Raw genomic sequence first — 69,778 nt, forward strand, 5'->3', positions numbered from 1 at the left:
GGCGTGCTCCGAGAAAGTGACACACCAAACTTCCTTCTGCCCAGGCAGCCTCTGCTCCGCGCCTCTTCTTCGCCTCGACCTCACCTTGGCCGCTGCCAAGGTCAAATCCAGCAGCGGTTAGAGAGACAGGAGAGTGTGTGTGTGTGTCACTGACTTTCATGAGGCCTGAGCTGGTCTCTTTTCAGAACCACAATGAAACCCTCAGAAAACGCGTTTATTTTCACTTGGAGGAGTGGGTCGCTGGGGATCCGGGTCTCCCTGGATCGCTGTTGCCTGCCGCTGACTCGAGAGGAAACATGAGTTCCACCTGAGACTTCTAATTCCTTTTCAATGTAGAACGAGGGACACTCTGGCACCACTCTTGCCCCGAAGGAGACCCTGTTTTTCCCCTTCTCGGAAGTCTTTCCCCTGTTGCATTCCAAGAGGATACAAAGTTAAAAATTAGTTGTTGGTCTGCCGTAGTCGAAACAAAATAAAAAAAATTCATTCCAGTAGCACCTTAGAGACTAACTAAGTTTGTTCTTGGTATGAGCTAGAACTATGGAAGGCACCACATTGAGCCGCATGAAACGAAAGCCCATCAACCGGTATCTGAAGAAGTGTGCAGGCACACGAAAGCTCATACAAATAACAAACTTAGTTGGTCTCTAAAGTGCTACTGTAAGGATTTTTTTTTATTTAAAAATTAGTGCAACGGAAGCAATGAATGAACGTAAAATTGCAAAGAGGTCGCATCCAGCTTCGCACCAGAGAAGGAAATGAACGAGGGGTCCCTAACGCTGTTTTCTTGGCAGCGTTGAATGGGGCTAGTAAGAAATACTAGCCTTCTTTCTTTCTTTCTTTCTTTCTTTCTTTCTTTCTTTCTTTCTTTCTTTCTTTCTTTCTCCAAATCTTTATTAGGCATTACAGATACAGACCATCTTAAAACATCCATATATGTACAAATAAACAGCCATATAAGATATATAGTAAGAGAAAATTTCATTGGAGTGTCTTCCTGCTAACCTGTGCCATTCACCACTTTAAGAGATACTATTGACAGAAACTCAGCCACCCTTGGAATTACCTCCGGGTTAAGAACAGACAGGTAGAATCTGATATTTTAATTGTGCCATATGTTAGACAACCCAAAAGGGGAGACAACACGCGTTTATGTAGTTGGTTGTACAGTAGACAGTAGAAAAGAATACGTTCTACAGCGTCCCTCACATTCAAATAACATCAGCAATGTCTATCATTTCTAGGGATGGTTAAATATCCGCCCTTAACAAAAGCTGAGGGGAAAACGTTCAGTCGGGCTAACGTAAATGTCCTGCGTTGGGCTGGAATTATTAACTTTGAGATAGAAGTGATCCTGTTATCGGTTGTATTTAAACCACAGAACTTGGGGGAACAGATTTTATTTACAGCTGACTCAATGTTTTGTTTTTCAATGTCCCTTAATCTAATTTGGATATTGTGATAAATATATTGATCACTAGAATTATACAGTACAGTAATTCCAAGTCAATACCAATAGGTCTAATTTTGCTGTGCATGAATTGGAGCCATCTGGATTTATAGGAGTCCTTAAGTAAATCGGAAAGGAGACTCGAAGGCTGGGAACGACAATGGCGACGCAGCCAGTATTTTATAGTGCTAGTCTACACTTACTTACTATATATTAGTACATATTCTGCATTACTTATTATAGATTAGTAACTAGTATACTCACCAGTATGCTTCCTGTATATTAGCATATATTCTGTATTATTTACCACATATATGTTCTATATTACTTACTACAAATGAGTAACTAGTATACTTACTAGTAGTTTGCTTACTAGTACCTATGAGTAAAAAGGTTGCATCAGAAGGTTAGCGTGTAAGTTAAACTTCAAGCTAAAAATGTATTTAGCTAAATGTGCCTTCCCCAAAAAAGACTGACGGGCTAAGAGGAAGGAAGAGATAGACCGTGATTAACAGTTGATATACAGGGAGGTAATTGTTTTTTTCTGAGTCATTTTGTCCAACAGAGCAAGCAAGTAAATAGATTCAGGATCGGGGCACATTTGGGAACACTTTGCTTCGATATAGGGTGCGGTTGGCAAGAGGCGGCGATGGGCGCCTTGCCAAAGAGATTTCTGGTGCTTCGATGCCGCAACTGCAGCCCTCACGTGGAAGGCTAACTTTCCCCCCCTTTCCTATTAAATGTCTAAGAAAGCAGCCCCGTCTGACAACTGAAAATGATTGTCCTTTTTAAAAAAAATTCTATACATATATTCCACCGACCGACCGTTCCAGCTCCGGGTAATAATCAGCACGTGAGAAGCATTCAAACATGAAGGGGATGGGATGCCATCCTGCAGACACGCGAGGTTACGATCGTGCCAGCACTTTCAAGCGCCGTTCACTTTAATGGGAGAGCTAAACAAGTACGGGAAGGAAAGACGACTGGCAGAAGGACACAGAAGTGTGCTTGCGCCTTTGCTCTTGCCACACACACGTTTTTTAAAAGCGAATATTTTCGAGAAACTGATATTCCAGGCGGGCACCGTCTCGACTGCAAGGCGCGCAGGCAAACTCCCTCGGAATCGGTAGTCACTCCGGATTTAGGTCAGCGTCCCTGAAGTTACCGCAACTGACCAAAACTGTAATAGATCAAATGCTGACCTCCAGCTAGAAGAGCGGCAGACGGTGGTCTTCGGTCTGGGTCGGTGTCCTCGGGGGGCCTTGACTTTTTACCTGTAAAAGAAGCGAGTCGTTTGCGTCTCGACGTTTCCCGTGACTAATAAAAGCTGATCTCTGCCTAAACCAATATCTGGAACTTTCTTCATTCCCCCCCCTCTCCTTTCCCCGCTCTGCCTAGTAAACACGTTGTGCGAGGTTTATTTTGATTTTATTTCCGATTTCAACAAGTGACTTGAAAATAAAATACGTTATCCGACGAGGACGCATTCAAGCATTCTAAGTGGCTTTTAAAGCGCTTGAAAAATGAAATGAAAACGTGTCTCTTTATGTCTTGGTTTATTTTGGTGTGGGTGTGTGTTATATCTTTATTAATAATAATTATTGTCTTTCTTTCTCTGCAAGTCGAGACAGGGAAGGAAGGAAGTAGCAGGGAGAAGCTTGAGCGCCGAAGTCCTTACGAGGAGCTGCAACCTTTTGGCCCAATTTAGAGGGAAGTTCTCCTGCGCAGTTCTCCCTCCGTCTTCGGAGGAAATGCACTGGAGCTGTGGGGGACCCGGGTCATTGCATCGGGGCTTGCGCAGGAGAACTTCTCGTTTGGCGAGAGCCGGGTTTTGAAACCGGCCTGCCTAGATTTAGTTCCCTCTTTCCCGGCGCGCTTTTTTACACCATCCAAGTCAAGAACGAAGATAGCTTCTCCCCGCTTTCTTTCAATTGGAGAGTTTTAACTGGTCTGGATACGCAAAGAGGCCGAGATTGTGCTCTGGGCTATACATTCCTGTGCACGCCTTGGACAATTTGGGCTTACACCCAAGTAGACCATCATAGGCTGGCTGTGCAACTTGGGTTCCATCGCCATCTCCAGCAGAGTTTTTCGCATATATTTTAAATGCGCAAAACGTAAACACCCGCACACTTCCAAATATTTTATATTTTTTTTTGTGGAGAAACCATCCCAATCTCTGAAGTTAAGAATAATACTAGTAATTTAAGGCAGCCTTTTGAACCACAGTTCGCTGCAAAGGGCCCGCTGCCTTGAATGCTGCGGGCAGGTCAAGCAAGGGCCATCCTCGGGCGTTTCCTACGTTGCAGCAAAAGCCCTCTAATAATTTCTAAGGCCTGAGGGAGGGTAAGTATGCGGGCCAGAAAGGGATTCTTGGGATATAACCCTGGGAACGCTTACCAGGAAGCATGTAAGCTGGATTTGCTTTTGAGTAAACATGCAGAAGAAACTGTTTACTTGGCGATGGGAAAGTGAAATCTCCATGATCCTCAACTTGGCCCGCGCCTGCCACGCCAAGCCAGCCAGCGGAGGGTCCCAGCCTAGCTAAACCTGACCCTTACTGGCCTCCACTGAAAGCAGTGGGGCTTCAGGGAGTCGAGACTGGCTTGTTCCCTCGACTGGGTCCCGAGTCCCGTTAGCTGGCTCAGGAGTCAGTCGGTGGAGAAGCGTTGCTGCGAATTACATCGGTGAAAGCAAGTTCAGATAATGTATTTTTTGGCTGTAGCTTTTACGGCTCTCTAGATGCGCAGCCGGTGAGGCCATACAAATAAAACCAGAAGCGGGCAGCTGGACCTAAGAGGCTGTATCGTTTATTTCCAGAGTTGCTCATCTCCCCTTTCCCACCACCCACAGCCCAGAAAGCAAATCACTCCGGGTGGAGGCGAAGGGGGGGGAGAGAGGCACAAATCCCAGGATCACTTGTCAGTCAGGTGGAAGGCTGTCACTCGAGGGATGAAAATACACACAAGCGGCCCATTTCGGTCCTGCAAAAGCGGCTCCCTGTGTTGGAGCAACATTTGCAGAGATGGCGGGAGACGTTTGCGGGGGCTTAGAGAAATCACTCCTCTCTATAGACACACAATTCAATCAGCTCCCCACCCAAATAAACCCGCCTCACCCACATTATCCCCCTACCAGCCCCCTTTTATATATATATATAAAAAAGGTTGCTTAGAAATCCGAAAAGCACCCTCGATTCCTCTGTCTCTTTTTCTCTCAAAAGGAAATGTTTCAGGATCACGCCAACCCTTCCATTTCCCTTTCAACCGCCCTGCTAATCATAATAATCAGCGCTCCCCTAATGAAGCGGGAACAGAAGGCACCTTCCAAAGTGGGCGAGACGTTTTCACCCGTCTGTTGAAAACAGCGACAACAAAAACACCCAGAAGCGCCATTCACCTCTCCATCCATCCATCTCTCCGGAGGGGAGCGCGCGCCTGGTCCTTGCTCGGCCTGCTGAAACGGACTTTGCCCAAACTGGCCAAGCATTCAGAGCCTGAAACTGACTGGCTGCCTTGTATTTGACAAGAGCAACAGCTTGAAAGTGGCGCACTTTAATTCACTTTACAGTGCTCACAGTTGCCCGAAAGGGAGAGCTTTAAGCAAGCCCACCAATTGTTCCTTACACTGCATTATTATTATTATTATTATTATTATTATTATTATTATTATTATTATTATTATTCCTTCCCTGGCAATGCTTCTTTTGACAAAGTCCAAACCCGGGGGGAGTTTTCCTTTGCGGAGCGGGGGGCGAGAATGCGTGCAGAGCCGAGTGGCGATTCTTTGTTTTGCCAATGAATGGCGAGGGACTCGCGAGCAGGAAATTACGTGTGTGGCCGCCAGTCCATTTGAAATCGCTCCTTTCCCTTCCTCGCCTGGCTCTTTATCCCCAGCTCGCTCTGCTTCCCTCCTCCCCCCTCCCGCCCCTCAGAGGAACATTAAAGTGCCAGGGACGGAATGTGTGTGCGTGTAGGATGGGGGGGGGGGAGAGAGAAGGATTTCCTTTCTTCAACAAATAAATGGGAATTGGGAATAGGAAAAAACAACAACAACCAAGCGGTGGGTGGAGAGGAATTATGGATTGTCTCCTTGCCTCCTTCCCTCTTCTTTTTCTTCTTCCTCCTCCTCCTCTTCAGCGCCACCCTCCTCTGCCCCCCCCCTCGCACGCCGAAATTCTCTCCACCCACGTTGCCAAAGACGCATCGATCTCCCATCCGCGGAAGGTCCAACCTGGAAGGATGTGAAGTGCGGGGGGGGGGGGGGGAGAAGCCGGAGGGAGGGGGAGGGGGAGGGAGGGAGGGCTCGCTTAGCTGCGCTCTCGCCTCTCGCGCCTGGTCCTCCTTTTCTGCCTTTGCTCATCAGAGGGAGACGGAGGGAGAGAAAGAGAAAGAGGGAGAGGGAGAGAGAGAGAGGAAGGCAAGAGAGGGATGGAACCGGGCGGCAGGGAAGCTCTCGCCAGCAGGCCGGACCGGTGAAGTTTGGCCGGGGCTGCCCAGCCGAGGGGCAGCGGCAGTTCCAATGGGGGTGGGGGCAGCTCAGGAACCAGGATCCGAGCGGGGAAAGTTTTTAACTCTTCGCCTGCCCGATTGACATCCTTTGGCTCCGCACCTTTCCTAAAGGAGAGCATTCCCGGGAAAGCAGCTCGGAAAAGGAAGAAATCAATCGAGGCGAGGGGTTTCTGGACACCTCAAGACGGGGAAAACTGGGGGGCAGATCCGCCTCCCAGCACCATGCTGCTGCTGCTGCCGGCCTGGGTCGCCTGGCTGGGCTTCCCGGCCCCCGATTGCTGACCCTCCACTTTCGGGGAGCGCAAACGGGAGGCAGCAAGAGGAGCGGGGGAAAGTGGAGGGGGCAGCCGGCGGATGTTCCATCCCCGGGCCGGGGCGCCCCCAGGCATGAGCGATGGGGGGAGCGAGGCTGGCCGACGCGCCCTCCTCCTGGGGGACCCCGGCGGCGCCCCGGAGCGAGCCCGGGACAAGGAGGCGCGCGCAGCCGCGCTGGAGAGCGCAAAGTTGCGCGGAGGGGCTCCTGGAGGAGGAGGAGGAGGAATCAAGGATCTGACGGCGGGGACCTCGGCTGCCAGCCCCGGCTCCTCCAAGGAGTGCGCCCCGGAGACGGAGAGCCAGCCCTCGGCGGGCGAGGCGGACTACTGCCGCCGGATCCTGGTGCGAGGTAAGGAAAAGCCCCCCCCCCCCGACTCGCGGAGGGGCGCGCGGCGGCTCTTGTACCCCGGCCTTCCATCCGATCCCGAATCCAACTCCTTCGACCAAAACGCACACCTGCTGCATGTATCCCGACCCACCCACCGCGCGGTCAAGATCTGCCTCCCCCTTCTCCACATCTGTCGCCAAAGTCCGGCTCCAGAGACTTCTTCACCCAACCCCACGTTGGACCCTTTTTGCACGCTTCCTGCTCCACCTGTTCTTTTTGGGGGGGGGGGCATTTTAAAAACCAGAACACCTCTGTCTTTCTGCAAAGATGCGCGCCAATCCTACCATCGCCCTCCAGCCACACTCTGCCCCCCATTCCTTCTCCCTCTGCCCCTCTCTAAACGCTTCCTGCCCTTTCCCGCTAGCTCTCCAGACCCCAAACCCCGCTGTGCCTTGGCTTCTCCTTGCCCCAGCCTGCGCCGGGTCCCTCTCTGCTGTCAGTCTCCTTCGCCCTTTTGAGACCCGGCCGGGTCTCGGCTGCCCAGTTCACTGTCTCCAACGTGGCTGGCCTGCAATTGTGTCCTCCCACCGCCCAGCCAGCCAGCCATCATCTCCCTTCCCCGTCAGCATCTCACCCTCCTTGAACGCTTTCCCTGCTCCAAAAAACCGGCCCTCCTCTCCCCCCATGTATCCCTACTTCCCATCACATCTCTCCCCAAATCTGGCCCCATATGCTCCTTTCCAGGACCCTGCCGATGGAGCGAGGAAGGGGCACAGCTAGCGACAGGGGCCCGATCGCATGGTTACTGCTAAGGGCGCGAGTGGGGGGCTGATTTGGGCTGGAGGTTTTCTCTGGCGCGGGTGGGGGGAGGTTGGGACATTCCAAGCAGGCAATGGCACGGGGGTGGCATTTGCAACAGAAGCAGCAGATGGAGGTGATTTTTATTAAGGGAATCGGTCTTGCCCTCGTCTCTCTTTCTCCCCGGACCTGACCCCTTCCCCCGGAGCTGCACGTCTTTGGGGGGCAACGCGTGTGCGCGCGTGATAACAATTCCAGGTGGCTGCCTTGGCTGGCAAGCTGTTGTCGCAGGAAAACAGCGTCACTGCAGCACCAGCAAGTCAAAAGCTATTTTCTCCCCGCTTCTCTCTCTCGCACACACATCCTGCACTGAGCTCTTGGAAGGAAGGCAGAGGCTGAGAACGTTCCCCTGGGTTCCCTCTGCTCGTGACCCTCCCCGGCTCTGCCCGCTCAAAAGGGGCTCAACCCTTTGCCCGAGTCTTTCGAGGATGGGGACGGGACCCCACAGAAAGGGGGCTGCGCAAGGGGGTGGGGGGACCCCTTCACTGGAATCCAAGCCTGAGATTCCAAGCTGTAAATGCTTCCCCGTTTCGAAGGCCGAATTATTACCCTGTAGACGCACAGTAGACTGAATCCAAAGGGAGCACAAAGAATATTCTCTCAGTTCAGAGCTGGTTTTGCTGAAGATGGCAGTAGCAGTTATGCAGGACTAGAAGAGTCACACAACCAGCAATTTCTCTCTCCCGATTATCTTTCAATCTGTCGGGCTTGGGTGTGGGTGTGGGTGGGTGTGTAGATCCTAAAAACTATGGCAAACTTCATTAGATGCACGCCATAAATCATAAATCTCTGTCTTGGTTTGGCTTGTTTCCCCCCATTCTTTCTCTCGTTTCCCCCCGATGCTTATCAGGTATCCTTGTTATGAGATTTAGTCTGGAGGCGCGTGAATCTATTTCTCACAAACACAACATTTCAGCTACATTTGCTATATATTTTTTACTCGATTGACTCGTCCTCTTTTTCCGCCCGCCCAAATCTAATTATTTTCGTTTCGTGACGTTTCGTTGTTCTTCGTTGCATTTCGTGATGGTAGATAGATGAGTTGTTGTTGTTGCCTGTCGAGGATCCAGGGACGCCTCTCGCCCACATTTGCGCTCAAAGCAGGTGGACAAAATTAAATAAAAGGAACCGCGGGTGATAACTGAGAAATGCGTCCATGCAACTTCTTGCTTTTCTTCCGAGGCCTTCCGAGGCCTTTGGAGACTCTCGGAAGGAAATCTCGGGCGGGCTGCAGGCCTTGCGCCTGGCGAGGGCCGGCTGGTGACTTCTACGGCAGGGTCCGGATCCTCTCTGGAGCTGGCCGGTTGCCCTTTGCAAAAAACACCCCAAAGGGCTGCGGTGGCGGAGGAGCCATAGCCAAGGTGCATTCCCAAGAGAGCAGGGAGGGAGCATAGGAAAAGGAAGGAAAGTCAAGGGCCGAGAAAGCCCTCCTTGTCTGCTGGGCCTGAAAAACCACGGCCCTTCATTGTTTGAGTTACTGCCGGGATTTGGGCCCTAGAGACATCAGTCCTTCCACGTACATGCACACGCCACACACAACTGCTTATCTCCTTTTGCAACGAGGCCTTCCCAACGAAAGCTCAAAATATTTGAAGCGAATAGGCGTATTCTCCTTGCAAAGATTTTAAATGTATTTTTGCAACGGCGGGAGCGAAAAGATCGGAGACCTGCCTAAAGTGGCGACCGGCCCTGTGTCCCTCTCAAGCTCGCCCGTAACCCCTAGGTCATTCTGGCACCCACCCAAATTGAAGAGGAGGAAAAAGGCGGGAGAGGCTTGAATTCTGCAGATTTGAATTGTGTGTATGTGTGTGTGTTGAAATATAATTTGCCCCTGAGAGACTGGCACGAAGCCTGGGCCTAAACGGCGAATATTTGCAGAAAATCCCACAGAAGGAGAAAGAGAAATCTGGGCATTTCTGCTTCCTGGGTCCTGCCCTTGTCCTCCCGTCGCCGTCTGGCCCACCCAGCGAAGCCTCCAGCCATCTTTTTTCCATGCCGCCCTCGCTCTCATCCGTTTCTCTTTCCGTTTCCCCAGCTTAGCCCCGAAGCCTGCGCGAATTCAAGGTGGTTTTTTAGAAAGATTTCCGCGTCACCGTCTCTTTCTCCGTCCTCCTCGCCTGCTTGCTGGGAATATATGGCTGCTGCGTGTTAGAATTGGCGGATGGATGGAAGGATGGCTAGATAACCGTAGAGCCATAGGTCTGAAGGCAAGTACTGTGCGTTTGTACACACCGCCGAGTCATTCTCGATGGTCAAACAGGACGGATCCACGCGGCCGTGCAGACTCCCTGACATTTGCACGGAGAAAATTGCAAAGAACAGAACAAAAACCGTGGCGCGTTCCAGAGCCGCTGCGAGAGGAATGTGCATTATTTGTTTGAAATAAGTGATTGATTTAAATTCACATGCACACACATATGGAAATAAATTTAATAGGCAATAGAGAGAAAGGCTCGCTTGTCCCCCGAGGCCTGGCTGTTTGGCACGCTTTGTTTGCAGTTATTTTCAACGGGAGTTGAAATCAACTTGGATCCAGATCACCTCAAATGGGTGATGGGATCTGGTCAGAAGGGGCAAGATTCAGTCGGATCGCCCAGGCACTTGGGATAGTTTCGTTGGTTTCGGTGGGAGAGTCGAGTGTCTTCTATCGAAATCTACGCGAAGGCGCTTACTTTGGGGCTGGATCGTGCCCTGCTTTGGTTAGGCAACTTCCAGTGCAATTCTGCACGTGTCTACTCAGAAGTAAGTCCCATCGTTTCCCGTTAGGCTCTTTAGCCTCAGGAAAGCGTGTGCAGGACTGCAGTCTTCACGTTATCTAACCCTGCAGGGTGAGGTGGCTTTGGCCAAAGATAGTATTTGTTCCACTGATGATTTTATTGGTTTGTTTTAAAAAAAGTAGGATTTGTACGCGTTGCTCACGTAAGAAAGCAGAAAAGGTGAGGGAAATGGCAGGGGTTTGAGCTGACCTTCGCTGCCATTTAAGGACACAATCGAGGCTAAGAGAAAACAGCTTTGAAAGTCATATTGATTCCAGGGCACCAATCCACCGGGAAGGTCTCCTGCGCCAGAACCGGTGGAAGTAACTGCGCTTGTCTGCGCAGGAGATCTTCCGCGCTGACCTGCCCAGAGTTAACGCTCGGATCCCTTACGCTGGAGAAACAGAGAGGAAATCTGGTCAGTAGAGCAGGCCTTGCTCAGTTATAAAATATAGCTGGTTGCGCAAGGTGTGTGTGTGTGTGTGTGTGTGTGTGTGTATTTGTAAGCCTCCCTTGCACCTTCCCCTTCCCTCAATTTCGCTCTCCACCTACATGTACGACCATTTGCGAGAGACAGTTGTGTAACCTAACCTCTTAGGCCCATGATCTTTTTATGTAAGTTGCATTAAAACGCGCGCGCACATCCTCCTCCCTGAGTTTCGCTCACCTCTGTTTTCCCCTAACGCGGAGGCACCCCTCAATTTTCTTCTCTAGAAAAATGCACCTAACTACGAACCAACCTTCCTTCTTTCTCTAAGGCTTCCTCTTTTAGTTCCTCCCTTCCCTCTCTGAAAAACCCTTGTTTAAAAGTCACCACACGTCCCCTGTTTCTTTTCCTACTGACAGAGAACAGTAATGATGATAACAATAACAATAACAACAACAACAATAATAATAATACAGTAATAACAATACAGTCATAATAAAACAGTAATAATATTGTTATGTATATGCAGCCCATCTGAATGGGCTGCCCCAGCCACACCGGGAAGCTTCCAACACATCTATATTCTTAGTAGGACCCCCACTCTCCCTCCCCCGACTTGGTCAACAGATGACCTGCTTCTGAGGGCGTCTGGCCTGGCTCTGGCATCACACACAAGGCGGGGTGTGTGTGTGGCGGAACAAGCCAAGGAGGCCTCTTGTATGTTTCAGTTTCATCATGTCAATTTCGCCCTAGGACCTTATGGGGAGGTGGGTTTTGTTTAGTTTCCGCGAGGCACATGGCTTTGTGTAAGCGCAGGTCTCAAATTTTGCATCTTGCGGGGGCGGGCTGCTGCTGCTGCTGCTGCTGCAGGGAATTTAGGGCGGGGAGGAAAGGGGACCCGAGTTTGTGTGTGCGCGCGCGTGCGCGTGCGTGTGTGTTTGTGTGTGTTTGCGTGCCTACGTGTGTGGAAGTGGAGTGTGTTCCAGGGTTTGGCCTTATTTTAAAGCTGACGTTTGGAGGATGCACCGGATACCTTGAGAGAAGCCGGGGTCATCCCGAGGGCACCGGGACGCTTATACTACAAGCTCCTGCGCTCCCTTGCCAAACACTTTAGCAAGCAAAAGCCTCGACGCCCGTTGGGCTGGGACGTGCCTCATCAGATCCTAATCAGCCTGGCTTGAAACTAAGTTATCGAGACAGATTAGGCCGGTAGGTGGGTCGGTAGGTAGGCAGGCTGATTACTGCACAGTGGAATTAGAGGGGGAAACGAGGGTCTCATTGGTAGCTAGAATCCGCACCGGGCAAGCGGTACAGGCCGCAAAAGAGCCGGGCGGCGCTAAGTACTTCCAAGTCACATTGATTTAAATGAGAGGGTTAAGCGCGCGTTGAAATCCCACCCGTGGAAAGCGCTGAGCTCTGGATGGATCGGGCCCAGTGCTCGCTTGCCAGCAAAGCCAAGTGCATTCGCCTACTTTCCTTGCCTACACCACGCCCCCCCGACACGAGATGAGGTTTTATTTCTGCTCAAATTGTGTGCTATCTAAAATCCTGCCGTGTGTAAACAGATCGGTGATTTATTTGCAAATATCTGACACTGCCTTGGCGAGGTTTTGGGTGGGGGGGACACACGACTTCTTTAATTTATATATAATTTATAGAGGACCCGTCCTATATCCACTGGCGTAAACCGCTTACAGTTCATAACTTTAATATGTGATTTAAAAAATAATAATGATAAAATGGAAATATTTAGGCCTTTTAAAATCACACACCACGAAAAGGCGTTTGAAAGTCTGTTGATTCCCTTCCCGTGGATTGTGGCTGGACTGGACTTTACATCCGAGGAACCCAGCAGCGGTAGGCCTCTGGCGTCCAGGAGACCCTGCTCAGGAGCCCGACCAGCTGGATCGGGCCCCGAAGAGGAATAAAGGAACAAACCCTAATTCTGACCATATAACGATTTCTAGGGCGCTTTTCTCTGTTTGCGCGAACGCCTGACCCTTTCCGAAATCTGCTTCCAGGCGCCCGCGGTGCCATTTTGAGGATGTGGAGCCGCGTTTGCTCTTCCAAACAAGCAGCCGTAGGCCTTCGTGGAGCATTCCTCCCACGTCACTTGCCTTCCCAACTCCTCGTCTCCTCTCCCTCTTCGAAACCGGAACGCGCCTCCCTTTTCCTGCAGCATCTGATTTTGATCCGGATTGCAAAAGTTAAAGGAGAAATGAAGAACCGGAGGAGATTCCGCTTCGCGCTGTCAGATTTCCTCCATTTTGCCGCAAAGGCACCCCCCCCCACCCCCAGCTCTGACAAAATGGAGGCAAAAAGGGTGGTAATTCCATAAAAAGGACCCGGGCAGACAGTCCTAAGATCCCTTGGGATCAATGCCCAGAACTCTGCCGGATTGTGATCAAGGCCCGAGCGCGCAAACGCAGCTCTACAACGCTTTTACGCAGAGGCGAAGACCCACTGATTTCAGTCTTAGATTCACTTTCAAAACCACCGCAGGTTTATATGTGTGTATCTGAGTGTGATTTATATTTATAGCCTTTTTGGCCTAGCAACTCCAATACATGATCTCTATGGTTTCGAAATGTGTCTAACTGCTTCGGTCTCAAGAATCGAGATTTGAGGATGTCTTCCTTTCCGAAATCCGGCCTGGAATTTTCTTCGGGAAGCAAATCCTCTCGCTCTCTCGCAATTTCCGCCTCTACTTTCTCTCTTTTAATTCCGATATAGATTTCTTTGTTGCTGCTTTTGTGAGAAAAATGGGAAATTGTTGCGGATTCGGGGGCTAAATGTATGAATTTCATATTAGCAAATATACACCGGTGTCCCCCCCCAAAAAAAAAAAAACACTCGGGGCGGATCTGTCCTCGAGGCCTGCTGCTCAAACCTTCCCAGGGAACACCGTAGCGGTTTTGCGCAGTAATTTCCGCCGGGCTTGCGGAGACCTTCCCGCTCAGTCGCCTGAGAGCGCCGCTTCCTTATTTATCTCAGATAATTTCATGATTTTCATATTTTTATTATTGCCTCAACTTCGAAAACTGTGTAAGAATAGTCACTATTAAATGATAGATGGTATATTTCTTTGTTTTTGAAATGATATGAAGTGTGCCTGTTCCTGTGTGTGTGTGTCTCTGTGTGTGTATGTATGTGCGGTCCTACTCTTTCCTGTGGAGAGATTCTCCCCCTAACATGCTTTGTGGTGGGGGTGGGTGGGAACTGAACACAGTCCAGGGATGCAATTTATCCAGGGATAAATTATTGGGCGTCACCGAAATAAACAGGAATTCACTGAGACTCGCTTCATGCCTGTCTTTGCGGCATGAAAACAGTGTTTTAATTACTATCATTTATTTCGAAATTGTTATTTTTTTCTATCTTCAAAAACTGCGGGTAACTGCTAAGAGAAAGTCGACTCCGCCTCTTCCCTCCCCCGTCATGTTATAACTGTTTTTATTTCACATTTACAAGGGCGCTATGAATATTTCTGGATAATTAATACACCCCAGTTTTGAAGACTTTTATTGAGCGATCCGAACGCAGCAAAGCAAAGAACCAAGCGGCTAGATATTTCTTCGGAACATAAGGAAGCCCAGTCCAAGATCAGTCAAAAGGATGGGGATGTTTTCGTGGAAGCGAAGAGGGCCGATAGCAATGGGGATTCACATGTAATCAGAACCGAATAAAATAAAATTTGGTAGGAACCTGCTAGCTACGACTTTGCTTTTTAATATACACCAGCAACACCCGTAGCGGCGCAGTCCATTGGCTTATCTTATACTGTATTCCCATGTGCCTGTGTATGTAATCATTATATGGATAAATTGTGTGTGTTGAGAGAGAGAGAGACACTATCTATCTATCTGGTGCTGGAGCAACATGAAAAATGCTATACATACGACAATGCAGGAAATTCTGTAATACCACGCTGGCAGATAATATACACGTAGCGCACACACGAGATACTGTACAGGGTTCGCGCGCACGTATAATTTGCGAGCGTAATTCTTCAGACGAGGCATCCGCGCAGAACCGAAAGGACCCGAGGCGCAAAAACAAGCGCCAAGGGATCCAGTCGATCCAAGGCCTCGCGGCCGCTTCTGCGTTTTGCTCCGCGAGAGGATCTCTGGGCCTCTGCCCGGTCCACGGACTGGTCGGGATGTCCCGCCCTATGGCCTAGCCCATCTCCCACAGAGGAACACCGGGGGCTGAGGACTCGGATCCTGCAAATCAGCTCTCCAAACTCCAGGGCTTCGGCTGGACTGATGAAAGACAGAAGCCCCCAAGAGTTTGGTGGCACCTAGAAAGAGACATCTATTTATTAAGGCAGAAGTTTTAGGGGATCTCGTTCCCCTTCGGTCAGATACAAAAGCAGAGCGGAACTGGGAATCTACAGGCTCCTCGCGGGAGAGAGATCTTTCCAGGGCCCACCCGAATCTCCAGACTGTAAACATGTTTGACCAGGCTTGGATCTTTAATTTTGATATTGTTGTCACCCGCCCTGGGGCCTGGTGTTGAAAGACGGGGCAGAAATCCAACAAATGGCGTTATTATTTATTTATGTATATTAGGATTAGGATTATTCGCAGGTGCCACGTCCCACGTTCCGTATTTATAAGAACTCGGTATTTTAGTGTGGCAGCACCTGCACTTTGGAACTCCCTGCTTACTGATAATCAGGCAAGCGCTTCTTTGCCTTTTCGGAGGCTGCTAAAAACATTCCTGTTGAGACAAACCCACCCAGATCCTTGGAAAGTTGAGGGGAGTTTTAAATCGGCTTTTCGTCTAGTGTTATTTTAACTTTTTGGAAGTTTCGTGGTTATTTTAAATAAGAAAGCTGCGGTTTGTTTTTAACAATCAAGCGATGTGTAAAGCTTATGAAATTTATATTAATAATTATAGAGATAATATTTGTAATGATAGACAGATTAGATAGATAGATAGATAGATAGATAGATAGATGAAAGTGGTCCAACCGTTTTCACTTTCATCTGGAAATATTACTAGAGTTTCCTTCCTTTCCAGAGAAGTGATTTCGATCACAGACGGGAAGGTCTCAGTAATGGAGATATAATAGACGACAGAAGAATAAAACAGAACGCACAGGCGAGGCGCCCTTTTCGATGCGCGAATATGTCAAGATATGGTCCGCTGTCCCGCCACGTCCCTTGCTTTTTCTCGAAAGCGGATACACTTGAGGTCTCTGGACTTTCTCCTCAAAGCCAGATGAGATCTGGCTGGCCGTTGAAAGGGCCCGTGGATCGAGGCCTTTGCATTCTCCTTCCCCTCCGGCTTTAAGAAATCTAACTAGATAGCTGCCTGGGTTTTTGCGCAGCGAGCGACCGCGTCATCTCCTCGTCACGGCCCCGATCCCCTGGAATGGCAAGATCTGCTTGCTAGGGAAGTTTTCCCATCACCTCCCTCCACCCTCGGCTTCAGCCGCCTCCAGAAAGCGGCCCCATATTTCTCGTTTGATGGGAAACTGATACCGGGAGAGAAGAACGAGGGGCAAATCCAGACACGCGGATCACTAGCTTCCAGCGAACGGTGTGGATGTGGACAGGTACCCGTGAAGGCACCAAGGCCGCCGTCAGAGCTCTTTTACTCCACGGACCTCCGTTCCAGGAATTTTGCATTTTTATATTACACAAAGTCTGCCCAGCGCCTGCTGCGCTAAGCGGCCCTTTTGCCCATAAAATACTCGTGTGTCTGTAAATAACACACCATCTGTAATTTATCAATCGATCGATCGATGTTTCCCTCCTCAAAAATCAAAGTTTTCACTGATCCTTCGGCCATAACTCCGAAATGCAAATTCCTTATTGCAATGGTTGTGTTTCCCACCACCGAGAAAAAAACACCTCGTTTCTAGCGCAGAAACCATTATTTAGTTATTAAAATATTTGTATACCGCTGGGTCATATCACACACACACACGCGCGCGCGCGCGATTAACAGCAAATAAAACATCAAACCATGCAATAAGAGCAGAAATAAATTTAAAACATCAATTAAACATTGTGGAGAGATGTCTTTTGAATTGCCTGCCCAAGCCTGGTGGAAAATAAAAGTTTTCAGCAGTCTTTAATGATAATAAGTTGGCACGATAAAGTGGGATAAATCAGTTTCCTTCTCCTCTGTAGTTACCAACCGATAGCTCTCCCTGGACAAGTTGAATTCTTGAATTCGCTGGGAAATATCAGACAAGCTTTGCCGCCTTCGCGGTCCTGCGAGGGGTGAACTCTGCGCGGCCATAATTCCGGTTGGACAGCCGAATCCAACCCGTTCCTGCGCCCCTTACGCTGTCTCCATTCCCAGCGCGGAGGAAGAACCCGCCTCCTTTGGAAATTGGCAACAATCACAAGGTTTACTCAAAAGAGAAGAGAGGGAGGGAAAAGGAGGAGAGAAAGAGAAGCCAAACTGAAAATACTATTGCGCCATCACCACGCACGAACACTCTTGGCGCCCCTACTTTTGAAAGATCTCTGGTTCTTGGCCCGGGCTGGGAGTAGCGGATTCACACGTGCGCCCGTGACCGCTGAACCTGGCGCATTCCCCCAGCTGGGAGACGATGACTGCCGCTGGGTCATTTATAGCTCACCCCCCAAAAAAGTGCATTTATGGTGAAACGGCTTCCGGAAATTTTATTTCATTTTATGGGAAGCGTTTGATAAATGACACTTGGGGACTCTGGACTTCTCTGGGGTATTCCATCACGTGTGAAGCGCACCATTCAAATTTCATTCCCCGCTTTACAACTTCCTGATATATTTGGGGCGGGAGGAGGGAGTGTCACTGAGAAAGGAGGTGCGGGTCAGCTCGCCAGGCCCGATTTTATTTTATTTTTTAAGAAGGGCGTGGGGAATCCTCTGAGCATGTGCAGCTTGGCCTTTTAAACTCGCTTAAATTATAGCTCCATCACGACTGTGGGAATAAAAAAGGGGTCGGTTTCTGCAGCCCTGAGGTCGAGTACATTTCCTCTGGAATTAAGAGCCGTTGTGCTGCTCTGCAACAGTTGCAGGGCAGGAAAATATGTTTTAAAAGGAAAAATACTAAAAGGAGCTTCTGTAGCTATATGTGCATTCCTGGCTGCAAACCGAGATGGCAAAAGGTAGAATTCAGGCCGCAGCTGCACCGGTGGGCACCGGAGTGTTCGTCCGGTGCTGCTGGGCGCTGCAAATTTTGGAAACGGCTGGGCTGCGAGGTCCTGAGTTGAGTCCTGTTGTTGTTTAATCGTTTAGTTGTGTCCGACTCTTCATGACCCCCTGGACCAGAGCACGCCAGGCACTTCTGTCCTCCACTGCCTCCCGCAGTTTGGTCAAACTCATGCTGGTAGCTTCGAGAACACTGTCCCACCATCTCGTCCTCTGTCGTCCCCTTCTCCTTGTGCCCTCCATCTTTCTCAACATCAGGGTCTTCTCCAGGGAGTCTTCTCTTCTCATGGGGTGGCCAAAGTCTTGGAGCCTCAGCTTCAGGGTCTGTCCTTCCAGTGAGCACTCAGGGCTGATTTCCTTCAGAATGGAGAGGTTTGATCTTCTTGCAGTCCATGGGGCTCTCCAGAGTCTCCTCCAACACCAAAATTCAAAAGCATCAATTCTTCGGCGATCAGCCTTCTTTATGGTCCAGCTCTCACTTCCATACATCACAACTGGGAAAACCATAGCTTTAACTATACGAGTTCAGTCCTAGGGAAGAGTATACGGTAAAGGCCCCGACTTCACTCGAAAGTAAGTGCAAGGTGGGGTGCTTCTTGTGTTTTCTTTTGACCGTCTTTCTCACGAGCAAGCCCCCTTGAAACGAATGAGAGATGCAGAAGATGCATTGATATAGCCCGCCTTTCCTCCCAAAGGAGCCCAAGGCGGCGAACAACCCAAACCTCTAAAAACAGTGCCAGTCCAGAGAGGCAGACAGGGAGGGACCTCTCCTTTAAAAAAAGTCATTGTGCAAGAGGCAGATCTTTAGTAGGCTGGAGAATTGAGCAATTGGTGTGCCTCTTGCGAGGAGAGAGGTGGACACTTGACCTGGCGTCCTTCCTTCACACGATCTGTTCCCTCCAAGACGAGGCCGTTTCTGGATAACACCCAGCTCTGTGATCTGCGCCCTCGGCTCCACGGCCTGGTCCAGATCATCTGCCCAAGACCTTTAATAGCAAAAGAGGATGAAAAGGTTGGGTCCGCTCCCACCACCAACTTCTCTGCAATATCTTGATAGTAATGCTGGCCTACCAGACAGGGTTGGTGTGAAGATCGCTCAGATGAAATACGTTGAAGCTTGAGGTGCGCACGTTACAGTTGCTACAGCTGCAGCCCTGACCCCCCTGCTAAATAAATCGTATTTAGCGCTGCGCCGCGCGCCGCCGCCCCTCTGTTTTTCAGAGAGAGACTTGGCTCTTTCAACTGCTCTTACCAGCAAGCGTAAAATGACCGTTGCTTCCTGCTAGTCGCCTCGGAGTATGCAAAAAGAGGCCATGCTTTTCCAGGAGGGTGTGTGCGATTTATCTTCTTTATCTTCTCTATATATATATTAGCATTCTATTTAGCTATATATTTGCGATTTGATTCCTGCATTGCTTCAGGGGTTTGGACCAAGCGATCTTTGGTGGGGATCCCTTCCAATTCAACAGTTCGATGATTCACAATGCATCACAACAGGAAAAACAACAACAATTGCAGCATAATAATATCAGCCACTTACGACACAGAATGTCTCAAAGTGACTTATGAAAATGCCACACCTACAATCGCCACAGGGAACTAAGCAACTTCATTTACTAAGAGTGCCCATCTTGCAATATTATATAAAGGAAAAAGCCAGCCACACCCTGCTAAAATATGAACCCCCAAACAGGCAAGGGGTATGGTCCCAATTAAAATTCTAGCGTTTGTAATCTTGTATTTTTATGTTGTGAACTGCGCTTAGGGCAGTATATAAATTTAATAATGGTGATGATGATGATGAATAAAGAGGAAGAAAGTCCTTGCCTGGCAGCTAGAAGTGGAGAAGGATGGCTGGGGAGAGCACCCCAAATATAATAACAACAACAATAATAATAATAACAACAACAACAACAACAACAACAACAACAACAACAACAACAATTTATTTATACCCGCCCATCCTGCTGGGTTTCCCCAGCCACTCTGGGCGGCTTCCAACAGAACACTAAAATACAATAACCTATTAAACATTAAAAGCTTCCCTAAACAGGGCTGCCTTCAGATGTCTTCTAAAAGTCTGGTAGTTGTTTTGCTCTTTGACATCTGGTGGGAGAGCGTTCCACAGGGCGGGTGTCCCTACCGAGAAGTGAGCCACTCCTGAACAGGCCTGTTTCTGCTCTCCACCTTCAGAGGGGGCATATGAAGAAGAGGCTCCCCAGGCACACAGGGGCTGGCTTCCTTCATGTGGGGAGAAGCAGACCTTGAGATCCTGGGCTCCTCAGGCACACCAAAGCTTTCCCGATCAAAACCAGCACTTTCAACTGAAGCCAGAAACCAGTCATTTAACTCATGCTACTCAAGGTTGCTCTCTCTAAGCAGATATAGGGTAGGATGACCAGGTTTTATATCACATCCCATATATATGTGGGGTGGAAGGGGCTTCACGAAACGACACCTTCCGCACCTCCAGTTTGGTATATCTGGGTTGTTGATTTTTTGACAAGTACTGCTGGAACTGTGTAGATGAAGAGGTTAATAACGTATTTTGCAAATGTGCCTCTTCATGCATCTTTCTGTTCTTTACAGATGGCAAAAGCCCCACAGTAATTTTCACTACATAAAATGCCAGTGGACAGCATCTATTGGGAAGGTCTCCTGCACAAGACCCATTGCTATAAATGGGAGATGTGTAGTAGTAGCACTTTCCACATGCATAGCATCCAGTGACTTCAGAGGGACTTGTGCAGGAGATGCTCCCAATCAACCATAACCAATGATTCCTTCTTAGATACCACGTGGAACACTTCAAGATTATTTGTTTATCAAGCGTTCCTTAGGATCTGTTTGCAGGGAATTTAGATATTTGCTCCTCGATGGGCATTTGTTCTGTTAAGTTTGCAGGAAGGTTAGACAACAAAGAGTGCTAACTTCACACTTTCCAGTGTGGTTCTCCATCACATCCCTGATCGCAAAATTCTGATCTTTAGAGACAGCAGGTTGGTTGTGCAAGACCTCCTAATCAATGGCTGGTATTCCGAGAAAATAGTGACAGTCTGGAAGCCTAGGAAATTTACTAGTTTGTAGCCAGTCATCTGTCTTGCTCAACTCTGAAGAGTGAACAACAAAATGTCCTGTTGTCTGGGCCAGACAAATAGCTGCAGAGGATTTTCTTGCTTCTGGAAACAACATTTGGAATCAATGGCATTTTTTTCTGGGTTGTGTCTTTAGGATTGGAAGAAGTGGAACTTTAGTTCCACTAAAATGATCTGGGCTGCTCTCAATAGAGGTGGCATTCTTTGGCTTCCTCCAAAAATACTCTCTCTCTCTCTCCTGCCCATTAAAACAAATTAGGTTAGGGGTTAGAGACATTCTTCTTCCCCACAAGTTCATCCTTTGCACCCACATCCTTCCTATGGGGACTTGTGGGTGCTGCCAAGTCATCGCTCACCCGCCGTCCTCTCACTCTTGCATTTTAAAATATTTTGTGTTTTTATACAGTGGTACCTCGGGTTACATACACTTCAGGTTACAGACTCCGCTAACCCAGAAATAGTGCTTCAGGTTAAGAACTTTGTTTCAGGATAAGAACAGAAATCGTGCGGTGGCAGTGGGAGGCCCCATTAGCTAAAGCGGTGCTTCAGGTTAAGAACAGTTTCAGGTTAAGGACAGACCTCCAGAATGAATTAAGTACTTAACCTGAGGTACCACTGTATTGTATTTTTATGTTGTGAACCTCCCTGTGATCTAGGTATGAAGGGCAGTATACAAACTTAATAAACAAACAAACAAACATGCAATTTATGGACTTCCACGATGTTAAGAAAACCAGCAATTTATTTAAAAAAATTCTTTGTTACTATAAACAAGAGCAGGCAGGTAAGAGAAGGGTATGATGAACATTCCAACCCAGATGCAGAGTTCTGAAAAGCAGGCGCAAAACTATCCAGCAGAAAAGAGGATAAGTCATAGAATCATAGATTTGCAGAGTTGGAAGGGGGCCCCCAGAGGTCATCCAGCCCAACCCTGTGCAATGCAGGAATTTCAACTAAAGCATCCATTGGCAGGTGGCCATCCCACCTCTGCTTAAAAATCTCTGAGGAAGGGGAGTCCACCACCTTAAACAATGCCTCTGTTGTTACTAGGCTGCGGCCACTGCGGAAGGATAGAAAATCCAGTATTTGTTTTCAGGTAGACGGAAGCAGAAAATAACAAGCTAGATAAAGATAAAGAGGATAAAGCAGGGGGTGGGAATAGATGGGGAGGCTCAGATGGGATGGGATGTTTTGGGGCGTCAGCTGAGCAAGGGGTCTGATTAACAGGTGGCAAATTGATGGACTGGGCCACATTCTTCTTCTTTATTTGCATTTGTTAGTAACTTTATACAGAAGAATCTGGAGGCAACTGAGTAACAAGTTAAAATAAAAACAGGCGAAATCAATGCTGCGAAGCCACGTCAAAGCAACAGCATACAATTCCTCTCCCCCCCCCAAAAAAATGTTATTAGTTTTTCAACAAAGTTCTAAAACAAACAAACAAATAGACAAACAATACAAACAAATATAAATCTTCACTCTATTTAAACCAAACTTCATTAACTTTGTTAAGTGACTTCCTCGTATCTCCCTGGCTGAATTTCAGTGTAAATTATTTTAACGGTTTTCCAACACCAGTATTCTTAAACAATTAACTTATTCATTAACATCTTTCTTTCTTTTCAATTCAGCATTACATCATCTTAATTCATCACTTAACATATTAAAATCCTAGGCCTATCTGGTATTTACAAGCTTTTTCAATTAAATTAACTTAACATGTTTAGCTAAATAATCTTTAAATTTCCTCCATTCTTCCTGGTAGTCCTCCTCCTTCTGGTCGCGGATTCTCCCAGTCAGGTGGCCTAGCTCCCAGAAGTCCATCATCTTCATCTGCCAATCTTCCACTGTTGGTATTTCTTGTGTTTTCCAATTCTTAGCTAGTAAAATTCGAGCAGCAGTTGTGGCATACGAAAAGAATTTAACATCTTAATGCTTAATGCTTCCTATGATGCTCAGCCAACAATACAAGTCCTGCCCCCATCCTATTAAAAGATGTGGAGAAGCTAACTTAACCCACACACGGGATTCTTCAGCTATGATTCCTGCATTGCAGGGGGTTGGTCTAGATGGCCACTGGGATCCCCTTCCACCTCTACGATTCTATGATTTTATGAAAAGCCCGAGAAGATGAACATATCTTAGCCTGTTGCCAGGCTTGGAGTCATCACTGTACTCCTTTTGGTGCCTGCTTAAAACGTTTTTGCTCTCAGCATGTAAAACTTATGTTTGCTTTATTTCTTTTTGGCTACTGCTGATTTCAATAATCTTTTCAATATTTTAAAGAGCCGCTTTAACAGCGGTTTAGCAATATTTTTCATGTTTAGTTTTATGCTCTTGCAAACCACTGAGAGGTATTTGACACGCAAGAAGTATATACACTTTGTTAAATAAAAAAAACCTAAATAAAATAATTGGCGGTGGTGGGGATTTTCAGTTAGTCCCACCAGGTTTGAGTGAAATTTGTGGAGCAGTCTTTGTTTGGGAGATCAGGAATGAGAAATGGGAGAAGGGAAGTCAAGGTGGTGGGAGGGAAAGGAAATAGAAAACTCTCTAAATTTGTTTTGAGGAGATGAACTGAGAGCCCTTGAAGGTGAGAGGAAGCTAATATTTCCCTTGAAAGGAGAAGGAAAGAATCTGGGAATAGTTCGGGGAGGAATATTGTGAGATAGTTGGCGTATGAACTTGGATTAAGTTCTTGTGCCCGTTTGTTGTTTCTTTTACTGCACATTTTAATTGCGAGGTTTGCTTATGGAATTGTTTTCTTCCATGCTTTAATTATGCACTTTTTTTGTTAATTGGTATTTTATATTTGTAAACTGCTTGGAAGCCACTTTGGCACTTCAGGAGTATATAGAACAATTGTCTGAACATACGCAAGTCTGAGAAAACACACCGTGCAGAACTGAATATCTGAAAGCCCACCCTTATTTATTTAGTTCATAAAATCTGTACACTGCTTGATTGTAAAAAACAGCAACCAAATCTCAAAAAAGATAAAATAGTAAATAATAATAATTTTAAAAACACAATAATTTGAATGAATGAATTTTATTATTTCGGTCACAGACCAGTTCCAGCCCACATACAATATCAATAATTTAAGGCTTTTGGAAAGCTAAAATAACAGTAGACTGGAAACAGATTAAAACTCACACCAACTTTCTACGTACATAGGTGAGCAGGCTTGTCTGAACAAAGATGGGAAGTTCAGGAAGGTGGTGGTAGCAACCTAGGAGAGGCTACTGTTTTTGGCGGCGGCTGAGCTGTGGAATTTCCTCCCCCAGATGTCTGTCTGGTGCCTAAACTGTACAGCTTTAATCATATTCTGAAAAGGCACCACTTCAGCTGGCCTCTCACCCCTGAGATAACCTTAGAGTCCACCTTAGTCTTCCCATCTCAAATGGTTTTAACGGATCTTAATCTTGTATTTGTATATTGTGGCAACTCTACCTGGGACTTTATGGAGAAGGGCGGGTAAGAAATCAAAATCAATAATAATGATGATGATGTAGATTTGAAGATGCAAGCACATGGCTTGAACCTTTCCAGATCATCTGCCTCTTATGAACTAAATGTTGTCCCTAAGCCCAAATCCTTGTGGTGTTCCTCTCACTGAGACAGAAAGGTGTGCCTGCCTCAAAGAATTCCCCATGCTCACACACCCTCCAACATTTCTCTGATGAAAATAGGGATGTCAAATATAATAATAATAATAATAATTTTATTATCTATACCCTGTCCATCTGATTGAGTTGTCCCAGACACTCTGGGCGACTTCCAATATATAGCTATCTCATTAAAAAATCCTTCCCTCTACAGGGCTGCCTTCAGGTGTCTTCTAAAGGTTGTATAGTTACTTATCTCCTTATCTCCTTGACTCGGGGGTTGCATAACTCCATACCCTCCAACATTTCCCCGAAGAAAATAGGGTCATCCTAAGGAAAAGCAGGACATTGCTGGATCAGATCAGAAACCGGGGTGGCTTCAGTAAATCTGGTAGTGTCCCTGGAAAATAGGCACACTTGGAGGGTCTGTGTTCAACTTGCTAAGGGCATCTCTTTGTGAACTCTGAAATCTTTGCAGTGAAGTTCTGGTGGGGTTTCCAAGGCAGCTTATGAAGGGCTGATGATGAATAAATGGGTTGTGTGCTATGCACACCGCAGTTCACTTATGTAATTGTTGATTTCTTCCCATAAGAATGGCTATCCCCCATAGCTCTTGAAAGCTGCGTTTATCAATTATATATCTCCTTCAAATCACATCAGATTTTCCATTCGCAGAAACCCTCCCTCTCTCCTTTCCTCAGCAAAATTACCTCAAATGCTCGGCTTATCTTTTTCTGTCACCCTGGACTGGCCGGGCCATCATACACAGCTGGAGACATTTTGCAAAGGCGCAAATTCGTATCACTAAAAATCTTCTGCTTTTGCAGCGAACTGAACTTGGGCTGATCTCATGTGGTGTCTCTGTTCATTCTGAAGCTTCAGTGTCAATGGCTTCAATGTACGCACCTCAAATTTGCACAAGGCCCTCAATGACATTTGTAAAGGAGCTCCACCTGTGTGATTTACTTACACGTGTTGTTTATATCATTTGTTTCTGAAAGTTTTATAAAAAACTTTTAGCCTGGTGCTGTTTCTGGGACTGCTTTTCTTTTGCACATTAAAACTTCTTTTTTGGCAGCAGATGAAACTTACTTCCAAGTAAATGGGCTTAGGGGCCGTATCTGGTGTACTTTCTCCTGCAAAGGTTCTTTCAAATGAGTGGGAAAGTCAGAAAAACTCAAGAGAGTTCCTTCATAGCTTCATTTCCAAAGAGCTTCAGGAAAACCATTATTTAGAGTTGCAATCATGAATAAAAAACAGCTACTGTATAGCAGGATTGGATTGGATTGGATCCAGACTTTGCTGAGCTTAGAGTAGGCCTATTGCATACCCTTCAAGTGTCCCTGTTTTCTTTCTTTCTTTCTTTCTTTCTTTCTTTCTTTCTTTCTTTCTTTCTTTTTTCCTTCCTTCCTTCCTTCCTTCCTTCCTTCCTTCCTTCCTTCCTTCTTTCTTTCTTTCTTTCTTTTTTGGGCTTCCCCAAATCCCACCTATCTGATTTTCATTTTACTTCATCTTTAGCAGTTTACATATATCATAGTTTCTAACCATCTTTTTTTTATCACTTAAAATAACTTCACATTTTATCACTTACAAATAATACTATTTTAAAATACACTATCTTCTACTTCTATCTCTACAGCCTATATCCACTTCCAAAGCTATTCAAAGATTTATATATGAACATATTTTTTTTTCAAATATTCCTTAAACTTCTTCCAATCTTCTTCCACCATCTCTTCTCTCTGGTCTCATAGTCTCCCGGTCCGTTTGGCAAGTTCCATATAGTCCATCATCTTCATCTGCCATTCTTCGATAGTTGGTAAATCTTCTTTCTTCCAATTCTTCGCTAGCAATATTCTTGCAGCTGTTTTTCCTCCTCCCTCCCTGGAGGGTTGGAAGTGCCCAGGGCAGAGGGGCGCTGTGTGAACCCTCTCCGCAGCTCCCCTCCACAGCCCCCCTCTCAGCTGTAGGGTGGCTGAGGCGGTGGGCAGACACAAGCCCTCGAAAAAGCAGCACAGAACTTGCAGGCAGTCCGCCCACAATACTATAGGAAAGGTAAAGGGTAAAGGGACCCCTGACCATTAGGTCCAGTCGTGAGCGACTCTGGGGTTGCGGTGCTCATCTCACTTTATTGGCCGAGGGAGCCGGCGTACAGCTTCTGGGTCATGTGGCCAGCATGACTAAGCCGCTTCTGGCCAACCAGAGAAGCACACGGAAACGCCGTTTACCTTCCCGGCAGAGTGGTACCTATTTATCTACTTGCACTTTGACGTGCTTTTGAACTGCTAGGTGGGCAGGAGCAGGGACCGAGCAACGGGAGCTCACACCGTTGTGGGGATTCGAACTGCCAACCTTCTGATCGGCAAGTCCTAGGCTCTGTGGTTTAATCCACAGCACCACCTGCGTCCCATGTGCAGTAGTAGGCACCCTATATCTAGAAATGAGCAAACCAGTGATATTTTAGGGAGCAGACTAGCAGGCGGGGCCCATGACTTACATCATAGGCACCTACACAACACACAAACGCTGCTGCTGTAGGTAGGTTTTATTTTATTTGTTTTTTATCTTATAATTTGGAAATGTACACCCAGGTTTTTTCCCCTTTAATTTTGTTGAGGGGCCCCAAGAGGGTGGAGCCCTAAGCTATAGCTTGTTTAGCTTATACGTAAATCTGGCACTGACAATGCCAATGTGTGCGGGAGATCAAACATGGGAGAAGCTTCTTGATGTAGAATACAATGTTCCTATTTTCATTGGAAAAAATGTTTTTTGGGGGGAGATGCTATTGAAACCTAACTGCATTTTAAGAGCTGCTTCTGAGGCCCCAGTTAGCTGCCAGCATACAAAGGCAACTAGAGCGAGGAGCCCACAGAACGGGACCTTTTTGCTGGTGGCCCCACTGATCTGTTATTTGATTCTGATTGCAGTTTGGCAGGTTCCATCTTTCTATCGGCCTTAAAGTCCATTCTTGTAATGGCTAGTCTGCGATGGTGCCTGGGTGTTTTGGTATGGGCATGTCACTCCATGCTGGTTTTAGAAATATTTAGGACTGTTTTGAAATGCCTGTACTCAGCTTGCTTTTAAAAATTGTACTATGGTTTTTATTTGTGTATATTTTTGTAATCCACTTTGGGAAACGTTTTATTTGAAAAATGGTCTACACACACATGTATGTATATGTGTGTGTGAATAATAATAATAATAATAATAATAATAATAATAATAATAGGAGTTAACAGGCCTACTGTTTTCAAATATTTATTTAATGGCATCAACGAAGTGCTTTACATAAAATATATGAAGGTCTTTTCACAATAAAATCATCAGCTGTAAAACGATTACACAGCTTCATATGTAAAAACAATTACAACAATTTAAAGACAGAAATTTTTCATTGGTTAAAACAATTTAAAAATAATTTCATACATAAAAACAATTAAAAAAACAAGTTCGTATGTAAAAGCAGTTTCAAATCCAGTAAAAAGGATTTTGGGGAGGCTAGCCATATTCTAAGCATGGCAAAATCAGGATCCAGTCCTTTATCATTAATTAGTTGTGGCTACCTTTCCCCCGGGACGCGGGTGGCGCTGTGGGTTAAACCACAGAGCCTTGGACTTGCCAATCAGAAGGTCGGCGGTTTGAATCCCCGCAACGGGGTGAGCTCCCGTTGCTCGGTCCCTGCTCCTGCCCACCTAGCAGTTCAAAAGCACGTCAAAGTGCAAGTAGATAAATAGGTACTGCTCTGGCGGGAAGGTAAATGGCATTTCCATGCGCTGCTCTGGTTCACTTACTCAGGTTACCCCCGGGCCCAGCACAATTGTCCTGGTCCGGCTGGATCATTTGTCGACAGTGCCATCGCTTGCAGACAGGTGAGCTGAATTGCCCGTGGGTTCTTTTCACATCAAAACCGGTTTGTGAGGAAGCACATTACAGCACAGAAAGAAATGGGGTGTGTCTGGACTGGGGGTGGCTTTGGTTGCCCAACGCTAAAAGCGACCCTCAGTATGCATGGGCATAGCCCAGGGAGTGTCCCCCCATCAAGTAAATAAATAAAAATACTTAGCTAACTGACTAAGCGTGTTGCAGATAGCTCAGTTCTGCACCTTAACATAAAGCCTGCCCCACCCCAACATAAATCCTGGCTTCGCCCATGCCATTATGCAGAAACTACTGGATTTTAGTGTGTACACAGAAAGGTTTGCTTGGGATTTCTTGCAAAATGATGTTAGGAGGGACCTCTGGGATCATGATGCGCTTGCTCAGAATAGAACACATATCACAGCATCCTGGACATTGAGCATAAGGCTTTGTTTACATTATTATTATTATTATTATTATTATTATTATTATTATTATTATTATTATTATTATTATTATTATTCCATCCTTCATCCGCCGATCTCAGGGTGGGTCACTAACCTATTTGTAGCACAAAAGATTCCCATTCCAGAATCTTTCAGGCTTGTCCGCAACCTGCTTTCAATCTAGATTGATTCTAGATCCCGCCACCCATAAGAGTGGGGTGGTTACTTGAAACACCCTTAATTTGTCCATACTCTTGCACATGTCCCAGGTAAATGAAGAAGGAAGTGGTGATCACAATTTCAGTCTATGTCCAACCACAATGTTGTCATGTCCCATTGCTGGGACCACCAGCATCCGTTTTCAAATGCAGACACTGCAGAGCAATCACTGGTAGCTGGCAATATTTTGGCTTCTGTCAGGGATTCTTTAGTTGTGATCGCAGAATTGCAGAGGGTTGGACTAGATGGTCCTTGGGGTCCCTTCAGACTCTACAATTCTATGATTGTATCTATGACGTAATTCTTGGAACCCATCAATTCACACCCGTTGCCCAAAACCTAAACGCAGAAAAACTTGTAACAAGTGAAGAAAACTTGCTTCCAGTTGCATGCAGTTTCCACCCCCCACAAATCAATTTAACTATTCATTATCCAAATCCCTTTCCCCTAAATTAAACGAATCCAATAAACTATTCCTCTTGTTGTTGTTCCTCTGAGCCAGGGCGCATCAGAACAATTCTGCTTAGAGACACATGGCGGCGGCAGTGGGGACACCTCTTTGCTCTGCTTTTGGATTAGGATTGGCTGAGTCGTGCTGAGGGCTGAGGAGATTGACGCCTTTATAGATTCAAAGACGTGCGCAATGTGGGGGGGGCAGAAAAAAGTGTGCGGCTTTGAGATTTGAAGGAGGAAATGTTTAAAAATGGCTTGACGTTTTGCAATGTGGGATAGCTGTGTTCCAGTAACCGAACTGGATCAGCTTGCAGCATGAACCTGCAATGATATTGTATTTTTGGAATGAAAGCAGGTTCTCAAGAAAATCATTTTTTGCAATAGATCTACACCAGTTGCTCCCATAGTAGGAGGGACGGCCCCTGGGGGCAATTCTGTAGTGGGGTAAGGTAAAGGTAAAGGGACCCCTGACCATTAGGTCCAGTCGTGACCGACTCTGGGGTTGCGGCGCTCATCTCACTTTACTGGCCGAGGGAGCCAGTGTACAGCTTCCGGGTCATGTAGCCAGCATGAGTGAGCCGCTTCTGGCGAACCAGAGCAGCGCACAGAAACGCCATTTACCTTCCCACCAGAGTGGTACCTATTTATCTACTTGCACTTTGACGTGCTTTCGAACTGCTAGGTGGGCAGGAGCAGGGACCAGCAACGGGAGCTCACCCTGTTGCGGGGATTTGAACCACTTACCTGAGAGCCAGTGTGGTGTAGTGGTTAAGAGTGGTAGACTTGTAATCTGGCGAACCGGGTTCGCTTCCCCGCTCCTCCACATGCAGCTGCTGGGTGACCTTGGGCTAGTCACACTCTGAAGTCTCTCAGCCCCACTCACCTCACAGAGTGTTTGTTGTGGGGGAGGAAGGGAAAGGAGAATGTGAGCCGCTTTGAGACTCCTTCAGGTAGTGATAAGCGGGATATCAAATCCAAACTTCTCCCCTTCTTCTTCTTCTTCTTCTTCTGATTGGCAAGCCCTAGGCTCTGTGGTTTAACCCACAGTGCCACCCACGTTCCCTGTAGTGGGGTGCTAAGAAGCAAAGGGGCAGCCGAGGGGTTGTGGAGGTGTAAATGACTGCCAGACTTTGAAAAGCTGGTATGATAGGTGCCAAACTCCCTAGGGTGCCCAAGCACCCACAAAATCCCCCACAATGGGGCCGGGCACCCACAAATTTCAAGTTGGCACTCCTAGCTGGTATCACAGCTTCAAGTTCAGCAGTTTTGTTGACTCAATCAAACTAAATAGTTTTAACTGGATTTTGAATAGACCATTAGTGTGCAATTAATTGTGACTGCTTTGGATTTTATTGTGTTATTATCTTCCTTAGTGAGTCAAGGAAACTTCTGTTATGAATGATACTTTTTATAGGGTAGAGTGGGGGACTTGGGTGTAGCCAGGATTCATTTTATCGGGGGCAGACTTTATGCTGGGGGTGGGGGGAACAGAACCAAGTTATCCATGATGCAATTGGTTGGTTAATTAAGTATTTTTATTCATTTATTAGATTGGGGGGGGGGGCAACTTCCCCTCTGCACCACCAGGTGGGGGTGACTTTTGGGAACCAAGGGGATTTTGACGAAGGAGGCGAGTAACTAAACAAACTTTAGAATAAATCTGAAGGCAGCCCTGTATAAGAAGGTTTTTAAATTTTTAATGTTTTTATATATGTTAGAAGCCGCCAAGAGTGCCTGGGGCAACCCAGTCAGCTGGGCAGGATAAAAATATTATTATTATTATTATTATTATTATTATTATTATTATTATTATTATGGAATAGGACGTCCCTATTTTCACTGGAGAAATGTTGGAGGGTATGGTATAGTATCAGTTTTATTATTATTTGCAGAATATGGATAGATACCTTTTCAAAATGAGAGCAAGAGCATCAAGTCATACTGAGGACAATCCTAGCTGTGTTTTCCAGCGTATTTCTTATCAATGAAAAATTTGGCATGGTGCAAGCCAATTTTGTGTGGTGCAGGGGGGAAAGTTTGAGAACCACTGCCCTAGAATGATCATTAGAAGCCAAAGGCCTGCTTCGAAAAGGATGGTTTTCGCCTGACGTACGCAATTTTGTTTTGTTTTAGCCGCTTGCTTTTCAAATTTTATTGAATTGACCCTTCTCTTTTTGGATTGTTGCATTTAGTGTTCCTTCCATGCTATATGGAAAGGCAGGGGACAGAAGTCTTAAACAGACACAGGGAACAAGCATGCTTTCCTCAGATGCTCCTTTGAAGAAAGGGCCCTTTTGTGCAATGGATTTTGCATGAATAGCGGAATGGCAGGTGATGGTTTGACAGGCTACTTTCTGCCATGGCCCTGGTCTATAATTATCCAAAAGAGAAAGGGTGCAATATTCCTCCTCCTTTTTAAAAACAACAATAACAACCCAGTAACAATCTGTTACACGTAAGATTGAGACCCTATTAAAAGGGATGGGCATATTTCCACAAAATAACAGTGGCAAAATCTGCAGGCATCGCAGCAGAAACTAGAATGCGGTTGAGGAAAATAATATCTTTCCCCCCAAAATTTTTAAAATTAATTTTCCACATTATTAGACAAATAAACAAACACAAATCATAACTGAACTTAATCCATTGTTAATATCATAATTAAATGACTTCCTCAAATTCCCTTGACTGAATTTCATTATATATCATTGTAACGGTTTTCCAAAATAGTATTTCACAAGATTTACTTAATCCTCTTAACATCTTTATCTCTTTTCAGCTTAACTTTAAACATATTGTTTTTTAATTTCACATATTTAGATCCTTGGCCTATCTGTTATTTTGCAAGTATTTCTATTTAATTTATCTTAGCATATTTGGATAAATAGTCTTTGAATTTCTTCCATTCTTCCTGGTGCTCCTCCTCCTTCTGGTCGCGGATTCTTCCAGTCAGGTCGGCTAGCTCCAAAAAGTCCATTATCTTCATCGGCCATTCCTCCACTGTTGGTATTTCTTGTGTTTTCCAATTCTTGGCTAATAAAATTTGAGCTGCAGTTGTGGCATACAAAGACAATCTAACATCTTTTTTTGGCAATTCCAACCCTATTATTCCAAGAAGAAAGGCCTCTGGTTTCTTAACAAATGTATATTTCAACATTTTTTTTTGAGGAAAATAATATATTATTCTGATGGGGAATATGACGTGGTGGATTTCAGTCTAGGAAATTTTTATGCTTCATTTGTTTTGCATTTTACAATATGTATTGATCTATTGATTATTTATCCCAGCTTTTTCCCCAAGGACCTCCTCATTTAAAACCCACCACAACCAGGTGAGGTAGGTTAGGCTGAGATAATAATAATAATATAATAATTTATTATTTATACCCCACCCATCTGGCTAGGCCAGCTGGCCAATGGTCACACGAAGTCAGCTTCATGGCTGAATGGGGTTTTGAACCCAGGTCTCGCAGGTCCTAGTCTGACACTCTAACCCCTGTGAGGCCACGCTGACTCTTTATATACCTTCAATTTTTAATATATCTTTATGCACTGAAGCTTAATCTTTTAAAAGAAATATAAGCCATTTTCATAAAATAGTATACAAATTCATGAAATGGATTTTAGGGTCTGTTATAACCTCCTTCTTCTTTTGCACAAGACGTTTTATTTTATTTATTCCAAACTTTGTTGAGATTGCTTTTAAGGAACAATTGCTAAGCGTTTTGTCTTCCAGGACAAATGCATGTACAGATGTTAAGGCTTGCAGGCAGTCTTCTCCGTATGGCATCGAAACAGACTTGGAGAAATTTTTTTACATTACAGATTAAGCTCCCATCCGCAGGGTATATAATATCCTTCAGATCAAGAGCGTTGAGATAATTTCTCCATTATGGCTGCTGCGACTGAGTTGGAAGGGAGATTACGGCACCATTGTTAATAAATGATATAAATTGAGGCCATCGTCTTGAAACTCAATATTTTAAAGCGGCTGCATCCTGTTTCAGTTTGTGCTTTTGCTGCTTTGGCAAGCTGACCCAAGAAAGGGGAGAGGCAGGAATCTAGAAACTGTTTTAAACGGTTAAGTCAGTATAATAAGTATCAGCCCTTCCAAAGATGGGGCTGAGCTCAGTGACTTGCGAACCCCCTCTTCTAATAAATAATAATAATAATAAATTTTATTTATGCCCCGCCCTCGCCAGGCTCAGGGCGGCTAACACCAGTAAAATTACAGTACTGTAAATACATAATAGGGGGGGAAACAAATTTAAAATACAGGTTAAAATTCAATTTAAAATGCAGCCTCATTTTAAAAGTAACCCATAGATCAAAACCATAAGGGGAGGGAAGCATAAGGGTCAAACTGAGTCCAAACCAAAGGCCAGACAGAACAGCTCTGTCTTGCAGGCCCTGCGGAAAGATGTCGAGTCCCGCAGGGCCCTGGTCTCTTGTGACAGAGCGTTCCACCAAGTCGGGGCCAGTGCTGAAAAGGCCCTGGCCCTAGTTGAGACCAATCTAACCACTTTGTGACTTGGGACCGCCATTTGTGGACCTGAAGGTCCTCCGCGGGGCAGACCAGGAGAGGCAGTCCCGTAGGTACATGGGTCTTATCCGCAAAGGCAGTCCAAGGAGAGGGTCAGAGGTGATTTCTGAGAATTTGTTCCTCCAAGCGCTTTTTAGAAAGGCCAGCCCAGCTCGAAAACAGAGGCTCCTGAGCTTTGGGGGAGCCATCGGCTCCTCGGTTCCATAAACTCATTCCCACTGACCCCTTTCCCCCACGAAAAGCATTTATCCAGGGGGTTGGACTAGATGACCTTTGGGTTCCAACTCTACAATTCTGTGATTCTGAGAGTGGTTTCATGACCCACTTAAGGAAGGTCATGGAATTGTAGAATTGGAATTGACCATTCTATTCCGACCCCCTGCAATGCAGGACAACACAATAAAATTCAAGAGAGTAAAACTTAATTTTCACAGTCATTCAGACTCTTTAATTCAACAAAATGGATGTACTTGATCCAGCAATAACAGCTTTTAAAAGTCTGATAGTCATTTACTCCTCCCTACTGCCCCAGTGGACGCGGGTGGCACTGTGGGTTAAACCACAGAGCCTTGGACTTGCCAATCAGAAGGTCGGTGGTTCGAATCCCTGCGAAGGGGTGAGTTCCCGTTGCTCGGTCCCTGCTCCTGCCAACCTAGCAGTTCGAAAGCATGTCAAGTGCAAGTAGATAAATAGGTACCACTCCGGCGGGAAGGTAAACGGCGTTTCCATGCACTGCTCTGGTTCGCCATAAGCGGCTTAGTCATGCTGGCCACATGACCCGGAAGCTGTACGCCGGCTCCCTCAGCCAGTAAAGCGAGATGAGCACCGCAACCCCAGAGTCGGCCACGACTGGACCTAATGGTCAGGGGTCCCTTTACCTTTAATGCCCCAGTACACATAATTATATGTGTGCACCCCCTCCCAGGTAATCCCATTGCCTCCCAAGGAGTGGCACCTCCCACTTTGGGAACAACAATAGTGTACAGTGGTACCTCAGGTTAAGTACTTAATTCGTTCTGGAGGTTTGTTCTTAACCTGAAATTGTTCTTAACCTGAAGCACCACTTTAGCTAATGGGGCCTCCCTCTGCCGCTGCGCCACTGAAGCATGATTTCTGTTCTCATCCTGAAGCAAAGTTCTTAACCTGAGGTACTATTTCTGGGTTAGCGGAGTCTGTAACCTGAAGCGCCTGTAACCTGAGGTACCACTGTATAAAGGAAAGGAAAGGGGCTGGAAAAAGAGGCAGTTTTGTTCCCAAGTGCAAGTTGGACGGGCAATCTTTAAATCTGTGCTTTCAATATTTGTTCGTTCGTTAAACATCTATCCCCTGCTTCCTCCCAAAGGAGCTCACACTGGCAAATACAAAAGTGATAAAATAAATAAAATAAAAACGTATTTAAAACACTTAAGAACAGTGGCAGCTGTGTCCCACTTTCTCTCTCCATGGAGCTCAATGATCTACAGCGTAGGAATCCCTGCTGAAGTGCAGTTTGTGAAGTATGAATGGGGGTGGAGATAGCAGAAGGAAAGTTTTCTTACAATGCTATGCTAATACTATGATATGATACGATAATCGTTATTGTCATTGTCCCATACAGAACAACGAAATGGAAAAAATCTACATCAGACATTCAAAACCCAACAAGCCTGCTATCCCAGCTGTCCCAACCTGGTTAGCCCCCTAAAAACTCTGATATCCCATAATTAAATACAATATACTCCCACAGAGACTACCTTACACTGCGTTTAAAACCAAAATCGCATTTGGATAAAACTGTTTCTCAGGCGGCTAGTCCTAGTCTTTATAACCCTGGACCTTCGTCCAGAAGGCAGAAGCTGAAAGAGATCATTTCCGGGGTGCGCACTATCCTGCGCTATCTCTGCAGCTTTCTTATGGCACCTGGAAGCATAGATTTGATCCAAGGTGGGAAGAGTGCACCCAATTATTCTCTCTGCAGTCTTTACAACCCTGGACAGCATTGTTTTTCCCCTGGCCGTGCAGCTCCCAAACCACACACACAGACCATAAGTTAATACACTAAGAAGAATTGAACTGTGGAGTGGAAAGGGGTCCCCAAGGGTCATCTAGTCCAACCCCTACAATGCAGGAACCTCAGCTAGAACATCCATGGCAGTTAATCCATTCACGTAAGGAGGCAGGATGGCCGTGAGGTTCAAATGGGCAACGGGAAGTTATTCTTCACACAATGGATATTTGACCTATGGAACTCACTGCCACAAGGGGCACTGGGTTAGGTGGCTTTTTGAAAGGGTAGGACAAATCCATGGCGAATAGGTCTGTTAATAGTTAACGGTCTGGATCCACATTTGGAGGCAGCAGTTGCTGCAAGTCCCAAGGGCACCTGGTTGGCCGCAGTGAGAACAGAATGCTGGTCTGGATGGACCATTGACCTGATCCAACAGGCTCTTCTTATTGTTGAAACCATTCCCTCATCCATGAAAAGCAGGCAGCCTCATAGTATAATCAGCTGGTCAGTGTTGACTTCAAGCTTCTCTAGGGTTACCCAGGCTTCGTTATTCCGATCAGAAACACTGGAATGTAGCTGATCCAAGCGGGGCTTGAAGTCCCCGTCCATCAGCTGACCAAGGGTGGCTTCAAGCACTGCTTGGGTCAGCTTGGATCTCCCTGTGCAGCGTGACTTGAACTCAGGCCCAAAATCAAAACCACTAGAATGCCTCTATTACGCAAATCCAATTGAAAAAAACCGTAAACGTAATAGGCCGTATAACAACAACTGTAAAGTTATTTACTAGAAACTACTTCTCAAAATTAGATACAGCTTCTCATAATGTCAAAATCAACATCATGACATAACGTATTAAAATGTAGCTTATACCACCGAGTCCAGCATGTACAAAATGCAATTCCTATTTTGTCAGTCCCGTAGTACATTCACATTCTAATTTCTTCATCTTCTCTTGTCTTTTTCTATCTAAAGTATTCCTTAGAAGAGTACAACATTAAATCATTTGAACACTGGCACTGGTAGATGCTGGCACAGGCGGACAAGACAAGGATTCCTGGATATTCCCCTGTTTTGCCCCAAGGAGCTTCATCAGCTGTGTGTGGTTTGTTACTGTATAAAAGAGCTTGTTGTTGCTGTTGTTTAGTCGTTTAGTCATGTCCGCCTCTTCATGACCCCCTGGACCAGAGAACGCCAGGCACTCCTGTCTTCCACTGCCTCCCGCAGTTTGGTCAAACTCATGTTTGTAGCTTCGAGAACACTGTCCAACCATCTCGTCCTCCGTCGTCCCCTTCTCCTTGTGCCCTCCATCTTTCCCAACATCAGGGTCTTTTCCAGGGAGTCTTCTCTTCTCATGAGGTGGCCAAAGTCTTGGAGCCTCAGCTTCAGGATCTGTCCTTCCAGTGAGCACTCAGGGCTGATTTCCTTCAGAATGGAGAGGTTTGATCTTCTTGCAGTCCATGGGACTCTCAAGAGTCTTCTCCAGTACCAGAATTCAAAAGCACCCATTCTTCGGCGATCAGCCTTCTTTATGGTCCAGCTCTCACTTCCATGGAACTTATTCGTGATAAGGCCACCACCATGCATTATGGATTGACAAGTGGCCTGCTGTGTGTGTGTGTGTGTGTGTGTGTGTGTGTGTGTGTGTGTGAGAGAGAGAGAGAGAGAGAGAGAGAGAGAGAGAGAGAGAGAGAGAGAGAGAGAGATGAGTTTGAGCTCAGGCAGCCCAATTCACCCCTTGCCACCCTAGTTTTGTTTTGCTTTTCCACCAGGCACCTTCTGCCTTTGTTGTTTGACTTGCAGTGTGTGATTTCAGCCAGCAGATGTCCCTTTGCCTTGATGTGTCTGTTCACATCCTTGCCTTGGAGGTAGTGAAATTGTTGTTTTTCAGGGACTGATGTCTTCACCCTAATGCTAAAGTGTTCACACCTTGGCTAGAGAGGAAACAGGAACCGCTTAAGGCAGAGCTTTCCAAACTGTGTCTCATGAGGACTTGACTGCTCCCCACACACCTCCCAGGGTTGGAAATGGGTTAATTTAACCTCCAGTTTGCTAGTAAAATTGATTTACTGTGTCTAAAAAGTACGTTGCCAACATGAAAAGTTTGGAAAGCTTAAGGGCTCCCACTGGTGTGCAGCTGGCTGGAGCTACAGCACATGGAAAGGCAGCACCTTACAACAAAGTACAGGATATATTTGCATTTTGGATAAGGGTTGTGTGAACACAGATGGAAAACCCACCTCTGAGATTGCATAAGGAGTGTGAACAGAGCCTTAGAGGAGCGCCTAAGGCCTCATTCATGCCACACATTTAAAGTGCTAGGATACTGCCAAAGATCTCTGGGAGCTATAGTTCGCTAAGGGCGCTGAGAGGTGTCAAAAAGCCCCTCTTCCTCCTCTCACAGAACTACAATTCCCAGAGTTCCCTGGGAAGAGGCATTGATTGCTAAACCACTCTGGGCGTTTTTGGACTTGCTGCACAGACATTCTCAATCTCTTTCAAGCCACCACAACTGGGACGTATATCGAGATGGCAGCAAAGCAATCTCTCTCTCTCCCACTCATGCCTAGACCAGCCTTCATCCCAAGGGATCCCAGAGCAATATGAACCGAACTCAATTTCCAGAGAAGTAGAATCTGCATCCCTCTCTTGCAGGAAAAGCAACCAAGGGTCCTGCGGTGCCTTAAAGGCGAAGAAACGTTTATCATCACATTAGTCAAGCCAAGCGATTTATTACGGTCACAGACCAGTAATTACCCCGGCATAAGATTTCATAGACCGCCATCCACTGTATTAAATGCATGAAGCGTTCTCCTCGGTTGCAAGTCTACCACTCTCCATGGGAACGGAGGAAGAATTGTAGACAGTGAGATATCAGAGGGAAATGAGTTGCAGGAAAGTTCAGCCCAAGTAATTTTGTAATTAGCAGTTGTAGAATACAACAAACAGCCCTGCTGGCTGAAACAGAAGATGCTGGCATGGGGGATGAAATATAGTCGAGAGTGAATTTCATGCTCTTTATTCAGCTCATAGTGGTGAGGAGGAATGGAAGTTCCCCCAGAATGTCTGCTTTATATACATTATTTACACAATAGGCCCCACTTGATTGGCTAATTCTGGGATTATCCTGTGGGCCAATCAGGTTGCGGATTCACTTCCACCTGGAGCTGGATTGGGTGGCTCCTGTGGACCAATCAGACCACTGCATTCTGAACCCTATTGTTCTAGGACCAATCAGACCACTGCATTCTGAATCCTATTGTTCTAGGACCAATCAGACCGCTGCATTCTGGATCCTATTGTTCTAGGACCAATCAGACTGCTGCATTCTGGATCCTATTGTTCTAGGACCAATCAGACTGCTGCATTCTGAATCCTATTGTTCTAGGACCAATCAGACTGCTGCATTCTGAATCCTATTGTTCTAGGACCAATCAGACTGCTGCATTCTGGATCCTATCGTTCTAGGACCAATCAGACTGCTGCCTTTTGGATCCTATTCAACTCACTTCCAGGCTTCATTATTGTAACTCGCTCTACACAGGACTGCCCTTGAAACTGACCCAGAAACTTCAGCGGGTGCAGAATGCCATGGCGAGACTCCTTACTGGGTCCTTGCCGTGGGATCACATTCATCCAGCGCTTTACCAACTGCGCTGGCTTCTGGTGGAGTACAGGGTCAGGTTTAAGGTGCTGGTTTTGACCTTTAAAGCCCTATGCAGCCTAGGACCCACGTACCTACGGGACCGCCTCTCCTGTTATGTCCCGTGGAGGACCTTAAGGTCCGCAAATGACAACACTTTGGAGGTCCCAGGTCGCAAGGTGGTTAGACTGGTCTCCACTAGGGCCAGGGCCTTTTCAGTACTGGCCCCGACTTGGTGGAACGCTCTGCCACAAGAGACCAGGGCCCTGTGGGACTTGACATCTTTCCGCAGGGCCTGCAACACAGAGCTGTTCCGCCTGGCCTTTGGACTCAATCTGGACTCAATCTGACCCTTATGTTTCCCTCCCCTTACGGTCTTGATCTATGGGCTACTTTTAAAATGAGGCTGCATTTTAAATTCAATTTATTTTAAATTGGGTCCCCCTCCCCCTCATGTTTTTACTGTGATTTTATTGGTGTTAGCCCCCCTGAGCCCGGCTCTGGCCGGGGAGGGTGGGGTATAAATGAAATTTATTTATTTATTTTTATTTTATTTGTTTATTCATGGACGTCAAATGAAGCTGAATATTGGAAGGTTCAGGACAGATAAAAGAGGCAGAGGAAGCACAGAGTTAGACTATAGAACTCCCTCCCACAAGAGGCAGGGGCATTAAAAGAGGGTTAGACAAAGTCATGGAGGAGAGGGCTGTCGATGGCGACTATCCAGGATTCCTAGGCTCTGTCATCCACAGTTGGAGGCAGCCCTTCTTCTGAAGACCAGTTACTGGAAACCACAGGAGGGGAGAAGGTGGTCTTGCGTTCGAATCCTGCTTGCTGGTTCCCCAGGGTCAGACCCTGTGAGAACATGATGCTGAGCTAGATAGGCCACTGGCCTGATCCAGCGTGGGCTCCTCTCCTTTTCCGATGACCTCCCCTTTGCTTTTGCCCCCAGATGCCAAAGGGACCATCCGGGAGATCGTCCTTCCCAAAGGTCTGGACCTGGACCGGCCGAAGAGGACCAGGACTTCTTTCACCGCTGAGCAGCTCTACCGGTTGGAGCTGGAGTTTCAGCGCTGCCAGTACGTGGTGGGCAGAGAGAGGACGGAACTCGCCCGGCAGCTAAACCTCTCCGAGACGCAGGTGAGGGATGGGTGCCTTTGCCAAAGAAGGCGTCGCTCTTTTCCGCCCCACACTGATTCTTCCCCTGCTCCTTTTCATTCTCTCTTCCTCCTTCATTCTCATTCTCTCTCTCTCTCTCTCTGAAATATACTCGGAGTCCTGGAGTGAATTCAAGCTCCTTATTTTCCCCCCATAATAATATTTATTATTTTCCATACATAGACATAACAAAAGAAAAAGTTGACAATAATAAAGGAAAAAGACTGAAACAGAAAAAAGAAAAAGAAAAAAGAATATAGAACATAAAATACAACAAATCATCACTAATTAATTAGTTAAGATCCATCTTCATAAACATATTATTTGACTTCCTCAAATCTCTTCCATCTGAATTTCTTAGTAATTATATATAGCAGTTTCCAATATCATTGTTTCATAAAACCATATCACAGTCATAATCATATTTCCTAACTTTTCTTATTGTACATTTTCTTATTTGTATATTTAATCCTAATTTAATCCTAGGCCTAATTAATTCTTTCGAGTGATTACATATCTTAAATATTACAATATTTATTCAAATAGTCTTTAAATTTCTTCCAGTCTTCTTGGTGTTCCTGTTCTTTCTGGTCGCGGATTCTCCCGGTGAGATCAGCCAGCTCCATAAACTCCAACATCTTCATCTGCCGATTTCAAGCTCTTTATTGTAGCTTGTGAAACAGTGATTGAATTGCCCCCCAAACCTCAGGCTTTTATAATAATAATAATAATTTATTCTTTATACCCCGCCCATCTGGCTGAGTTTCCCCAGCCACTCTGGGCGATTCCCAATCGAGTGTTAAAAACAATACAGCATTAAATATTAAAAACTTCCCTGAACAGGGCTGCCTTCAGATGTCTTTTAAAGATAGGATAGCTGCTTATTTCCTTCGCATCTGAAGGGAGGGCGTTCCACAGGGTGGGTGCCACTACCAAGAAGACCCTCTGCAAGGTTCCCTGTAACCTCTCTTCTCTCAATGAGGGAACCGCCAGAAGGCCCTCGGAGCTGGACCTCAGTGTCCGGGCAGAATGATGGGGGTGGAGACGCTCCTTCAGGTATACTGGGCTGAGGCCGTTTAGGGCTTTAAAGGTCAGCACCAACACTTTGAATTGTGCTCAGAAAACGTACTGGGAGCCAATGCAGATCTCTCAGGACCAGTGTTTTGTAGTCCTGGCGGCCACCCCCAGTCACCAGTCTAGCTGCTGCATTCTGAATTAATTGCCGTTTCCGGGTCACCTTCAAAGGTAGCCCCACGCAGAGCGCATTGCAGTAGTCCAAGCGGGAGATAACTAGAGCATGCACCACTCTGGCAAGACAGTCCATGGACAGGGAGAGTCTCAGCCGGCGTACTAGATCAATCTGGTAGACAGCTGCCCTGGACACAGAATTAACCTGTGCCTCCATGGACAGCTGTGAGTCCAAAATGACTCCCAGGCTGCGCACCTGGTCCTTCAGGAGCACAGTAACCCCATTCAGGACCAGGGAATCCCCCACACCCGCCCGCCCCCTGTCCCCCCAAAACAGTACTTCTATCTTGTCAGGATTCAACCTCAATCTGTTAGCCGCCATCCATCCTCCAACTGCCTCCAGACACTCACACAGGACCTTCACCGCCTTCACTGGTTCTGATTTGAAAGAGAGGTAGAGCCTCTCTAATATACATTATTTACACGAGTCCCATCTGATTGGCTGATTCTGCTTTCCTCCTAAAGCCTGATTGGTCTTTTCCTGCAGGCCAATCAGTTGTTGCATTCTAGGATCCTGCTTGCCTATTGTTCTAGGATCCAAGCTTAGTACATAACACACACACACTCTCTCTCTCTCAGCTTTCATGACACAATGGGACTCTTTTGGCTTATTTTGAGCTTTAGCAAGCAACAGATGCCGCTTTGACTGCATCAGTACCCACAAGACACTCAGCATGAGTCACCCCAGGCAGGAAACTAGAGTCATGTGGCTGTGTGGTGTAATGGTTAGAGAGTGCTGGACCAGGACTTGGGAGAGACCAGGGGGAGGGGAATTATGTTCGGTCACAGAGATGCTGTATAAAAAGCATCTTTTTGAGTGTCCCAAGCCCCTAGCACTGGAAGCATGTCCTGAGGGCTCAGTCCTGTAATGCCCAGAAGCAAATGAGCTTCTGGATCTTGCGAAATACTCGGAATCCTACAATTGTAGAGTTGGAAGGGAGCACCAAAGGTCATCTAGCCCCTGCAATTCAGGGACCACAGCTAAACAATCCCTGACTTATGGCCATCCAACCTCTGTTTCCAAATGAAGAAGAGTCCATTACTTTCCGAGGGAGTCCATTCCACTGTCAAACAAGCTCCCCACCCCCCTAATGTTCAGTCAGAATTTCCTTTCTTGTCATTTGAATCCATAATGATAATAATAATTTATTATTTATACCCTGCCCATCTGGCTGAGTTTCCCCAGCCACTCTGGGCAGCTCCTAATCGAATGTTAAAAACAATACAGCATTAAATATTAAAAACTTCCCTAAACAAGGCTGCCTTCAGATGTCTTTTAAAAATAAGATAGCTGCTCATTTCCTTGACATCTGATGGGAGGGGGTTCCACAGGGCGGGCGCCACCACCGAGAAGGCCCTCTGTCTGGTTCCCTGTAACCTCACTTCTCGCAATGAGGGAGCTGCCAGAAGGCCCTCGGAGCTGGACCCATAGCTGTCAACTTTCAGATTTGAAAATAAGGGATCAGCAGCCTCACCTGTCCCAGAGACAGTCTACAGGATATCTAACAATCCAGGATAGCAGCGGGAATAAGGGAATTTCCCGCAAAGAAAGGGAAGCTATGGCTGGACCTCAGTGTCTGGGCTGAACGATGGGAGTGGAGACGCTCCTTCAGGTATACAGAACCGAGGCCGTTTAGGGCTTTAAAGGTCAACACCAACACTTTGAATTGGGCTCGGAAACGTATCCATTGGTTCAGGTTGTTGCCTTGGGAGCAGCAGAAAACAAGCTTGCTCCATTTCCCGTCAAAATAAAAAAATTCCTTCCAGTAGCACCTTAAAGACCAACTAAATTAGTTCTTGGTATGAGCTTTCGTGTGCATGCACACTTCTTCAGATACACTGAAACAGAAGTTGCCAGATCCTTCTATATAGTGAGAAGGTGGGGAGGGGTATTACTCAGAAGGGTGGTGGGAATGGGAGATTGGCAGATAGCTGAGATGAGCCTGTTGACGACTCTTAACGACTGCAATAGGTCTTACAGGAAAAGGCAAGGGGTGAGAAGGTGAGAAATGGCTTAGTCATGTATAATGGGATAAGAATCCAATGTCTTTGTTCAGACCAGGTCTCTCCATGGTTTTGAGTTTGGTAATGAGTTGCAATTCAGCAGCTTCTCTTTCCAGTCTATTTCTGAAATTCCTTTGTAGTAAAACAGCTACTTTGAGATCTTGTATAGAATGTTCCCGTGTGAGAGCCCTTCAGATATTTGAAGGTGGTTCTCATCACCCCCACAGTCTTCTCTTCCCCCAGGCTAAACACCCTCAATGCCCTTAAACGTAAGGCTTGCTCTCCATCCCCTTTATCACTTTGAGGAAGAAGCAAAAGGCCCCATCTCACTGTGGCACCAAACACATTTGAAAGAGACTACGAGGCTCTCGGCAGGAAATTGAAGCAACTAAATGCACAAATTGTCATCTCATCTGTCCTCCCAGTTGAACGACGTGGCCCAGGGAGAGAGGGGAAAATAGTGGAAGTGAACAGCTGGCTTCGCAAATGGTGTAAACAGGAACGGTTTGGATTCTTAGATCACGGACTGCAGTTTCTTGAAGATGGACTTCTGGCAAGTGATGGGCTGCACCTCACAACGGTTGGGAGGAATGTTTTTGCCAAAAATCTCAGAAACCTCATCAGGAGGGCTTTAAACTGACTAATGTGGGGGAGGAAGACAATGCTCCTGAAGGTAGGAGTCTATCAATTAATGAAGATGATCATCCAAATGTCATAGACCAAATGGAGCAAACAGCACGCGGACCTAGTGGTGGGAGGAAAAAATCCTTAAATAAGAGACACGGGGGAATGATTAATGGACTTCAATGTCTGTACACTAATGCGCAAAGCATGGGAAATAAACAAGATGAGCTTGAGCTCTTGGTACAGCAAACTAAATATGACATAATAGGCATCACTGAAACCTGGTGGGATAAGTCCCACGATTGGAATGTAATAATGGGGGGATACAATCTATTTCAGAGAAACAGACCAGACAAGAAAGGAGGAGGAGTGGCGTTATATGTCAGGGATGTGTATACCTGTGAAGAGATCCAAGATTTAGAACCTCAAAGCCAATGTGAGAGCATTTGGGTCAAAATTAAGGGAGAGAAGAATAACAGAGACCTCATTGTGGGAGTTTACTATAGATCCCCAAGCCAAACGGAGGACATAGATGATGCCTTCCTGGAACAGATGGCCAAGCATGCAAAAGGAAGGGAGATAGTAGTAATGGGGGACTTCAATTACCCGGATATTTGTTGGACGTCAAACTCAGCCAAGAGCATAAGGTCAAACAGATTCCTCACTGGCCTTGCAGACAACTTCATTGTCCAGAAAGTGGGAGAAGCAACAAGAGGAACAGCCATTTTAGATCTGGTCCTAACCAATGTTGATGACCTGGTTAGTGGGGTAGAAGTGGAAGGATCATTAGGCGCGAGTGATCATGCTCTTCTGAAGTTTACTATACAGCGGAAAGGAGCAGCCAAGCATACTAGGACTCAATTTCTTGACTTTAAGAAAGCCGACTTCATAAAACTTAGGGAAGTGCTGGGTGAGATCCCATGGACAGCAATACTAAAAGGAAAGGGAGTTCATGATGGCTGGGAGTTTGTTAAGAGGGAGATAGTAAAAGCACAACGTCAGGCAATACCAATGAGACGGAAACATGGAAGGTGCCTAAAGAAGCCAGGGTGGCTATCTAAAGAACTTTTAACTGAATTAAGATTTAAAAAGGATGTGTACAAAAAATGGAAAAGGGGGAAACCACCAAAGAGGAATTCAAACAAATAGCCAGCACGTGTAGACACAAAGTCAGAAAAGCTAAAGCACAGAATGAACTCAGGCTTGCTAGAGAGGTTAAAAGCAACAAAAAAGGCTTTTATGGGTATGTTCGTAGCAAAAGGAAGAACAAAGAAACAGTGGGGTCACTCAGAGGAGAAGATGGTGAAATGCAAACAGGGGACACAGAAAGGGCTGAACTCCTCAATGCCTTCTTTGCCTCAGTCTTCTCCGATAAAGAAAACAATGCCCGACCTGAAGAATTTGGAGCAAATGATTCAGCAAAGGAAACACAGCCCAGAATAACTAAGGAGACAGTACAAGAATATTTGGCTAGTTTAGATGTATTCAAGTCTCCAGGGCCAGATGAACTGCATCCAAGAGTATTAAAAGAACTAGCAGATGTGATCTCAGAACCACTGGCAGTCATCTTCGAGAAATCCTGGAGAACAGGCGAAGTCCCGGCAGACTGGAGGAGGGCCAATGTTGTCCCTATTTTCAAAAAGGGGAAAAGAGAGGACCCAAATAATTACCGCCCAGTCAGTCTGACATCAATAGCAGGGAAGATTCTGGAGCAGATCATTAAGCAAACAGTCTGTGAGCACCTAGAAAGGAATGCTGTGATCACCAATAGTCAGCATGGATTTCTGAAAAATAAGTCATGTCAGACTAACCTGATCTCATTTTTTGACAGAATTACAAGCCTGGTAGATGAAGGGAACTCAGTGGATATAGCCTACCTTGATTTCAGTAAGGCATTTGACAAGGTGCCCCATGATATTCTTGTAAAGAAGCTGGTAAAATGCGGTCTTGACTCTGCTACCACTCAGTGGATTTGTAACTGGCTGACTGACCGAACCCAAAGGGTGCTCATCAATGGTTCCTCTTCATCCTGGAGAAGAGTGACTAGTGGGGTGCCACAGGGTTCTGTCTTGGGCCCGGTCTCATTTAACATCTTTATCAACGACTTGGATGATGGACTCAAGGGCATCCTGATCAAATTTGCAGATGACACCAAACTGGGAGGGGTGGCTAACACCCCAGAGGACAGGATCACACTTCAAAACGACCTTGACAGATTAGAGAACTGGGCAAAATCAAACAAAATGAATTTTAACAGGGAGAAATGTAAAGTATTGCACTTGGGCAAAAAAAATGAGAGGCACAAATACAAGATGGGTGACACCTGGCTTGAGAGCAGTACATGTGAAAAGGATCTAGGAGTCTTGGTTGACCACAAACTTGACATGAGCCAACAGTGTGACGCGGCAGCTAAAAAAGCCAATGCAATTCTGGGCTGCATCAATAGGAGTATAGCATCTAGATCAAGGGAAGTAATAGTGCCACTGTATTCTGCTCTGGTCAGACCACACCTGGAGTACTGTGTCCAGTTCTGGGCACCACAATTCAAGAAGGACACTGACAAACTGGAACGTGTCCAGAGGAGGGCAACCAAAATGGTCAAAGGCCTGGAAACGATGCCTTATGAGGAACGGCTAAGGGAGCTGGGCATGTTTAGCCTGGAGAAGAGGAGGTTAAGGGGTGATATGATAGCCATGTTCAAATATATAAAAGGATGTCACATAGAGGAGGGAGAAAGGTTGTTTTCTGCTGCTCCAGAGAAGCGGACACGGAGCAATGGATCCAAACTACAAGAAAGAAGATTCCACCTAAACATTAGGAAGAACTTCCTGACAGTAAGAGCTGTTTGACAGTGGAATTTGCTGCCAAGGAGTGTGGTGGAGTCTCCTACTTTGGAGGTCTTTAAGCAGAGGCTTGACAACCACATGTCAGGAGTGCTCTGATGGTGTTTCCTGCTTGGCAGGGGGTTGGACTCGATGGCCCTTGTGGTCTCTTCCAACTCTATGATTCTATGATTCTAAGATGTTTTGCTGTCTGAGGACAGTCGAACACTTAGAGCAGGGGTAGGCAACCTAAGACCCGGGGGCCGGATGCGGCCCAATCGCCTTCTCAATCCGACCCGCAGACTGTCCAGGAATCAGCATGTTTTTACATGAGTAGAATGTGTCCTTTTATTTAAAATTCATCTCTGGGTTATTTGTGGGGCCTGCCTGGTGTTTTTACATGAGTAGAATGAGTGCTTTTATTTAAAATGCACCTCTGGGTTATTTGTGGGGCATAGGAATTCGCTCATCCCCCCCCAAAAAAAATATGGTCTGGCCCACCGCATGGCCTGAGGGATAGACCGGCCCACAGCTGAAAAAGTTTGCTGACCCCTGACTTAGAGCCACCCGTTCTACAAAGCGTAGTGAATCCTACCGTAGTTCAGTACAAGCAATGGGGCACTGGGCTGCACCCTAGGGAGACCAGCAGGGTAGAGGACAAGGTACAGCTACCTTCTCCAACAAAAGGGTCTGGTCAGAGAGCTCAGGAGGAAGAGACTCCCAGCCTTTGGTGCCTGAGGCAGTTGGGTCACTCTGCCTAATGGTAGGAACTGCCCTCTGCATTTTTGCATGTAGTAAGTCCTCGGCTGCCTCCCTGGCAGAACCAGGGATTTATTTTTGTTGATTGCTTATTCACACGCCAGTTTTTCCTCCAAGGAGCTCAAGACGGCACACATGGTTCTCTCCCTCCCAGTATGTTTCCACCCCCATTGTTCAGCCCGGACACTGAGGTCCAGCGCCGAGGGCCTTCTGGTGGTTCCCTCCCTTCAAAAAGCCATGGTAGAGGACCTTCTTGGTGGTGGCACCCGCCCTGTGGAACGCCCTCCCACCAGATGTCAAAGAGAATAACAACTACCAGACTTTTAGAAGACATCTGAAGGGAAGTTTTTAATGTATGACATTTTAATGTATTTTTAATCTTTGTTGGAAGCCGCCCAGAGTGGCTGGGGAAACCCAACCAGATGGGCGGGGTACAAATAAATTATTATTATTATTATTATTATTATTATTATTATTATTATTATTATTATTATCCCTCCTTATTTAACCCCCACAACAACCCTGCCAGGTAGGTTAGGCTGAGAGGCGTGACAGGCCAAAGATCACCCTGTGAGCTTCACAGCCAAGAGGGGATTTGAACCCTGGTCTCCCAGGTGCTAGTCCGTAACGCTAACCACTATACCATGCTGACTCTTCAAAGGATGATGGAGAAGGTGGCCCTGGAGAGATGCTTCCAGGCAGAATGTGACTCTAGTCAGCCGAGTAGCCCCAACCTGGCAGAAGTCACGTTCTTATGATGTCGGAGCAGCTTATTTTATTTATAGCTGCATAACGAAGTCTGCTCTGTTAAAAATTAATCGCAATAATAGCAATTAACAATTCATTACCATGAGCAACAGAGATGATGGAATGACACTTTGCATCTTTCACACACCCCGTGGCTTCATATAGATGGCAAAACTCCCGCAATGTGGAAAAGGCTTTCATGCAGGAATTGCTCTGAAATCTGCACTCAGACCGTCTCCCTGAACAAGCAGGAACTTTGCTGCTTCGTCATGTGTGGAAAACGTGCAGCTTCTTAAAGCATCTTTATGTAGATGAGAGCCAAATAGCAGGCAGGTACAGATCTACTTGCAGATTTCATGTGACTCGATGGGCCTCTGCGTAGGAACGTATGGCAGGTTTTGGACATTCTGATCATAAGAATATAAGCCAAGCCTGGTTGGAACATGGGATAAGAACGGCTTATGGGCCAGTAACTGGTTGAGGATCAGGAGGAAGAGAATTTGGGCACCTCCAGATTGCAGGACCTCCCCTCCCCCTTTTCTTTTTCTTCTTTTTTTTTTTTTGCTGCGGGAGTTGGGGATATATTCTGCAATATGTCATGGATGCAATAATAAAAATGAAGTAGTGGTGGATTAATACTGACTCATCCACACTACATTCCACTTTATTAGTTGCTCTGTGACACTCCCCCAAGGTTATTGTGCTGTTGCCTCCTGGAGGGGCTCTTTTGCACTGTAGCACAGCAAAAAAATAAGCTGGAACATTTATGGTAGAAAAGGTTATGGGTTTTCGGCAGCAAGTTAAGAGAAATGAGTTGATTGGAAACAAAGCAGTACGATGACCACTCTGAAATGTTTGCAGTCACAAACATATTGAATATGATGTTGCGTATAACCAGCCTAGGGTTACAGGACGTCTGGGTGGGTGAGAATGTATTTAATTTTTTTTTTAATGATATTTATTGAAAAAAAAATTAGAATTATAAAAGAAAACAAGGTAGAAAAAGAGAAAGAAAAAACAAAGAAAAAACAAACCACATCAAACAACACAAATTAATAAAAATAAAAATCAAAAAATAGCACAACACAATCAAAAGACAAAAATATACCACAAACATTTATAAACAAATCCAATATTCTCAAATCCTTAACTGTCATTACCTTCTTTCTTTGACCTCCTCCTCCTCCCTTTTTTTGTATCCTAGTTATTGATTGTCGCAGCAAATCCTTTCCATATTTCATAATATACTGTTATTACATTACCTTAATCTATTTTAATCTTATCTTGCTATAAAAAACCTTAACGCCTAAAACTTAAATCTTATTTTTACCAACTTCTCATAGCCATAATATTCTTACATAATTCTTTAAACATTTTTGCTAAAGCCAAATAATTTCGTTCCAACATTTTTCTAACATTCATCAATTTTATAAAACAATCCTAATAATAAAAAAAAATAAAAAAAATCCAATCTTCATCCAGCGTCTCTTCCTCCTGGTCCCGGGTTTTGTCAGTCCTTTTTATCTCATAAATCTAGCGCATTAACCTGGTAATCTTATATCCAAGGCCCTTAAGTCCCTTCCATGTCCCTTCCGCGGCTCTTCTTCATATTTGTAACTGTATTTTCCTTTGTCTCCTGCTCCTTTCACTCATGGGAACTCCAGCTTAGCAATGTTTTTGACCCTTCTCGACAAATCAGCCCCTTTTCCATAGTCCATACTAAACTCCATGTGGTATTTAAGAACATGTTTCAAAATCTCTCCAAAATTAAGAGCCCCCACAACCCCAAACATCTCACGGCCCATTGCCAGACTTGAAAAGTACAAGCATCCCTGCATAGGGGCGTCTATCCAACCCCCCATTTCCAAACCAAACCAAACTTTATCTTTCCAGATCTGGCTTTTTCCAAGTTCATTTGTCAAATCCAAGAGCTCATGTTCCTGCTGGGCCACAGCTCCCTCCATCTCTGGCGCCCAAGATTCAGCAACATCCTCTTCCCTCATCTGTTCTGTCAGGGCACACTCCTGAGTGGGCTCCATATAATTTCCCACTGCCTGTTCAAAATTTTTGATCGCATCTGTCATCAAGTCCGTCTTTTCATGAAGCTGTTCCAGTAGGGCACTTGTTTTACAGAGAGCACACAGCAGAGCTTCTGAATACATTGTCCTGCAAGGTCAGAAGTCTATTCCCACGATCGTAATCTGTAACAGCTGCAAGCTCCCCGATTCAGAATTAGTTACAGTTTCACAGGCTCCCTCTAGGGGAAAAACTTCTATTTGTTCTTTTCTTTTAAAGACAAATCTAACAACAAAGTTTCCTTTTTCAGATATTTTGTCAATAATTATTTCTTTAAAATGCGAAGGGGAACAATGGAATCACTATGTTTCTCTTCTTTTAGCTATCTGTCAAAAACGTTTGTCTCTGGTCAATGAGCTTCAAAAAACGTCAGTCCTGACACCCCGCTCCAGGATCAAGACGGTGGAAAGTTACTTTACTTTACACTCACTCCTGCAGGTTTAAACAGTCCAGAAAAAATCCCCCCTCTTCTCCTGCTTCCGAAGGGGGTTCAACAATCTTAAATGATGAAAGTTAATCCTTTACAAGCGATTTTCTGGGCTCTAGTTTGCCATGTCTTTGCTTTAATCTATCTACAAAGAAACAGAAGGCTGACTTCCTGTTTAGACCTTCCCGTTTCAGTGCCAAATTGAAATAAACTTTTAAGTCCAATTTTCCTTTCTGCACGCAAGTCCTTATTTAGAGTCCAATTGTCCGAAATTGTTTTAGAAGCCAAATTGTCCCAGGAAAAAGGCAGCGCTCTCCGGCAACGGCTGTGCGGCTTCGCTCCACAGAAGAAGCAGTTGACTCTCAGCACCGTGCCACTTCCCCCTTTTATTTAATTGAAGAGGAGGAGCTGGCTGCAAATTATAGGATAGGCATTCTGGGTTCTGCCCTCCTTTGTTCCCCTCTCCCAATTAACCTCCATCTCCAGAGGTCTCCTCCTGTAATATCACCAGGCTTCAGGTTTGGGCCCTGAAATCTCGGGGTCTGGGCTGCTCCAGACCTGGCAACCCTAAACCACCCTGATCTCATCATGAGCACAAATAAACATGAATGCATGATGAATGGGCACCCAGAGGGACCCTAGGAATAAATGGACAGTACTCACAGCCCTGCTGGATCAGGCTAAATGCCCACACAGTCCAGCATCCTGGACCAGGCCAGATACCTATGGGAAGCCCACGAGGAGCACCTGAGTGCAACAGTGGTGTAAGAAGTGGGGTCTCTCAAGGGGCCTGAACTGGAACTGTTAACTTGCTCATGAATGACCCTGGAGTCAGGGGTGAGCTGTGAGGTGGCCAGGCTTGCTGATGACCCCCAAATTGTTCAAGGTGGTAAGAAGAGAAAAGGGACCGCAAGGGGCTCCGAAAGGATCTCTCCCAAGTGGGTGAAAGGGCATTAAAAGGGCAAATGTGGTTCAATTGGGAAGAAAGTTCCCAACAGGACAAACACCCCTATTATCTCAAATAGACACTGATCATGTCTGAGCTGGCAGTGACTGACCAGGAAAGGAACCTTGGGGTCTGAGTAGACAGCTCAGCGAAAACGTCGACCCAGTGTATTGCAGCTGTGGAAAAGGTGAATTCCAAAATACTGGAGCGTTAGAAAAAGTTCAGAAAAGGACAAGCGAGGTTGTTGTTGTGATGGTGGCACTACGGGCCCGACGGACCAAGAGGAGGACTGACAGGCGGCCCCTCCCTTCCTTCCCCCGCCCGTCCGCACCGGCGCCATGAAGCGGATGTTCAAGGAGGACCACCCCTGGAGCACCGCTGCGTGGAGTCCACCAAGATCCGGACCAAGTACCCTGACTGCGTCCCGGTGATTGTTGAAAAGGTCTCGGGCTCTCAGATTGTGGACACTGACAAGTGGAAGTACCTGGTTCCATCTGACATAACTGTGGCTCAGTTTATGGGGATCATCCGGAAGAGGATTCAACTGCCGTCTGAGAAGGCAATATTCCTTTTTGTAGACTGTCCCGCAATCCAGCCTGACAATGGGATAGCTTTACGAGATGGAGAAGGATGAGGATGGCATCCTGTATGTGGCCTATTGTGGAGAAAACACCTTTGGCATCTGATTGCATCTCCTTCCCTCTTGTGTCTCGTAAATAGCCTCTTGTTTGTTATCATGACCCCGGGGCACATCCTGTATCTATCACTGGATTGATTTAATATATGGATAGATTTTTGTTAGCCTGGTAGTTTGCTGTTGTTTAGTCATTTAGTCTTGTCCGACTCTTCGTGACCCCCTGGACCAGAGCATGCCAGGCACTCCTGTCTTCCACTGCCTCCCGCAGTTTGGTCAAACTCATGTTAGTAGCATCAAGAACACTGTCCCACCATCTCGTCCTCTGTCATCCCCTTCTCCTTGTGCCCTCCATCTTTCCCAACATCAGGGTCTTTTCCAGGGAGTCTTCTCTTCTCATGAGGTGGCCAAAGTCTTGGAGCCTCAGCTTCAGGATCTGTCCTTCCAGTGAGCACTCAGGGCTGATTTCCTTCAGAATAGATGCGTTTGATCTTCTTGCAGTCCATGGGACTCTCAAGAGTCTCCTCCAGCACCAGAATTCAAAAGCATCAGTTCTTCGGCGATCAGCCTTCTTGATGGTCCAGCTCTCACTTCCATACATCACTACTGGGAAAACCATAGCTTTAACTATGCGGACCTTTGTTGGCAAGGTGATGTCTCTGCTTTTTAAGATGCTGTCTAGGTTTGCCATCGCCTTTCTCCCAAGGAGCAGGCGTCTTTTAATTTCGTGACTGCTGTCACCATCTGCAGTGATCATGGAGCCCAAGAAAGTAAAATCTCTCACTGCCCCCATTTCTTCCCCTTCTATTTGCCAGGAGGTGATGGGCCCTGTGGCCATGATCTACGTTTTTTTGATGTTTAGCTTTAGACCATATTTTGCGCTCTCCTCTTTCACCCTCATTAAAAGGTTCTTTAATTCCTCTTCACTTTCTGCCATCAAGGTTGTGTCATCTGCATATCTGAGGTTGTTGATATTTCTTCCGGCAATCTTAATTCCGGCTTGGGATTCATCCAGCCCAGCCTTTCGCATGATGAATTCTGCATATAAGTTAAATAAGCAGGGAGACAATATACAGCCTTGTCGTACTCCTTTCCCATTGTTGAACCAATCAGTTGTTCCATATCCAGTTCTAACTGTAGCTTCTTGTCCCACATAGAGATGTCTCAGGAGACAGATGAGGTGATCAGGCACTCCCATTTCTTTAAGAACTTGCCTGGTAATTTATTAAAGTTTTATTTCCCCATTGCACATTGTACTCATAGCTGTAAATTCCATAGTCTCTCTACTCTGGGACACATATACTGACATTATTTAAATACTGAAGCAAGGTAGCTGAGGGATTAAAGTGAGCAGGGGATTTTGAAATGAAGGTTTGACTAATTATTAACTATTACAATTTCATAGTAAGGGCGCTTCTAGATTGTTCCAAACAGTCTCAAGATGCTAATATGTTGATTTTGGCTAGTGTCTTCCTCTTGATGAATTTTGCTAGAGGAAACTGATTAAAATTCCTCTCACAAAAAAGAAATGGACAAGCGAAATGACCAAGGAGCGACTCTCCTATGGACAGATAAGCCTACCCCAACCTTTGACCTGGAAGCCCAGTTTCCCAGAACCTGCCTCTGTCTGTCTGTATCTCTGTGGTGGGGAATTGCGGAGAGGGCTAGCTGTCCTTGAACTCGGATCCCAGCCCAAGGTGCAACGCCTGCGCTCCCTCCCCACCGGATCCGGGGCTTGAGCAAACACTTCCTTTGAACGCCTCTGCTCACACAAACCGGCCTTTTCACATGCCGATCAAAGCAGGCTTGGGAGCTTTGCAATTACGGCCGACGCTGTTTGGGGTTGCAGTTCCAGCTTTTGTTTCTCCCGAAGCCGGGAGAAAATGCGCTAGGGCCGCCTCTCCCTCTGTGTGTGTATTATTTGTGCGATGGGGGTCATTTCAGAGCGCCCCCAGCTCAATCTCCTCCCCCCTCCCACGATGGCTGATGTGGTTTTATTCCTCCACCCAGGCCCAGTTAATTGAGGGGATGGGGAAAGTAGGGTGAAAGGGGGGAGATTCATAGCTGGGCTGCTGATGGAAATAATTATACGCCCAGCCTTTCTCTCCAGTTCCCCCGGATGCCTAATTAAGTCTTCTCACTCTGACAAGACCCTTTCTACAAAATAAAATAAATGTCTCCGGATCCTGCTTTTGTCATTGCGACGACAACAAAAAAGGAGAAACACCAGACAGGAGCTGGCAGCCTCTGCCTTGGTCTGCCTTAAGACAATGAGCTGCAGGTGGCTTTCTCCCTCCCCGCCCAATCGGGGGCCCCAGGTGATGCCCAGAACGCCAAATGTGTTTTCCTTTCTTCGGGCGAGAGGCGATGGGCGGCGTGAGGCCACCAAATGTGTTGAGAGAGAGCCAAGGAGGCAGGAACAGAAGGCGTCGCCAGCAGTGTAGAAGCCAAACTGCCCAGCTCATGCTGGGAAGAACAGAAGACGAGAGCCCGCTGGATCAGGCCATTGGGGGCGCATCAAGTCCAGCATACTGTTCTCACAGTGGCCCACCACCAGACGTCTGTGGGGAACGCACCAGAGCGCTCTCTTCTCCTGTGGTCTCCCACAACTGCCAAGGGCAGGCAAGAATGTTTCAATTCCCAGGCTTGATTCTCAAGAGTCGCCACGTTGGTGGCCTGGAGTCAGAAATAAAGGCCTGCGGATTAGCTGCCAGGTGAAATGGTGTGATTCCTTGCATGTGAAGTCTACTCCAGGGGGAAGAGGTTCTCCATAGATGGGTCAGATGCCCTTTAATCCAGGAAATTAAGTTTGAAAGTTGCTGTTGAGTTCAGGTCATGTTTGCAGGCTTCTGGTAGGGATCTGGTTGGCTGCTGTGAGAATAATAATAATAATAATAATAATAATAATAATAATAATAATAATAATTTATACCCCGCCCATCTGGCTGGGTTTCCCCAGCCACTCTGGGCGGCTTAAAACAAAACACTAAAATACAATAACCTATTAAACATTAAAAGCTTCCCTAAACAGGGCTGCCTTTAGATGTCTTCTAAAAGTTTGGTAGTTATTTTTCTCTTTGACATCTGGTGGGAGGGTGTTCCACAGGGTGGGTGCCACTACTGAGAAGGCCCTCTGCTTGGTTCGCTGCAACTTGGTTTCTCTCAGTGAGGGAACCGCCAGAAGGCCCTTGGAGCTGGACCTCAGTGTCCGGGCATAACGATGGGGGTGGAGACGCTCCTTCAGGAATACTGGACCGAGGCCGTTTCGGGCTTTAAAGGTCAGCACCAACACTTTGAATTGTGCTCGGAAACGTACTGGGAGCCAATGTAGGTCTTTCAAGACCGGTGTTATGTGGTCTCGGCGGCCGCTCCCAGAGAACAGGATGTTGGACCAGATGGGCAATTGGCCTAATCCAGCAGGCCTCTTCGTATGGCCTTCGGTTCATCCTGACTGCGCCACTCACCAACCTCCCCACCATTTCTCTCTCCCATGTATCTAACCCCCTAGGCAGCAGTTCTCAACCAGTGGGTCCCCAGATGTTGTTGGACTACAACTCCCATCATCCCTGAGCTCTGGTCTTGCTCGCTAGGGATGATGGGAGTTGTAGTCCAACAACACCTGGGGACCCACAGGTTGAGAACCGCTGCGAGCTTCCCCTTCTCACCCCACACAACTGCCAAGCTGACTTTTCCTCTTCCCAATCCCCTTTCTACATGCAAATCCGGGATTGTGATGTGGCGTTACCAACCCACCAATAGGGGCTGCACTCTCATGCAAATCTAGGATTGTGACTCAGCACTGCAAATCCTCCAATGGGAGCTGCGTGATGACCGCATTATGTTTTTATGTATATAGGAAGAAACGTACCAGTCTCATCAAGGAATCTCATTGGGGAAGGGCCATAATTCAGTGTGAAATTCAGAAGGTTCAGTCATGGTTCAGTCATGGGAGTGGAAAAAGCTGCCTTGTACTCATTCAGACCATTGGTCCATGAGGATCGTCCACAGTGATTGGCAGAAGCTTTTCAGGTTTTCTCCTAGCCCTACCTGGGTTTGAACCCAGGAGATCCTTCCTTCAAGGGAGAGGCTCTGACACTGAGCCATGGCTCTTCCCATCTTCAGTTGGGGCTGGGAATGCCCCCTGCCTGAAACCTTAGAGGGCCTATGCATAGGGGAAAGTGTTTTCTCCCTCTTTAATAACATCTGAACCCGCAGACATCCCATGAAGCTGAATGTTGGGAGATCAGGACTGATGAAAGGAAGTCTGTTTGGTGTTCAACATCATGCCCTGATTTCCTCCTGCTCTCTCAGGCCGGTTGGCACTTGACAGAAATCTCCACTTAGCCACTCTTGTGCTGTCCAAGTGGTGGCCTTTCCCTCTTCTCCTCAGGGTGTGTTTGTGTGGCCCAGTCCATTTGAAACACAAGTCGAGTCTTTAGAGCATCTTCCTTGACACCTGCCTCTCTTCTCCTCCGCCATCACTCACCCTTTCTGGAGTCTCTTACAATCCTCTTTAGACCTCGTTGACTCACTCGGATTAGTGTCACCCAAGCCCTATTTATAGCATCGCAAATCCCAGAAGCAACAGTGATTTTGCCACTGACTCGTTGGGCTGCTGGATGCTCTGTATCCAGAAGGCCTGGTACATGGAAAGCAAACCCCCAGTTTCATGGAGATTTACTTAATCGTTGAATTTTCTTCTTCTTTTTACATTATTTATAAATTTTATTGGTAATTTTATTTACAACATAACATAAACCCCCCAATACAGAAATCCACCCTCAATAAACGTGAACATAACATACAATGAGCATAACATACAACAATATAAACAACCAAATAAAAGACTTCCTTTATCCTGTATCTGGCCTCTTTATTTACTTCTTATAAGCTGTTTCCTTTATGAGTAATTATTAAGATTTTTCTAATTATAATATCCACAAAGGCTCCTGCAGACAGGAGCGGCAAGGATTGCTAAAAAGTGGGGAAAAGAAACTGTGCCAACAAAAAAAGGAATGGCAAGACAAACTGTTAGGGTATACTGAACTGGCTAGATTAACAGAGCCAATCAGAGATCACACTAGACAAGAGTTTCAAAGGCATGGGGAAAACGCAGAGAATACTTCACAAAACAGTGCCCTACAATACATACCGGGACTTGTTTCGTTGAACTTTATACGCTGCTTGATTGCAAAAACAACCACCGCCACCACTTCAAAGCGGTTCACAAAAAGGATAAAACAATAAAATTATAAATAGGAAAAAGTGGAAGCAATAATTTAAGACATCTGAAAAGTTAAAATAGCAATAGTTTAAGGTGGCCATGGAGGTGGTGCAAGGAGTGGAGGCCAGGAACCCATGGGCACCCACAGCAAACATTTTGTGGGGGCCTGGGTCTCCAGGAGATGGCACCAGTGGTTCCATCTTCCCTAACAGACCTCCCCTAAATTAGATGGCCACAAATTTAGATGCCTTCTGAAGCTGGGACATGCTACTCAGCAGAGATAGCACTGCGCAAACAGAAGTGGCAGGAGAGCTGTGTGAGCATATTTGCAAGCAGTTTATTCAGCGTACAGCAGGACAAAAGGAAACATGTCTGATCTCCTTTGTGTCCAAAGCAAAGCGGCAAAAGCAAAAGCTATACACAAACGGAAGTTCCCAGCAAACTGTGCTGGAGTGTAAACAGGCATGTGACACACAACAATTCCACACGTCTGTCCTTAAGGTGGAACGGAATATCCCAACAATGTGTTGTGTCCTGACCGAAAACTGCCCATGGCCTCTATCTCTCCTGCCAGCTGACTAGTGTTGACCAGATTCAACATGGGTGTGGCCAGTGGCGTAGCGTGGGGGGTGCCAGGGGTGCCGGCCGCACCAGGCGCAACATCTGGGGGGGCGCGCTCGCTGCCTCCGGAGTCGCCGAAGAGCCTCGGGCGCAGGCTGTAGCGGAGCCGCATGTCTCGCGGAACCGACAAGCTGTGCGCACGTCCGGGCTGAAGGCACCCGGCAGGCAGCGGCTCTCAGCGCTCGCCGCGGAGGACGCGCCAGGCAGCCCCTCCTCACAGCCCCGCCTCCGCCGGTGCTGCTGCAGCTGCTGGGCCGTTGCATTTTCCTCGCCTCTCTGCCCCCCCCCTCCTCCGGGCAAGCGGCGTCGTTTGGGCGGCAGCGCCAGCGGCAACTCGCAGGTTAGGGGTTAGGGGGGGCGCAAATTACTTGCCTTGCCCCGGGTTAGGGGGCGCAAATTACTTGCGTTGCCCCGGGTGCTGACAACTCACGCTACGCCGCTGGGTGCGGCTGTGTGACCTCCTCTCACCTCTCTCTCTCTCTCCCTTCCCAGGTCAAGGTCTGGTTCCAGAATCGCCGCACCAAGCAGAAGAAGGACCAGAGCAGGGACTCAGAGAAGCACGCCACTTCCACCTCGGAGTCCTTCGCCACCTGCAACATCCTGAGACTCTTGGAGCAGGGGAGGCTCCTGTCGGTTCCCGGGGGCCCCCCCAGCCTGCTCTCCCCTGCCCCCAACCCCGTCGGCAACCCCTCCGGAAACGGGTCCTCGATGGGCGCGTCAGGGAACACTTCGCCAGGCCTGGGTGGCGGGGGCAGCCCTCCGGGGACGGGGGCCTTCAGCTTGCAGGTCCCCTCGCTGGCTGCCCCCTCGGTGTCCCCTCGGCTGCCGGCGGCCCCTCTTTGCTTTGGCGGCCCTTTGCTGGGGACCCTCCACGAGCTCCCCGGCGGATACGCACTGGGCACCTCCGCCTTTGAGCCTTACACACGGCTGGAGAGGAAAGACAGTGGTGCGCTAGCCAGCAAGAAGCCGAGCCCTTAAAGAAGAGAGATGATTAACGAGAATTCATTCATTCATTAATAATAACGACGACGAAGAGAAGTGTCAAAAAGGACGCCCCCCACGCCGCCGTCCCCCTGACCGCCCGTCCTCCCACCCCACCTCACACTGAGTCCCACGCACCCAACCCCACCAGGGGCTTCTCTTTCGCAAGGGGGTGTGTGTGCGTGTGTGTTCGAAGACTGTTTACCAAATGTCAACCATGTGATGTGTGCCTCTGCGTGCATGCCTGGGTGTGTGTGCGTGTGTGTGCTCCTTTCACGGAAATTAAACGACATCGACAGACAAAGCTGGCTTGGTCTGGTGACTCCTTTGGCAGGGGCGACTGGACGTACACCGGGTTCAGAGGGTCGTAGAGCTGGGTGGTGGCGGAGGGGTGAGGGGTACCCAAGAATCATCAAGTCCAACCCCCTGCAAAATGGGGGGGGGAGGGAAGAGGCAACTTTACCCCAAATGAGGAAGTTGGTAAAAAAGAAGTTGAAAGGCAAAGCCATTGGGGTCAAATCACGCCAAAAGGCTGTTGTTGTTGTTTAGTTGTGTCCGACTCTTCGTGACCCCCTGGACCAGAGCACGCCAGGCACCCCTGTCCTCCACTGCCTCCCGCAGTTTGGTCAAACTCATGCTGGTAGCTTCGAGAACACTGTCCCACCATCTCGTCCTCTGTCGTCCCCTTCTCCTTGTGCCCTCCATCTTTCCCAACATCAGGGTCTTTTCCAGGGAGTCTTCTCTTCTCATGAGGTGGCCAAAGTCTTGGAGCCTCAGCTTCAGGATCTGTCCTTCCAGTGAGCACTCAGGGCTGATTTCCTTCAGAATGGATAGCCTTCCAAAAGGCTAGGGAGCTGTTTAAGAACCCAACATTAGAAATTCAAATTGAGTGTACATTGCAGATCAGGAAAGGGACCATTGAGGGCACTGGTATGGTTGATGAAGAGGGTCAAAAAACCATTAGAGGCAAGAAGGCTTCCTTCAAAAAAACTGAAGTCTTCTTCTGCAAAAAGGAACACAAAACTCTGGCAAAAAGTGTAAGCAGGCAATGACGGATACGTCAAAAGACTTTGAGGAATTTCTGAAAGTATTAAAACCAACAGCTAAAAGTTCCTTCAATATATTAGCAGCAGGAAACAGTCTCAGTTGGCAGAATGGGCCCTTGGATGGGAACGGTGTCAAAGTGCCCGAATTCTGCTTGCTGGTTTCCCATGGGGGCATCTGCTTGAGAACAGGAGGCTGGACTGGATAGGCCCCTTGGCCTGATTCTGCAGACTTCTTCTCATGTTTTTAAGGCAGCAATCACAGCAAAATGGCGGGGTGTGCAGGCCGTCCACATGAGGTTTCCCCTTGGCCCATATGGACCCAGGTAAGGGCATTTGTGATTCTCTCAGAATCAGTCTGCACAAGCGCTAGAAACCCTAATCCAGCCCTACCCCAAACCTTTTGCTCTCTGGGTGTTTTGGACTACAACTCCCAAGCCCAAAATTCCTTGAGAATGACAGGTTGGGAAAGGCTGTCCTAGGCCCTCTCTCCCATTTCCCAAGAAGCAAATGGCTTCTCTTGGCCTGCTGCCAACAGACCAAGGGGCCTCGGTTCACGGTCAGAGCACCTGCTTGGAATGCAGAAGGCTGAAGGTCAAATCCCCTGTGTTTTCAGTTCGAAGGACCAGACAGAGTGTAATGGGGAAAACCTCCGGTTGAAAACATGGAGAGCTGCTGCCAGCCAAGGCTGGCAGTAATGAGCTCGGTATATAATGGGGGACCGTGCATTGGAGATCCCGCATTGCAGTGGGTTGGACTAGATGACCCTCAGGGTCCCTTCCAGCTCTACCATTCGATAGTTCTATGTTGCCTAACCTGGTGCAAGCAGCTTCCCATAGGGACCTAGCTCATTGGTAGAGCACGTGCCCGGCCTGCAGAAGGTCCCGGGTTCAATCCCTGCTACTTCCAGATAGTGCTGGGAGATATTCTTGCCTGAAATTCTGGAGAGCTGCTGCCAGCCAGTGTAAGACAACACTGAGTGAGATGCACCAATGGTCTGACTCAAGACAGCTTCCTGTGTTCCTATACAGTACGATTGCATCATGCCCGGGGGTTCCGTTCTGGAGATGGCACATATATCCAAAAACACCACCCAAATTTCCTGCTCTGACTCCTCTTGCTGTCGGTCACCCTGCCTTCCACCCTATCAGTCCCAACAGGTGTCAGGAGCGAGCCAGCACTAAATCACACTGAGCAAGTTGGAGTTAACTATTATCAAAACCACAATGTGCACAGACTTGGCTGAGTGTTGGGCCAATGAACACAGCAGCTTATCCCCAGCTGGTCTTGCTCTATGGATCAGTTGCTGAGACAAAAGGTCCCAGCTTTCCCACAGTCGTCTAAGTCCCCTTCTCTCCAGGGTTTTCCCCAGGCAATCGGAGACTATGCCTGCCTGCAGCTAACCTGTCCTCCGCCCTTTTCATGCCTCTTCTGGGCCTGGGAGACCAGCAGGGATGGGAGCTGGTCTCTGCAGGAGGGGGAGACACCTGTGACTCTTCCTCATCCAGACTCCTCTCTGCCTCCTGGCCTCCCCCCTCTCCTGCTTCAGCTTCTGCCTCTGATTCTGCACTTCTCTCTGCAACAGACTCTCCCAGCTCACCAAACCCTACTACCTCTTCAGCTTTTGACACCTAGTTCAAGACTGTGTTGTGTTAACCCTTTGCTCTTGCTGCCATCCTGATTTGAATCATCTTCCCCCCTTACCAGCTACTTGCAATGGGAGGAAAGGTGTCAAAAAATGTTTAATGCCCTCCCCCTGCCAGCTTATGCATTTTTCAAACATATCTATATGTCGCTTTTGCATAGCAGAGCCGTACTCAAAGCGGCACCCAGCAACACAGAGAATAAAATATAGCAACAATTCAAGACAGTGCATTAACAGTTACAAAACAGAACAGAAAAGCACGCTAATGTCAACACGGCAAACAAATATCTCATGTTAAGAAATGCTGGAACACTAGTGGCCACCAATTTGGATGGCTTTAAAAGAGAATTAGACAAATTCTTGGAGGAGAGGGCTGTCGATGGCTGTGGGAATGTTCAAGGATGCAGGAGAGGATATATTGTTTCATTATATCCTTTCCAACTTGTGTTAACAAGTTCTACAGTTTAGCAGAGTAACATTCCCCTTTTTAAACTTGCACAGCGGATGCGTTTGCTCAGGCTCGCTAAAGCCTCTAAAATAAGTTACCTGGTAATTTCCCCTTTAAAGGTAAAGGGACCCCTGACCATTAGGTCCAGTTGTGACCGACTCTGGGGTTGCGGCGCTCATCTCGCTTTATTGGCCGAGGGAGCTTCCGAGTCATGTGGCCAGCATGACTAAGCCGCTTCTGGCGAACCAGAGCAGCGCACAGAAACGCCGTTTACCTTCCTGCCAGAGCAATACCTATTTATCTACTTGCACTGGTGTGCTTTCGAACTCCTAGGTTGGCAGAAGCAGGGACCGAGCAACAGGAGCTCACCCCGTTGCGGAGATTTGAACCGCCGACCTTCTGATCGGCAAGTCCTAGGCTCTGTGGTTTAACCCACAGCGCCACCCGCATCCCAATTTCCCCTTTAGTCCCTCATAAAAGAAATAGACACGACACAGTCTTCTATAAAAGTATAAAAAGAGTTTACTCACTCACTCATTCTGTTCACAGATGGATCCCAGAAGGCAGACTTAAGTTACAAAAGTAATACACCTGGAATCTATCCCGTAAAGATATAGTCCCTTTGTCCTCTCTTGGCTGGAAGCCAAGAGAGCATTTTAGGCTAAGCAGATGTTGCTTCTTCAACAAATGTAGTCAGAGAGAGAGATGGCGGCCAGTCCTATGCTTTTGTTACCTGCACAGGTGAGGCCACGCCCACATCTGGTCACATGTAGAGGAAGTCTGTCCCAGCCTAGGAGGAAACAGGAAGTTCCGACTGGCTGGTCCAGACATCCCCTTTTTATGTCCACTCTAGGGATGTTGTACAGTGGTACCTCGGGTTACATACGCTTCAGGTTACAGACTCCGCTAACCCAGAAACAGTACCTCGGGTTAAGAACTTTGCTTCAGGATGAGAACAGAAATTGTGCTCTGGCGGCACGGCGGCAGCGGGAGGCCCCATTAGCTAAAGTGGTGCTTCAAGTTAAGAACAGTTTCAGGTTAAGAACAGACCTCCGGAACAAATTAGGTTCTTAACCCGAGGTACCACTATACTTGACTGCTCTGTGTTTCACATTGTTTCAAAAACAATACCCCACACAGCAGGGTGTGGGGCAAGGCAAATGGGGAAACTTGCCCTTGAGGTTCCAGCAGACTCTCCCCAGTAGCAAACTCACATCCTGGGGCAAACTCTGCAACAACTTCCATGCCTACTTGAGCCCTAATCCTGGCATCAGTTCTGGATACCACTATCAGGCTCTGCCTTGCCTCTCCATTTGTGCTGCAATCTCTGCCCATCAGGACGTATCCATTTTCCAAATCCTTGCCCCTGACAAGCAAGCTGCAGTTTCATTATACATTCATCCAATCTTTTATTTATACTAGGATCCCTGCTTTGCCTGTCTAAGAAAAGTCGATGCGAGGAAGCTTACTGTGACTTAAAATAAAAAAGAGGAGAAAAACAATTCAAACTACAGTGGTGCCTCACAAGACGAAATTAATTCGTTCCACAAGTTTTTTCTTCTTGCGAGTTTTTCGTCTTGCGAAGCACGGTTTCCCATAGGAATGCATTGAAAATCAATCAATGCGTTCCTATGGGGACTGTCCGGGGACAGAGGGGAAGCGCCGCGCGCCTTCCCCTCTGTCCCCGGACCTGTTTAAAGCAAGGGGCGGCGGGGAGAAGATTGCTTCTCCCCGTTGCCTGCCCCGCAATCTCCGGGGACAGAGGGGAAGGCGCGCCCCCTCTGTCCCCGGACCTGTTTTAAAGCAAGGGAAGGGGCAGCGGCGAGAATCACTTCTCCCCGTTGCCGCCCCTTGATTCAAAAGTGGTCCGCGCTCGCCCCTTCCCCTCTGTCCCCGGAGATTGCGGGGCTGGCAACGGGGAGAAGCGATCTTCTCCCCGCCGCCCCTTGCTTCAAAAGAGGTCCGGGGACAGCGGGGAAGACGCGCTGCGCTTCCCCGCTATCCCCGGAGCTTGCGAGGCAAGCTTCGTTTTGCGAAGCAAGCCCATAGGGAAATGCGTCTTGCGAAGCGGCTAAGAAAATGAAAAACTCCTTCGTCTAGCGAGTTTTTCGTCTTCCGAGGCGTTTGTCTTGCGGGGCACCACTGTACAACAAAACATCAGGAACCAGCAGGGAAGTAACACAGCAAAAGGTGTAGAGCACACACACTGACGAACGCACATGCAGAACCCTCCTGGGTGATGCCCAGGGGCTGATGGGAGTTGTAGTTCAACAAAGGCTGGAGGGCACCAGGTTGGCACAGGCTGAGCCGATCAGTCTTTACTTAGTTGGTACCTATTTTGGGGCAAGGTGAGATAACCTGTTTGAGTCAGTTTGAAATCAACATCCTGCTCCACATCCCAGGATAGACAATCTGAAGGGGAAGAACAGAGCGCAATGTCCCAGCCTCAATTGTCAGAAAGTTCTTCCTGAAGTATAGTCAGAATCTCTGGAGGTCCTCGCTCTGGAGAAGGAGGAACCTAGGCTTGATCCACCTTCCTTGCGACAAACATCTACAGATGTTTGAAGATGACGATCTTCAGTTAGTCCTCCATTCCTGGGCGGTGGCTAGTCGAGCATCAGCAAGTAATTGTGGAACGAGAGATTTGACTCAGAACCATTAAGAAAAATGGAATGGATGAAAAAGAAAAAAGTCCATGCGATCCACATGAGATTCTCCAGTAGGCGGTGAAAAGTACGGTGGTTGCCTGCCACATGATAACTTACCCTGATACACAACTCTCTAGGAATCCCTATCTCAGTGGAGAGCTGAGCAGGGAAGCAATTGCAGGGCTGTCAGGAGATGAAAGTTTATCTCATAATCAGGGTAAAGTGAATAACATAGAATCACAGAGTTGGAAGGTGTGGGAATGTTTAGGAAGGTAGGAGGAGATATATTATTATTATTATTATTATTATTATTATTATTATTATTATTATTATTATTATTATTATTACCCCGCCCATCTGGCTGGGTTTCCCCAGCCACCCTGGGCGGCTTCCAACAGAACACCTGTTAAATGTTAAAAGCTTCCCTAAACAGGGCTGCCTTCAGATGTCTTCTAAAAGTCTGGTAGTTGTTTTTCTCTTTGACATCTGGTGGGAGGGAATTCCACAGGGCAGGTGCCACCACCGAGAAGGCCCTCTGCCTGGTTCCCTGTAATTTGGCTTCTCGCAGTGAGGGAACTGCCAGAAGGCCCACAGAGCTGGACCTCAGTGTCCGGGCAGAACGATGGGGGTGGAGACGCTCCTTCAGGGATACTGGGCCAAGGCCGTTTATTGTTTTGATGTTATCTCTCCTCACTCACGCTAGTGAGAAAACAGCAGAGCACATTTCCTTGCAGCTAATAGTGAAGCAGTTGACTCACTAGAGCTTGTTAAAATAAGAATTAAGCTTGTTAAATTATTTTTTATCAATTTTCATTTATAAGAATCCAATATGCACCATATTATATTAATACCAAATAGCAATGCCAATTCAAATACAATTCAATTACATAGCCAATTATAATTTTTTGTGGCTTCCCACATGCTGTTCTTCAAGGTCTAATTCCCTTTAATTCTACCTCCAGACTATTGCTCAAACCAAATATAATCCACTCTTAATAAAATCCCACTACAATAATTAACTTCAATCCGCATTAACACATATAATAATTTGTAAATTTGCAAGTGAATTTCTCCTTTCTTCTTCCTATGTGAGGTTTTAATTTCCATCAATTGTTCCTCTAATTCTTTATGAAATATTACGTCCATATTAGTTATTCCTGATCCTTTTCTGCCTTATAAATAAAGTAGGTTAGCCAAATGCTGTGTTGCTGAGGTCCGTCACACGCAAGTTGCGCAAACTCTGCGGATCCCTAAGTGTGCCGGTGTCTGTTGGCATCGGTTGCTGTGATGTTTGGGCTGAAGAAAGCTTTTGAAGCTCCCAATGAAAGACCAGGAAGGAGGGAACATGCTAGTCAGGCATGTGTCTCTGACAGGGTCCTACTCGAGTGTAGGCTGAACTCCTGACACCAGCTGGTATATGCACACTAATCTTCTGGCATAACACAGCAAAAAGAGTGAGACATCGTAGAACTAATCTACTATTTATTTACATACTATGTACAGTGGTGCCTCGCAAGACGAAAAGAATCCGTTCTGTGATTCTCTTCGTCTAGTGGTTTTTTCGTCTTGTGAAGCAAGCCCATTGAAGGATTAGCGGATTAGCGCTATTAGCGGCTTTTAGCGGCTTTTAGTGGCTTATCTGCTGATCGGATCAGCTGATAAGCGGCTTAGCAGCTTAGAAAAGGGGGGGAGGGGGAAAAAACCCAGCAGGAACTTGCAAGGCATTGTCGTCTTGCGAAGCAAGCCCATAGGAAATTCGTTTTGCGAAGCACCTCCAAAACGGAAAACTCTTTCGTCTAGCGAGTTTTCCGTCTTGCGAGGCATTCGTCTTGCGGGGCACCACTGTACAGACAAAAGCATCATGGCGTCCATTCTCTCCAGCTCCGAGAGAACAAACAGGAAGAAATAAAAGTGAAAGTACAGTGCAATGGTACCTGCAGCGGAAGAGATAAGACTGTCTTCCTTTCGCAGAGCCGTCCCAGACAGGCATGTGATTTACAACAATCTCATCTGCAGCAACGGAGGAGTGAATTGCTAACAGTGTCCACCCTAGGAAACAGGGAAATGTCGTACTTGACTGCTCCTGAAATACATCCCACAGAAGGGATCCCCAAGTGTCATCTAGTCCAGCCCCATTCAATGCAGCTAACAAAGCCACGACAGAGTCCAACCTCGATAATAAAACCTCATAAGGTTCAGCTGGGATCTCCTCTCTTTTTTGTCGTTTGAATCCATTGGTTCAGGGCCTTCCCTCAGGAGCAGCAGAAAACAAACTTGTTCCATCTTCCCTGCGACAGCCCTTCAGTTATATCTCCTGCCACATCTCCATCATCTAACATATTGTCAGGGAACTGACATCGGAGCCAGAGGCGGAGGCAAGGCTCTCAAATGATGCTGGAGAAGGGCCCAGCAGGGAGAGAGGCAGCTCCGCAGATGGGGAAGCAAATCAGCGCAACACCAGGGATAAAGGGGGGCAGATGGGGGAATTGGCGAGAGGGCTCCAGGACTTCTCGCCGGAGACCAGCGGGGAGAGCACGGGTCCTCCGCTACCCACACCCTCCCTGCGCAGAAGACTTCCGCGCAGGGAGAGTAGGAGGAGACTTGGCGTCAAACAGCTTTTATGCTGGAAAAGGTTTAAGAAACGCCCACTGACGGATTCTGCTAGCGACTGAAACAGCCACGAAGTGAAGGGCTGTCCAGACAGAAAAGGTTTAACTAGGCAACCTAGCCAGGAGTGGCGGCAACTTACGCACGAGCAACCCCTATTATTATTACACATATCAACGCAAGTTGTGTTTCACTTCAGTTCACATGTGTCACTTATAACTATAGGCCATCACCATATGAACAGGGAAGATGGACTTTCTCTAATGAGATAAATAAATCGGCACAACTCAGCAAAGCCCCGGATGTTGACCCAACTAGTTAAATGACTGCTAACTAGATAAATGACTACTAGGTTCAGCTTGACTGGTCACATTCCTAAATTTTAAATTCCATTATACCAGGTTCCCATTTCAGTTCTTTATGAGCGGTATCTTAAATATAATTAACAGGATGCACACAAATAAAAGGAAAGATAGCTGAAACAGCCAGCCTTTTCCAGTAGACTCTTTTACATTCGCCTTATAAAATTTGGCTCTTGCCATTAAGGAGTTTGTGATTCTTCTCAATACAACATTATTAAAAACCAACCAACCAAACAAACAAAAAACCAGTTGGGGACCATTTTTAAAACATCTGATGCCCTTTTAAAACATGTCATGAAAGGGAAGATTATTGGGTTGTCTTCATTTTTGTTATGTATTTTGTGTTTTATATTGTGGTTTTGTGTTGTGAACTGCCCTGGGATGTACGGGTATAGAGTGTTATACAAATTGAATAAAGAAGAAGGAGGAGGAGGAGAAGAAGAGGATCTCCAGTTTTTCCAGATTCCTGGTTGTAGAGAAGACAGGGCATTTATCTGACTCAAACAACCAAAATGGCTTTAGCAATAGTCCCCTCCCCCACATATCTCACATGGGGGACTTCCTGTCTCTCTCCCAATGAGGGTCCCAATGGGTCAACAGACTCTTGGCAGCTTATGAACAGCTTAACACCTTTCACTGCCCCCACCCTGACTCTCCACCCTCCAACGCACCCAGATGGTCATGAACTGTTCACCCACAACATAAGCCTCTCACCATTGTTCTGAACAGCAGCAACAGAGCAAATGAACAAGGGAGAGGGACAGTCCCGGATTTACAGAAACCACCCCAGTTTCTGATTTGATCCCAGAATGTCCTGCTTTTCCTTAGGACATCTCTACAGTGGTACCTCGGGTTAAGAACTTAATTCGTTCTGGAGGTCTGTTCTTAACCTGAAACTGTTCTTAATCTGAGGTACCACTTTAGCTAATGGGGCCTCCTGCTGCCACTGCGCTGCCGCGGCACAATTTCTGTTCTCATCCTGAAGCAAAGTTCTTAACCTGAAGCACTATTTCTGGGTTAGCAGAGTCTGTTACCTGAAGCATATGTAACCTGAAGCGTTATGTAACCCGTGGTACCACTATATTTTCATCGGAGAAATGTCAGAG

At 46.8% G+C, this 69,778-nt stretch overlaps 1 protein-coding gene and 1 pseudogene across 2 annotated transcripts; both read left to right on the forward strand.

Moving 5' to 3' along the window:
- Positions 1–5,776: 5,776 nt before the first annotated feature.
- VAX2 (ventral anterior homeobox 2) lies at positions 5,777–60,223 on the forward strand. Its single transcript, XM_081207315.1, has 3 exons — positions 5,777–6,625; positions 40,601–40,788; positions 59,431–60,223. The coding sequence occupies exons 1-3, from the start codon at positions 6,316–6,318 to the stop codon at positions 59,914–59,916; spliced, it is 984 nt and encodes a 327-aa protein (XP_081063441.1). The 5' UTR covers positions 5,777–6,315; the 3' UTR covers positions 59,917–60,223.
- Positions 52,742–53,260, forward strand: LOC308594807 (gamma-aminobutyric acid receptor-associated protein-like 2 pseudogene; annotated as a pseudogene). The gene has a single exon. The product of its transcript is annotated as a gamma-aminobutyric acid receptor-associated protein-like 2 pseudogene (transcript).
- Positions 60,224–69,778: the final 9,555 nt, after the last annotated feature.

This window comes from Podarcis bocagei (assembly GCF_964188305.1).
Source record: "Podarcis bocagei genome assembly, chromosome: 9".
Lineage (NCBI taxonomy): Eukaryota > Metazoa > Chordata > Lepidosauria > Squamata > Lacertidae > Podarcis > Podarcis bocagei.

Coding starts and splice junctions, on each gene's coding strand:
- VAX2 (XM_081207315.1), top strand. CDS start 6,316: ATGTTCCATCCCCGGGCCGGGGCGCCCCCAGGCATGAGCGATGGGGGG. Junction 6,626..40,600: donor CCGCCGGATCCTGGTGCGAG/GTAAGGAAAAGC, acceptor TTTTGCCCCCAG/ATGCCAAAGGGACCATCCGG. Junction 40,789..59,430: donor TAAACCTCTCCGAGACGCAG/GTGAGGGATGGG, acceptor CTCCCTTCCCAG/GTCAAGGTCTGGTTCCAGAA.